The following is a 71034-nucleotide window of genomic DNA, read 5'->3' as shown; positions in this document are numbered from 1 at the left end:
ATGATTCTTGTACTTTTTGGGGTCTCTTGTTGTGAGTCGCTTTGGATAAAAAGCATCCTCTAAAATGTTTATGTAAAAACATACTCTCTCTCACAAACACACACTCGTGCGCACATTCACATACACGCACACACACACACACACACACACACACACACACACACACACACACACACACACACACACACACACACACACACACACACACACACACACACACACACACACACACACACACACACACACGTGACGCTTCCTGCATCTTTGCATCAAGTTGAGGAAACTGCGGTTTAGACAACAGGAGAACAGAAAGCACGTATCTGCATGTTCTGGTTCTCAACAGGAAACGTTGAGATCACTCGTCGCCACCTCCACGACCACAACTCATTCCACACAGAGATGTGTGGAATGAGTTGGCGCCTCGTGCAACTTCCCGGTTTGGCCGCGCCCAGAACCACCCCTATGTGTGTGTGTCTGTGTGTGTGTTAGATTAGAGACCAGTAAAGTGCAACTGTCACTGCATTTTAAACATTTGGGGCCTCTACGAATGGTCAAATCTCCTAACCTTAATGCCTTGTTTGTGGAAAACGTCCTCGGGTCAAGGAGATGAAAAGGTGCATCCTATTTGAACATAGGAAAAGACAGATCAGTGGATATCAGTGAACATGTGGATAGATCAGTCTACCAGCCTACCCACTCAGTGGACTGAAGTAAACGTTGCTCATCTATCCAGCACAGATCTAGGTGGACACGCCCACTAGTGATGTCATACAGGGGAGATTTTCGAAACGCCTTGTAAGGCTAATCACTCTCACACCTGGTTCTATAATATGTTCCCTTTAAATATTGCCGCCATAAAGGATTATGGGATACCACTATCTCCTTTCCTTTGGCAAAGGTTGCTCAGGAGTAACCTGTGCTAAAGGAGGGTTTATCGATGCTCCTTTCCTAAGCATTTTTAGAATTCAAACCACCTTTCCTCCAAGCACTTCCGGGTCATCCCCATAGGAAAGGAAATTTCCTATGCAAAAAAAAGAATTTGTAGAGGCCCTGGTCCCTGTGTTTAAAATTCCTTAATGACTGACCCTAGTGACGGTCACCCTTATCCGCTGAATATGGCACTGCAAAGCCAATTCGGTTCATTATTTTGTAGCTAGTGTTGCCAGATTGGGCCTGATTTCCCGCCAAATCTGGCAGCCCTTCCCCGTCAGCATTGCCTGATTAGGCGAGAAATCTGGCAACACTGTTTGCAGCAAAGCTTGCCTGAGCTGGCGCCAGCTGCGGGGTGGATGAACGCTTGTCTTTGTCCATAGTGAGTTCCGATGTATACGGTTTCAGTGTACATCAGTGTGCTTTACTTGACAGAAATTCCATTTTATACAAATAAATTTACATTTATTGATTGTAATTCTAAACGTTTTTCTATCAGGTTATATAGCAATGCACTTTGTTGATAAATATAATATAATAAAAAAATAAAACATAGCAAGTATATTGAATCTGTCTCTTTGAAGGTTCTTCCAAAAGATTCCAAATAGTGATATCTAACCTAATTCTACTCTCCTAACGCTGCTGATTCACTGTGCCTTATTGGCTATATCCTAAACCAATCAGAGTGACTTATGCAATTATGCTTCGAGGCTTACGATGTAAACATCATTATTTGTATTCCTTTGTGAGTTAGGAGGGCCGCAAATCCCCCCATAGTCCTGGCACGTTTAGTGCCTCCCCTGCAAATAACAGCAAAAAGTAACTGAAGTACCTAAAGTCAATAAATAATTAAAGTAACTGAAGTTATTACATAACTAGAATAAATAGAATAACTAAAGTGACTAAAGTAACTAAAGTAATTTAATAACTAAAGTAATTTCAGTAACTAAAGTAACTTCATTAACTTTTTATGCTGAATAAACGCATCATGTTTTCAAACTAAAAAAAGAATCGTTCGAATAATCGCGATTTATACATAGACCAAAATAATCGTGATTATTGTTTTTTCCATCATCGGGCAGCCCTACCAGGGGGGCCGCAAATCGCCCCCTAGCCCCGGCGCACTTAGTGCTGCCCTTGCAAGTTACAGCAAATGTAGCTGAAGTACCTGAAGTAATTTAAGTTACTTAAGTAACTAAAGTAACTCAATTAAAATTACTAAAGTTATTTCAGTTAGGGGGGCCGCATATCGCCCCTCGGCCCCGCCACTTCTAGCGCCGCCCCTGAAAGCACATGTCTCTGACTCTTGTGGGCCCAGTCAGCAGATGGAGGGTGGTCTTCCTCTTGAGCTTTGCGATCCCATCCTTGTTGTGAACCTCCACAGTGTAGACGTCCACCTGTCCCACCACCTGCAGTGCCGCTGCTGGCACTACCAGGGCCCAGCTCGGGCTCAGCACTGTGAACTCATTCTTCTTGGCCCCCCTTCTGTAAACCAAGTCCCCATTCCGCTTCCAGATCAAGTTGTCGCCCGGCAGCACAACAGTTTCTGAGGGCAGCGGCAGCGTGAAGCTCTCGGAGCCGGCCTCCACGTAGAGGTCGCCCATGGGAGGACCTGCCGAGAGAAGAGGGAGGAGCTTGACCTTTGACAAAAAAAACTGGAGGACAGGTAAGAGAGGAGAGGAGAGAGGAGGAGAGCCGATAAGTAGAGTAGAGTAGAGTAGAAAGGAGATGAGAAGAGATATGAGATGAGATGACGAGAAAGGTGTTTGGAGGAAATGATATGAGTAGAGGGATGTCAGGAGAGGGGAGGAGAGAAGATAAGGAGATGATAGATGTGATGAGATAAGGAAAGAAAGTAGAGGCTATAACTGAATGTAAATGTGAATATGTTATAACTAAATGTAAAGTTACATTTGTTAAACTAACTGTAAATATAAATATGTTGTCACTAAATGTAAACATAAATGTTCTAATAATGCAATTAAAAAATGGTAACACTAAATCTTAATGTTATTATAATTATATGTCGATGTCAATTATTAGTTTAGATGGCTTATTTCTATCATGCTGGTGAATATTAAGACATTTCATGCTAGACTTGTAAACATAACAATGTTCATGTAACAATGGACTATTGGTTTACTATTCTTTGAACAAGAGAGGCCTCATATCATAAAGGCTATGCCTGATGAGTATGAACCAGCTCATAGCACTTTTCATTCCCGAGTCAGACTCAAAGCGCTTCACATGAAAACATTGTCATGCAATAAAATAAAATAATAAAATATTACAGATAAGTAAAAGAAAGGAAGGCAAAGTAAAAAATGCAATGTACAGTAATCAAATAAAATAGATACATAACAGAAAATAAAGGCAAAATTAACACGCACGGACACACACATACACACACACTCATAAATGATAGATATGTAACAGAAAATAAAAGCAAAGATAACACACACATCCACACACATAGATACGGAACAGAAAATAAAGGCAAAGTTAACACACACACACACACACACACACACACACACACACACACACACACACACACACACACACACACACACACACACACACACACACACGTGCACGAACAAACAAATACACACAAACACACACACACAAACACACACAGACACAGACACAGACACACACACACACACACACACACACACACACACACACACACACACACACACACACACACACACACACACACACAAACGCAATTAAATACATACGTAACAGAAAATAAAGGCAAAGTTAAAAGGGTATAACTTCAGGCTTCAGTCTCGGGGTATAAGGGTACATGTACCTGCTGAGGAGGCCGCCGTGAAGGCAGCCAGCAGGAAGAGACACACAGGAAACACCTCCATCCTCACCGACCGCTGACTGCAACTGAAACCTCACACACACACACACACACACACACACACACACACACCAGCCTGCCTTTCTCTTCTAGAGAGCTTCCTGTGTTAGGTGGCGGGTTGACAGAAGGCCGAAGGAATAAAAATTGCAAACTTAAAAACACTTTTCATCCTAGGCTGTTGTGATGTGATTTGATTTGGCTATTTCTATGTTAGCCACTAGAGACCGCTACAGCCTCTTATATGCATAGTTCAAAAGTTATTGACCTATGTTTTATATAGAGTCACGTGTTATGTCGCGCAGTACGTTGAGATGCAATGTCCGTGTATGACTTCGAGCCGAATAAACAGTCAACTCTATAGCATGTCCGTGATTTAATGATGAACAACTATTAAGGATTCACGACAGCTGTTCGATGGTCCTTCCTACATTGGGGCCGTGCTACAAAATCCTACTTCTCCCCCAAAACAAGGCCCTGCGTGTAGTGTAACAATTAATCTTAACCTAGTACCAGTAGTGTAACAATAGACCCAACTCATCTTAGCGGTAGTGTAACAATAAATATATAGCGTTTTTCTAACCATTGGCCACCCAAAGCGCTTTACAATATTGCCTCACATTCACCATTCACGCACACATTCACACACCGACGGCCGACAGCCAGCTCGTCGGGAGCAGTCAGGGTGAGGTGCCTTGCTCAAGCACACCTCTACAGGAGGAGCCGGGGATTGAACCTTCAGTTTACCAGCCAACCCACCTGAGCTACTGCCGCCCCCTACTGCCGCAATAGACCCTCACTCATCTTAACCTATAGTGTAACAATGAACCTCAACTCATCTTAACCTAGTGCCAGTAGTGTAACAATAGACCCCAACTCATCTTAACCTAGTACCAGTGTAATAAAAGATCCCAACTCATCTTAACCTAGTGCCAGTAGTGTAACAATAGACCCCAACTCATCTTAAAGGGATACTTCACCGATACAGAACCAGCATTCTATCATTATAAAATCGCTATTATAATATTCAAAAAAAATATTTTCTTCCCTCAGTCTAACCCATTCTTCCCTTGGCCCAGCTGTCCTCCTAAAGGCCTCCACACACCGGCGCCGCAGCGTCGCGTCAAAAAGTCTGCCCCCATTATTCCGGGTGTACTAGCACACACCGGCGCCGACTAGCCGCGCGGCAGCGTTCCGCGCCGCGCCGCCCAACTACTCTTCGAGACAATGTTCTATTCCCGAGCGTCGACGCCCCTGAAAAAGCGCTTTGTAAAAGCTGGTTTGTACATCCCGGGTCCCGTAGGCACCTCCATATCTACCCTTCACCACTGGATGTCGCCCTCTTTCGTTTGTGATAAACAATTACGAGAATGGACGATGAGAGACTGGTCGTCGAGGTGGAAAAATATGTCGAATTGTATGACCAAAGTTCCCGTCATTACAAGGACAACTCCAAAAAGGTCATTGCCTGGCGAGCCATAGCTCTGGAGATTGGATCTTCAGGTGAGAAATCAACAATGGTGGACTAAGTACCCAAACCATTAACCATAATGGGAAATAGACGAAATCAAGTCACATATAATCACACCATGTGGGTAGAAACCAGATTACTTGTAATATATATTTTTTTATTTAAGGCAAGGCAACTTCATTCATATAGCACTTTTAATACATGAAGCAGACTCAAAGTGCTTCACATAGAAACATTCTCATACAATAAAATAGATAAGTAAAAGGAAACACAGGCAAAGCTCAAAAATGCATTGTCATGTATTAACTGTCTCTCTGGTATCAGATCATGTATTAACTGTCTCTCTGGATTTAGGGAAAAATAACATCAAGTGTCTCGAGCACTCAAATAAAATACACTGGCTACTGAATCCAGCACAGCAATAACATCACTGTATTTATCCCGAGGGATAAAAAAAAAGTATATATATGCAAAAGAGTATACCAGAGAGGGATAATAACTAGATTATAGGTCATCATATAGGCTGCACCATATGGTTCTGCCATTGCACACTTAGTGGCGAATTGAAATATTGGCGTGCCTCTCAGGATCTGCACAGAGCTCCTGGACCAGATTGTGGCATACCCCCTGTTCTTGTCTCTGTTCATTGATGGGGTGCACCCAAACCCTTCGTCTTCTCCTTGCTCCTTGCAGGAGAAGAAGGGCAGCCCCCCTCTGTCTGGCAACAGTTATTTGTTCTGTTGAAATAAAAAAAACTCAATAAAATGTAAAAGAGCTTGCTCAATTAAAATGGATAACTACTGGCTGCATACATGTAAATGTGTGGCTATGTTAAGGATAGATAGATGGATAGATAGATAGATACTGTATTGGTCCCAATGGGGATCAATAAAGCCATCCAGGAGCTCAATACAATAAATACACACAATAACAATTGGCCTTAAAAGGTGACTGCACTATATACTAAAAAGGCTTAATAGAAGGTCCTGCAGTTATTGAGATTGTTGATGCAGTAGATGAATAATTGCAAAATATAAAATAAATAAGAAATGACAGTAAATAAAACGATAAAGTGCCCTACAAACTAAATTGATCTGATGCTTGAAAACATACTTTCACTGCGCAGATTAGCCTACATTTTTCCAATTATTCAGCCAAAAAGATGGAAAATAAATAAACTAGGCTACAATAGGCTACTCACCCATTGCGTTTCGTGTCTTTGCTGCGGTTGATTGACAGGTGACTTCCTGATTTTATACTGCAGCGCGGCCGTCGCGCCGCCTCCTGTTGGTGCTAGGGGCGTGCTTTTGACGCGCGTAAAATACGCGACGCTGCGCTGCGGCGCCGGTGTGTGGAGGCCTTTACGCGAAGTACGCGAGATACGCGTCTGACGATTAGCCTTTGAGCTTGACCCGACGTCACTGGCAGAGAGTAGTGAGCTTGGACAGAAGCATACGGCCGACATCTTTCTTTATTCTGTGTGGAAATAGTAACATAGTTACGCCATTAAATGCTTTTATGGAAACATTTCTAGCGAGAAATGTGCATTTTACTTTCATAATGTTCGCTCGGTGAATGTGAAGGATGTTTGGTTTGATAGTTATGACGAAGAGGGAACGCTCCGTTCACTTGCATGGACAGAGTCTCTGGTTACTAAGCAACCTCAACGTCTTGGCGGACTATATATCTGCTGATCAACACTACGAATGCTGGAAACACACCAGACACACCATGTGAAGTTATTTAACCCGATTATTGTTATTTATATCCGAGATTATTTAATCTAACCCGATCTAAACTCTATCACCCAAACACGGCGGCGTTTGGGTTTCCTACCTCGGACTCCAGCGCAGCTTATCCTGGGGCAACACACACACACACACACACACACACACCCAAGTGTTGGAGCCTTTACCGTGAGGAGCCTCATCCTGGGGCAAGACACACACACACACACACACACACACACACACACACACACACACACACACACACACACACACACACACACACACACACACACACACACACACACACACACACACACACACACACACACACAGCCACGGCCGACAACTTTCTTTATTCTGGGTGGAAATAGTAACATAACATAACATTTGGTTTGATAGTTATGACGAAGAGGGAATGCTCCGTTCACTTGCATGGACATTGGACTCATCTAGGCGAGTGACGTATGCGCGTATGGCGCGTATTGCGCGTATGTGACCATTTTTGACACAAAATGGTCAAGCAACATTTTACGCGCGTATCTCGCGTAAAAATTACGCGAGATACGCGTCTGGTGTGGCCGCAAACCTGTCCTTTATGTTGCTGACCCATTGTGCAGGCAATAAAACCGCTGCATCCAATGCTGAGCGTCCGAGTCCAATGCTTGAAGGAAAACAAAACACAACGCAGGTTACACAAAGCACTAAGAGGCGAACTTAACACCCATTATAGCTTACAATTATAAACATCAACTGAAATTCTCCCTCATGTTCAACCACCGCAAAGAGTTCTAATAACTGTTTCATCTGAATCAGCAAAGAAGCGCAAACAGGTCCCTGCGAGCATCGATACTTGTAGTTGTTATGAAGTCTAGCCTCATGAACGATTAATTTAATTCACAATATCATCCGGAGGCTCACACAGCTTTTGGCCGTGATATTATGTGGGCCTATTGTATTATATTACATAGATACCTATGTATTATATAATATTATATTATTTAGATATGGCAATCACTTCTCCTCGATGCTTCTGTCACGCTGGACTGCAGGATGTGAAAACGTAATGGTTAACTTATGTTACGGATCAGGTCGTAAACGCGGATTGGCATTGTGGGAGTCGTCGTCTTCAATCCGCAAGCGCCAAACAGTCACTGTCTGCCTTTTCCTGGTCAAGGAGGCACAAAATTAGAAATGTATGTTACTATTCGACATAATATATGACCCACTTTCAATACAGATTCATGTCTCCACCGGTGAAGTATTCCTTTAACCTGGAACATAGTCGTTTATTCTACAATGTAGAACTGCACACTCTAGAATCAACCACTAGATGGAGATCTAGCGTTTTGTAGGCCCAAAATTGTACGCTGGTAAACACTGTACAATATACAGTGTGGGGTGACGCGTGCATTCAGCATCAGACGTCGTATAACGCGTAAGAGACAACAGATAGGACTACTCTGAAAGTCATAGATGCAGCAATTAATATTATTGAGCAAGCATCGGACATGATTATTTAAATGAAAGCCGTCCTTTCCAATCCGTTCTATCTACATAACCATTCATTATTAATATTATAAAGACAAACTTGAATGCTTGAATGGTCATGGTGAGTTAGGTTCCCCCCTTCACTGTAAGCGTCTTTGGTTAATTGAAAAGCGCTATATAAATATAATGAAATATTATTATTATTATTGAATGAATATTTGTTCATGGTTAATTTAATTATAACTTAAAGTCTTTGCCGGGCGATTTGAAATATGATCAACATTTCTTACGGATCAGATTCAGATTCACATTCCCCGCCCAATCATAATTTAGCCCCGCCCAACTCAATCAAATGCAAATCATTACCTTGCTAAAATCACACACATGAACACGCACACACGTGTACACACGCACGCACACACGCACGAACACGCACACACACAGCACGCTCGCAAGCACACACACACACACACACGCACGCACACACGCAACCACACACACACACACACACACACACACACACACACACACACACACACACACACACACACACGCACCAGCACACACTCGCACGCAAATCGAGTATCTATATTAATCAGACATTGGGAAATGTGACAATGAGTCAGTTGCAAATATGCAACAGACAACACGCCCCTTTACCTTTCCACTGAGTCACGTGAATGGGGATGACGTCAGGGTAGGCGGTTCCTCCCTCATGCCTGCCGACGTCAGCTCACGTCAATCACATGGGGCCAATTTCAATTTTAACTTTTACATCATAGGGCATTTAGCCGATTAATTGAGCATAATGCGAGACGATGAACACCATCTTAATTTATTTATGATTATTATTTAGGATTGTCATATGCTGCTACTTATTTTTACTTATTTCTTTAACATATTTTTATTTGCACTTATTTTTATTTACTTTATCTTATATTGTCGCTATGTTGAGGAACCAAACCTAATATTTGTATTATTGTGTACTTGTGTGTGTGTGTGTGTGTGTGTGTGTGTGTGTGTGTGTGTGTGTGTGTGTGTGTGTGTGTGTGTTTGCGTATTTGCGCGTTTGTGTGCGTGTTTGTGTGCGTGTGTGTGTGTGTGTGTTTGTCTGTATGTGTGTGTGGGTGGGGGGGGGGGGGGGGGGGGGGGGGGGCGCTTGGTTAGGGTTGAGGGAGGACTTACTTCGACGCAAACTTTGACCCCCCCTGCCTGCCCTGTCCCCTTGCATGCCTGGCGGGACTGCCTGCATATCTCGCGAGAGCAGGTGAACCCACTGAATACCCACTCCACACATGCGTGTGTGCGCTGTACATCGCCTATACCCACATGCGTGCAATGTGAAATTGTTCAAGGATAAAGTTTACACTACACTTCGAATGAGCTTTTAAAGCACGGAACGATATCTTTGCAACGATCATGTGCGGGTTCTTCATTCTACAGCAAGAGTCAATGTTAGAGTTTTAAATGGACCTCCATTAAGGCCCATAAAGTCAGCAGGTCTGCTTCAACAGTTAAATAAATAAATAAATGATTGAGAATCAGAATTACTTTTATTGCATCTTATGGTATAAATACACAATTCTTAGGCTTGGCTCCTCAACAGCCACATAGCAGCCTTAATGCCAGATAAAGTGTATAAAGATCACATGTAAATAAATAAATATATGAATATATATGCAGTATATACATAAATTCAAAAATATATATATAGATAAAAAAAATATGTATATATTTTATTATAGAAAAATAATAAATGTGTTTTTGTGTGTATATACATACACACACATCTATCATAGATTTGTGTATATATATATATATATATATAGATAAAACAATATTTAAATATTTGATTACAGAAAAATAATAGATGTGTTTGTGTATATATATATATATATATATATATATATATATATATATATATATATATATATATATATATATATACAAACACACAGCTCATTCGAATATTATATATATAAAAAAAATGTTTAAATGCGCGCGTCCGACTCCAAACCACGTGCACGCGTCTGGTCGTACCTGTCGGGAACCTCCTAGTTCGTCCCCCTCCTCCAACCACCAAGAACCTCCACTCACTTCCGGGCTGGCAGCGAGACAACCCCCAACAACCCCCCGCCTTCCCCGGTGTCTCTCACTCAGTCTCAGCCTTCTCCCTACCCCGGTTCTCGGTAACTATAGTCGGCTCTTACAAGACGACTCACCGGCCCATTTCAAGGACTACCCAAGGGGATATAGCGTGTCGGTGTCTGTGGTCGTTCGTTCCCCGCGGAACTCACCGGGTGGCCTGAGTTGCTTTTTTTTCGTGCCTTTTTTCCCCGTGAATGTCCGATCGGTGCGGGAGGAAAGTTGTCCCGCGGTCCCGTTTGAGTGCCGCCCCAGCGCGCGCCGTGAACGGAGGAAGAGCTCGCGATGGATGCGCTGATGCACGCGGTGCTGTTCGGATTTTTAACGTTCGGTAAGAATTCTCCCGTTTTATTGTTTTACATTTCTTGCATTTCGTGCCTTTTTAAATCCCTGGCCCATGTTGGACAAGAACATAAACCCGCACGGTTTAATACATGGTGGTTTACACCACACTGGTCCGCTTCATTATGGGTTGTGTTGTGTGACTTTTTATCGATATATCGATAGGTATTTGCACGTCTTGAAGATGTGTCCCGGTAGTCTACGTGATGTGTTCAAGACTAGCCGCTTCCACTGTCGCTCTACACTTTGACAAGTGGCTGATTTCTCTACAGACGAATCAGTCAGTTTGTGTGTTTGTGTGTCTCTCTCAATGTGTGTGTGTGTGTGTGTGTGTGTGTGTGTGGGGGGGGGGGGGGGTTGTCTCTCTCTCTATGTGTTTGTGTCTATGTGTGTGTATATCTGTGTGTGTGTCTCTATCTCTATGTGTGTGTCTCACTCTCTCTCTATGTGTGTGTCTCTCTCTCTCTCTGTGTGTGTGTCTCTCTCTCTCTCAATGTGTGTGTCTCTCTCTCGCTGTGTGTGTATCTATGTGTGTGTCTCTCTCTCTATGTGTATGTCTCTCTATGAGTGTCTCTCTCTATATATTTGTGCAGAGGTATGGCTGCATGAAATATCAGGGTGATATATCTAGTAGACCTGTCTCTCCCTGCACGAGAGACAGGTCTAGTACACCATCGTCTCAAGCAAGGACAAGTCCGGCCATAGCGAGACGTGATATAAGGCCTCTAGAATGACCGGGATTGGGGAGACTCATCCACTGGGAAGGGAGGGGTGTGGACTGGGAGGGGTATGATTCATTTAGTCCGGTGTGTGATTGTGAGGGCTGGCAGGTCTTCTTTTTATTCGAATTTTTGATGTCTACACCGTATGACGTCACTACTAAAACTGTGTGTGTGTGTGTGTGTGTGTGTGTGTGTGTGTGTGTGTGTGTGTGTGTGTGTGTGTGTGTGTGTGTGTGTGTGTGTGTGTGTGTGTGTGTGTGTGTGTGTGTGTGTGTGTGTGTGTGTGTGTGTGTGCGCCATGGTCTGGTGTGTTTGTGTGTGTAATTCAGGTCCACGACTTTCCTTCTTTATTTAGCTATTGAATTGTTAAAGAAAAATAAATACAAATCTTTACCGATCTCCAGTCAGTAACGGTAGCTAATCACAGCAATTGCAATTTGCAAATCGTATTTTGATGTCGGTTTGAGTTCGATTAATCGTTCAGCCTACTGGTCATCCTTTGAACCCTGTTAGCCACTTGGGATAAAAGTGTCTAGCCAACTTCATGGCCTCTCTACATGATCCCTTCTGGAAAATACATGCTACAGGCGGCCATCTTTTATTCTTTTAACCATCTTAACAATATCTCGGCTGAACATTTAACACGTTGGCACGCGCGTCGGTTTCCCCCAGCGTTCTGTAGGGGAATAATTAACTTTTCACACCATTTCTGCAATTTGCGTTGGTATCAGCTGCTGCGTTCATGTTTGACAGAAATTTAGTCTGTTATGGTAAATGGACTGCATTATATAGCAAACGTGAACCCAACCCTCCCACCCCTCTATCATCTAAGCAAAGCTGGATGTTAGCTTAGCTTGTAGCATTCAGGCATTATTTCAGTGTAGACTTGCATAGAGATGCACAACTGTAGTCACAGGGGGTGACAGCAGCTCAGGAGGTAGAGCGGGGTTGACTTGTAAGCTGAAGGTTGCTAATTCGATCCCCGGCTCCTCCTAGCAGTATCGAGGTGTCCCTGAGCAAGGCACCTCACTCTGACTGCTACCGACGAGCTGGCTGTCGCCCTGCTTGGCTGACACCACCGTCAGTGTGTGAATGAATGGCTGTAATGAATAAATGGAATTAAAAGCGTCAGCAAAATCCCTTAAATTTAAATGTAAAGTGAGAGGCCCTCATTATCAACTCTAGGGCTCACTTGATTATCATCTGAGCAAAGGTGGACCCTAAGCATAGCAATAGTTCAGGCATCATTTCAGTGTGTACTCGAATAGACTCACAACTGTAGTCATTGCTGTCCTACAATTTAGATAATCTGAGGAAAGACCACGAATGTTTCAAGGCACAATGTTTTGAGGCACATGATTGTTAATTTCTGAGCAATCAGGGCATCTCATCGCTGTGTTTTTCGAGGAGTTCCTTTCCTTTTCGATAAGGTGTAGCCAAGCTGCCACCACTGTGTGCGTTTGATGGCTGTTTTAACAACCAGTGTGGTGTGTATTTGAATACAGGCACACAATGATCTCACTAGGGAAATGAAGAAGGAGTCAGGGAGAAAATCATGCAGAGGAAAAAATGTTGTGCACTTGATCTGTGTACTGGATTCGTGTCACTATACCGTCAAAATAATTCCTCAAAGTGCACAACTGTCACGCTGCTGATGATTATGGCAGTGTGAATCTTTCATGAAAGGCAGTTTTTTAACACTTGTCAAAGCAACTTTATTTATAAAGCAGTTTTCATACATGAGGCAGACTAAAAGTGCTTAACATAGAAACATCGTCATACTGTTAAAGGAAATTATAAAACAAAATAGATTAAAAAAAAAAGAATTGTAGAGAGCTAAGCAAACATAAAAGCCTTCAGTCTTGTTTTTCAAGGGTGGTCAGAGTTGGGGGCAAGTCTTAAAATCCTCAATCCATCCTTAAAACGATTTATAAGCGATTGGATCAAGCCGCAGTTCTTTGACTCATTGTTTTGTGGATTTACACCCGTGTGTTACATTGGATACATTGCATGTAAATGGCTTTGGGTAGGTTAACAGAAAAGAGAGCACAAAATCTAAATGAGGACAAAGAGGCATGCTGCGCAGTCAACCATAACAGATATTTTCACAGAGCATTTCACTCGCTAATTACCGACGGATGGCTTTGGAAATTCTAACAAATTACCCTCAAAAGCCACTTTTTCATTTATGCTCTGTTTGCTGGATTTAAATGTGTGTTTTTTTAAAGACAGAACTAAACAGTGGCTATTGAGCGCTATTGTCACTAATCTAAGCTAACCTCTGAATCATTAATAATGACAACGCGGTCCGCTATTTCATTGTTTAACTTTACTAGCTATTTAAAGAAACAGATGCTACGAATTATGACCGCACCGCTATAGCTCCAATGCCATGCGTTTGGTCGCAATAGAGAATATGGCACCATTTCTTTTTTTGTGGTGCTGTTTAGCTAGGCAACCCCCCCTCCCCTTTCTGGAATCTGCCCCGCCTCTTAAAGGTGACATATTGCACCACCAGGTGTGAGTGTGACTAGCCGTTACAAGTCGTTTTGAAAATCTGCCTCTTCTGACATCAAAAGTGGGCGTGTCCACCTAGATGTATGATGGATAGATCAGCAACGTTTGCTACAGTCCACTGGATAGGCTGGTAGACTGATCTATCAGGACACATCTAGGTGGACACGCCCACTTGTGATTCGAGAAGAGGCTGATTTTCAAAGGGCTTGCAACGGCTAATATGGTGTATACTCCTTTAACCGCCATGTTTGAACCTATATGTACTGTAAGCGTGCTGTAGTTCTGCCAATCAACTGACGTACATTGAGTGCTAGCCAGGTGGCTAACGACAAGAACCACACCCAGAAAGCACAACTCATTGACCGAGGGTGTGCTGCTGTCTATATGGCTTCATGATAGCTGTTTTTTTTGCCACCTTGTGTGATGGACTGTTCTGAAGTGTATCACCGTGAAAATGGTCGCACACAAAACGCCAGTGGTGTTGTCGTTTCTTGTAGCGGTTATTCAGCCTTGTAGCTGAAGTACTAAATAGTTTTTAGGGTGATACTATTGTCACTGGGGGCAAGGGGTGTTCTGGTAGGAGTCGGACAGAGCTAAACTCTGGACTGTTGACCCATTGAGGTGTGTGTGTGTGTCATGATCGGATGTGTGTGTGAGTCATGATCGGATGTGTGTGTGAGTCATGATCGGATGTGTGTGTGTGTCATGATCGGGTGTGTGTGTCATGATCGGGTGTGTGTGTGTAACATGCTCTGGTGTGTGTGTGTTAGTCATTATTTGGTGTGTGTGTTTGTGTAACATGCTCTGGTGTGTGTGTTGTGTGTGTGTGTCATGATCTGGTGTGTTTGTGTCATGATCTGGCCTGGGTTCTGAGTGTGTGTCATGATCTAGTGTGTGCGTGTGTGTTTGTGTGTGTAACATGCTCTGGTGTGTGTGTGTGTGTGTGTAACATGCTCTGGGCCCCGTTTCCCGAAAGCGTCGTTAGCCTAAGTGGATCGTGAAGTGCGTCGAAAGGGCATCGTAGAGTTTCACCGCGTTTCCCGAAAGCATCGTGGGGAACGAACATCTTGGAAAAACGCTCGTAGCTAACGAGTACTCCAGGGGTGCTCGTAGGTACTCGTAGGACGCTAGAGCATCGTCAGCTATAGCCTCAGTGGCGACACCACGGACCTTCCGTCTATTGGTGCGTTTTATTAAACGCATTGCGCCTTTATGTCTTAGTTTGGTAATTAATAAAGATTATTAATTTATTATTAATAACGATGTTAAAATGGCCAAAATAAAACGGGACAGTCCAGAAAATGTTTGCGCAGGCAGGGCACTCAAAATCTGTGAGAGGAAAGTGGTGGGGGATTTGTGCAGACTGACATAGGCTACTCATAAAACGTAGCATAAAATAATGTAAAAAAATAAATAAATTAAAACAATTTAAAAAAATAAAGAATAAAAATAAATTATAAAAACAAGCAAAGGAGCAGGCAAAAGGCTGGGATATGGTGGGGACTGGTCACGTTGACGGGAATGTTTAGTGACATGTGGGAGGGTGGAGGGGGTTAAAAAAAGTCTCAATCACTCTTTCGACGCGCATGAAAACCAGCGTAGTTATGAGGAGGCCGTCCTCACACCGATCTTCCTCGTCGTCATCGTCCTCAGCGTCCTCCGGTTCAAGCAATGCCACCCCAGCCTTAGCTGCAATGTTGTGCAACATAGCCGTCACCATATCACGGCGCATGACTTGGCCGGCGAAACTGGAGCCCTCCGCCTGACCCTGTGAAGGCATCTAAAGCGAACTTCCACCTCCCGATCGTGCGCTCACCGATGCACCGGGCCAGACGGTGGGCTTCGTTGATTCCTCATCAATTACATACCTTACCCTATTTTCCGGAGGGGCTTTTATAGCCAATCAAATTATCCATCAAGGAAACCCTTATGCGGAATCAGATTAGTCGGCTCTTTTGCTGCGCAAAGCATTGTTTCAGAAATCAGCCAATTAAGATAAATGTAGTTGTCACACAAGCTATTTTTAATTTTTTGTCATATGGAATTATTTCAGGGGGGGGAAATGCCGTGAAACGCACAGTACATTCAGGATTAGGACTGATATATGTCGGTTTAAGCCTAATCAATTGTGTTTTAATGTCTTTAGCATTCATATTATTGCAGTCTATTTTTTTCGTAGGCTACTCTGCTGTTGTCCTTGATGGGGATATATTTTAACCCTTTTTAACACAATTTTTCCTGCGACATTCCTGCGTCTCCCCCTCCTACGGAGCCCATTTCAGCACCGTGTCAGTAGACAGTTACAATCCTACGACATCGTGAGTGCAGCGAATGCGCGTTCACGTTAAGAGGGAGTTTCGGGAAACGCTCCAAGAATTATCGATGGATTCGCAAGATCCATCGGGAGAATGATCGTACGAGCGAAGATCCATCGTTATCGGGAAACGGGGCCCTGGTGTCTGTGTGTGTGTGTAACATGCTCTGGTGTCGTGTGTTTGTCATTATTTGTGTGTGTGTTGGTGTGTGTGTGTGTGTGTGTGTGTGTGTGTGTGTGTGTGTGTGTGTGTGTGTGTGTGTGTGTGTGTGTGTGTGTGTGTGTGTGTGTGTGTGTGTGTGTGTGTGTGTGTGTGTGTCATGCTCTGGTGTTTGTGTGTAACATGCTCTGGTGTCTGTTTGTGTGTAACATGTTCTGGTGTATGTGTAACATGCTCTGGTGTATGTGTAACATGATCTGTTGTATGTGTAACATGATCTGTTGTGTGTGTGTGTGTCTGGCAGTAAGAGTCAAAGTGCAGAATTGTGTGAGACTACGAACGGCCTGCTCTGTGTGTTGTGTTGCCTAATCATAAATCATTATCGTTCTTATCATAACTCAAACTAAGGGGAAGGAATTTCTTCTACGACCATGCGTACATAGAAGTTCATGCGTATTTTGAAATGACAGTTTGTGTGTTTTACATGAACACAACTTGGAAAAACAGTGTTTTCCTATTATTTTAGAAAGCTGTTTTAAGAACTGAAGTTTTGTTTCAGCTGAAGCTGACCATAACACCTAGTCTGGTCCATCCAGATTCTTGTACTACTTAACTCACTTGAAGGCGGGTGTCTGTTGAAGTTTAAAACTATTGGATCTGCCCAGTGCCACTCTGGATCTGCCATAACCAATCGCTAACATTTGGTCGGGAATCACGTTGCGCGCAGGCTGTAAACAAACCAAACATCTTTCGTGAAGATGTCCCTCAACGAGAGCTGACATTGATCTCAGCCACTCCCTCCGTTCGCTGATTGTACACAGAAAATTTGGATGGAGAAAACCCACTAACTTACCACAGACCCAGACCTAGTACTGAAGGGAAATTCAAATTGAGCGGAAGTACTTAGGTGGGCGGAGCCAGGCTACTTAACACCTAATAGGGAAACAAAAATGCGAAAAAGAAAAACAAGTGTTTTCCAATTTCTTTAGAAAGCACTTCAATTTTGCAATAATGGCCAAAAAAGAGAATTCCGTACCCAACCTTTACGAGCTGGGGTTCAGTTTAACAAACGCTTTTTTTTTTAAATGTGAAAAAGGAAACCTTTTGAAATGTTTCTTCAAATATCGGAGTCTAAATTTTAATTTAAAAACTTTTAAATGAAGTGAAGTGGACCCCGCGACGTATGGAAGTAAATCTGTGCAATTGGATTTTGAAAATAATAGAACACATTGAATTCTAAGCATTGAATATTTATGCGTTGAAATAACGTATCTGGATTTTTTGCCTCTGAACATAACTCTTTAAATTTAATAACAAATCATTTTCACCTTTTATTTTTCCATGTTAAAAAATTCTAAATCAAATTTTCAGCGTCCCCAAATTCAACATGCCAAAGTCACCTGCAAAATTGAATGTATTAAATTCAGTGTGAACATCTGTGGACCAAAGGAAAAGCAATCCATTAATAACATTAATTCCAAACAGTATTTTACATAGTAGCCTATAATAGGAAATGCTCAAAGGTAAATCAACGTCATTGAACACTGACCGTAGCTTTTTATGGGGAGAGAACTAACGGTGGTGGACCTTAATAAACGCCCTATTCGTTGTATCGGACTGTAAAATGCTTATCAAATAACAGGTATTTATTAAGCACATTTTATATCAAGGTAGGGGGGGGGATCTTATCTTTAATTTATGTTTTTGTGATAATTTACAGTTTTTTTCTTATTACTGCAGTTTGAAATATACGATAAACACAGTTCCCGCTCGCCCTCCTTGCTTGACCACGATCTAGCATCTAGGATCGATTGATCTTCCTTGGGTCCCTCCGATGTTAATTCTGAATTTCATGCATTGCATTTTGCAGCTGACTTTGGCATATTGAATTTCGGGCCGTTGAAAATATATACGTTGAATTTTTAATGTTGAAACATAAATCTGATGATGATTTATTGAAAATTGAATTTCGAGTTTAATTCAGAGGCAAAACATCCAGGTACAAATTCACCTGGACAATTTCTCCCCCTCCTCCTCCCCTGTACCTGCTCCATTCCTCCTCCTCCTCCCCTGTAGCCCCTCCTCCTCCTCTCCCCCCCCTCCTCCGTCTCCTCCTCCTCCTCCTCTCCCCCCCCTCCTCCGTCTCCTCCTCCTCCCCCCCCTCCTCCTCCTCCCCCCCCTACTCCGTCTCCTCCACCTCCTCCTCCGTCTCCTCCACCTCCTCCCCCCCCCCTCCTCCGTCTCCTCCACCTCCCCCCCCCCTCCTCCTCTCCACCTCCTCCCCCCCCTCCTCCGTCTCCTCCACCTCCTCCCCCTCCTCCCCCTCCTCCACCTCCTCCCCCCCCCTCCTCCCCTCCTCCTCCTCCCCTGTAGTTGCTCCATTCCGTCTCCTCTTCCTTCTCCGTCTCCTCCTCCTCCTCCCCCTCCTCCTCCCCCCCTCCTCCGTCTCCTCCTCCTCCTCCTCTCTACCTGCTCCATGCCTCTACACGCCTCCTCCTTCCCTCCAGCCTCCCCAACCAGCGCCTGAAACTCTTTCAACTGGCTCATCTCCTGCGTCATACATCCCCATGTGTGTCAGTCATACGTCCTTAAAATCTGCTTAAAATGTTAATATTAAATTAAACATTTACAAAAAGTCGCCCCTAAGCCCTTGTGAGACAATGTTGTGATGTTCCTTTAAATGTCCCGGCAAAATCTTGGTAACTGTCAGACATTATTTTTTTCATTTTTTTTTATTTTTTAATGTGTGCTTGAACTCAACAACCTCCGACCTAGCGGCTTTAAGCTAAGCTATTTTAAGCTAAAATAACCTAAGCTAATGGTTTACGGGTCCTGGTGTTGACATCGGAGTGTGTTGGCTCTAGCCACGGCTCAGCCCACAACTTTGCTTTGATTTGATATTAAGCGTCTGCGTGGTGATTATCGGATTGAGGTGATGATGATGTTTATTGTACTGGTTCTACCGGTTCCAAAACTTTCCCATAGAAGCCGGGCTGAAGCAGCGAGACTAGGGTTCCCTTGTTGTGTTGATTCATGTGTGCCCAAAACAACCCCCCCATACTTTACATTCCAGGAGCCATTATCATGTCATCGCAATGTTGTGTTGTGTTTGTGTGCTGTGAGAAGATACAAGGTGAAGGTCTCGCTGATGCGGTGGGTCTCCTCATCTAATGTTATCGAATCTTTTGAAAGTGAAGGTTGCTAGTTCGATCCCCGTCTCCTCCTAGCTGAGTGTCGAGGTGTCTCTGAGTGAGACGCCTCTCACCCTGACTGCTCAATACCAGTTGGCTGTCGGCTTAAGTGGCTGACCCCGCTGTAGGCGTGTAAGTGGGTGAATATTGGGCATTAATTGTAAAGTGCTTCGAGTGGCCACTGGTTAGAAAAGCGCTGAATTAATGCAGTTAATTTCTCATTCAGCCGCCATGGTGCCTGCTGGAACCAGGTTTATAGTTACAGACTTGGCTACAGTTTCCTCTTGTAGTTCATGGGGTTCAGAGCAAAACAACTGCCTTTGACTTCACACATTTTTGAAGTCGGTCGATTGAATGGTTGTCAGGGAGAACTGAAGGGACATGCACAGACTCCTCTGGCTACACTATGTAATGGTAGATTATCCAGCACCTGAGTAGTGACTGAGTGGACCGCTGGCAATGAGCGGTGGCTTGAGTAGGCCCGGTGTCATGACATCCCCCAGAAGCCCCGCCCCCCTCTGCTGAACAGAGTGTAGCCTGTTACTTGTTAGTTCAGGTCCGGTTTATTGACGATGAACCAAATGTAAAATGGTCGACACTTCCTCTCCCGATAATAAACCAAATGACTCTAAGCCCGAGGGGGAAGTAGATCCGATGAACACTACTGATAAGCGAGCGAAATGCATTCATACACTCAGACATTCCTTACTGTTATCGGTCGATTTGCCTTGCATACGTTGCCTGTGTCAAGCAGTGAGAGAGAGGGGGCGGGACTTTCAGTTACCTGTGTTAAGCGGTGAGAGAGGGGGTGGGACTTTGAGTTACCTGTTTACAGCAGCTGAGAAAGAGGGGGGGGTCTTTGAGTTCCATGTTTTGGAACTGAAACAGCGAGAGAGAGTGGGGGGGGGGGGGGGGGGTGTTAGATAGAGGCCTATGTTAGAGAGATTTCAAGAGTTCAATCTTCCTCAAAGACAATGGTAGGGATTCCTTTCGTCGTGTTCTCCGCACATGTTTGTTTATTCCGTCCCTATCTGGAAGACGCCTCACAGAATTCAGCTGTATATGATACGTTAAAAACACATTACCTTCTTCTCAGGCCCGCCCTGCCATACCTTGGGGGGTGGAGGGGTCGAATGTTATTTACTACAATAAATAATATTTATTGTAGTTTATGTGTTTGACTTCCGACTACTTTCTTTGTTGTAAACGGGGAACGGGTTAACCAAGCGATTGTAAGTGCTTGGCACTTGGTTCTATGAACTGCCTTACTGCACCGACGACAGAGCAGAGATGTTGTAGTTACTTTCTTCTGACAAATATACTTATTGTAAGTCGCTTTGGGAAAAAGCGTCAGCTAAACGTCCTAAATTAAAAAACGTAAATGTCAACATTTGCTTTTAGCGCAGCAATATATTGAGATAATGATCAAGGCTCATAACACATAGCGCTAATTAGAGCGCAATGAATGTAGTATTCCACTCTGGATGAAGTTAGCAGACTGTGGGTTAGGAAATGTAAATAGTGACCATGATGACTGAAACAAACATACCTGGTTGTGATGGTTAAAAAAGTGATTTACTTGCATAGTGTTGCAAGTGCTGACAAAAATGTGTAAACTTTAGAATTGTGTGTTGGTGGGGAGTGTGGGTGCTTTTGTATGTGTGTGTTTGAGTGTTTACTATAGAGTTGTATCAAGTGTGTGTGTGTGTGTGTGTGTGTGTGTGTGTGTGTGTGTTGTATAACTGTGTGTGTGTGTACCGGATGTATAAACTGTGTTTTTGAGTGGGTTTACTCATTGGGTTGTATCAACTATGCGTCAGTGTGGACTATAGAGATGTGTGTTGGGAATACTTCGAGATATAAATAGTCTGTACTATTGACATGTATAAACTGTGTGTGGTGTGTGTAGGTGTGTGTTCGGCCCGGAAGGTGTCCGTCCCCAGCGGTCCTATGATTCGGGTGGAGGGCCAGCCCGTCGCCATCAGGTGCAACGTCAGCGAGTATGAGGGACCCAGAGAGCAGGTGGGGTCTCTCTCTCTCACAACACAACACACACAACACACACCACACCACACCACACACACACACACCACACACACACACACCACACAACACAACACACACACACACACACACACACACACAACACACACACACACACACACACACACACACACACACACACACACACACACACACACACACACACACACACACACACACACAGAGAGAGAGATGACATCTACGACCCTTCCTACCCTCCTCCCCCTCACTATGTCTTCCCTCCTCACCCCTCTCCCCCTACAGGACTTTGAGTGGAAGATGAAACGTGTCGCCGGCCGGGCGTCCATCAACGTGGTCTCCACCTTCGACCAACGGTACACCGACGCCGCCCTGAGCGCGCGCGTTGCCGCGGGCGACGTGGCCGTAGTGCGGCTGGGCGACAGCGAGGTGGAGCTCCGCATCGGGGAGGCCCGCCCCGCCGACGGCTGGGGGGTCTGGGGGTGGTCTACTCCTGCCACACCCCCAGCACGGACTCTGTGATCCGGGGCAGCTACCTGGCCGACGTCGAGCTCACCGGTGAGAAGCGACCGCAGGGCTAATGGGGGTTAATTGGGCGGGGGGGGGGGGGGGGGGGGGGGGGGGGGGGGGGGGGGACTAGACGGCGCTACGTCTCGGAACGCTACCCAGTTGGGTGTTAGCGATGTTTTAGCGAGTTGTGTCGCGTCGATGTACGATGTGTTAAGTCCCGCTGCTTTGGGGTTTAGTTTGTGGAGTACGATGTTTTTACCAAAAAAAACTTTTCACGAGTGAATGTCGTTTTAGTCGGACAGGTAGGATGCTATTCTACGACGTTGGCAGAGAAAAGAACTCTACCATTGAAAGGTGGACCTGTATGTTTTTGCCGCCATTCTGTGATGCACGGAGCACACTCTACGTTGTTAGCAGAATTATTGTACGGCAGAATACTACGTTGTTGGCAGAATTCTACGTTTTTTGCCGAGTTCTATGTGGTTAGCAGAATACTACGTTGTTAGCAGAATTCTATGATGCAAGAAGAACTCTACATTGTTCATCAGAATAGACGTTGTGAGGCCTCCATTCTGCTGACTCTAGCATTGTCCTTCATTCTTAATCTTCATAGTCATTCCCGGAGATGCCGGCTGCAACCGGCCAAAGACACATATGGACACTGACCGATGATAGGCGGGCCAACCCCATTCTCCAGCTATTGGCTCAGACTATTACCCTTTGCTGCTATTGGCTCAGACTCAAACCCTTTCCTGCTATTGGCTCAGACTCAAACCCTTCCCTGCTATTGGCTCAGACTAAGACCCTTTCATGCCATTGGCTAAGATTAGTACACTTTCCTGTTATTGGCTCAGACGATTAACCTTTCCTGCTATTGGCTTAGATTAGTTCACTTTCCTTCTATTGGCTAAGATGAATACCCTGTCCTGCTATTGGCTGTGATTAGTACACTTTCCTGCTATTGGCTTCGATTAGTACACTTTCCTTCTATTAGCTTAGATTATTACACATTCCTGCTATTGGCTCAGACTGATACCCTTTAGTGCTATTGGGTAAGATGTATACACTTTTCACGTTCCTTCATGAAAGTCAAATAAAGGTTCAACATGGAAACCATCCCAACCTTTCTCCATTGTTCCACATTCTGCTGTTCTGAACCAGCGTTGTTAAACACTCGCAAAGAGTCCTTTCACAAGTGTAAATCACCCCCATATCGTCAAATATACACAGGTCCCCTGGACACACACACACACACACACACACACAACCACAACACACAAACACAACACACACACACACACACACACACACACCACACACTCTAACCACCGGTTTTACCAGTCCCTAGTGTGGGGGAAAACGCAGCTGGGTCGAGAGAGAGGGAGAGACGTTTTTGCCTCAGGGTTAACCAGTCGGCTATACAGCCTCATTCCAGGGAGAGCACCATCAGTGTTTAGGCAGACGCTTTATATCCCAGAGCAACTTACCGTTTGTACAGTATTGTTGTTTAGACAGAAAAACAACCTATATCGCTGTCGTAACATTAGGATGTTCATAGAAACAAGTGCCAAGCACTAACCATCACTAGGTTAACCCATTCCCCATATACAACAAAGCTAACTAGGATAAGATGCTACACGATGCAAGGTACTATTTTTAATTGCTAAGGCGTACAAACATACAATAAATGCGTACATTAAGTGCCATGACTACACATGCAATCATTGTGTACATTAATTGCCAGACGTACAATAATTGTGTACATTAAGTGCCAGGACGTACAAACCTAGCATAGGTGCCTAAGGGGTTGGGGAGGGAGGCTAGACAGGTGAGTCTTTGAGACAGACACACACACACACACACACACACACACACACACACACGGGAGTACGTGAGGGAGGGCAATGCAAGGGGGTAGTATGATATGTGATACCCGGCCACCACTCAGGTCCTAACCCGGTGAAAACATTAGGGGGATCTTTTTACGCAAAGTAGAACCCCTCAGGAAACAGTAGAAGAAGGAATGACCGGCGTGCGAGCTTGCAACCACTAAAATAACTATCCCACCCTCTACTAGTCGTGGAGGGTTGAATTGTCTCAGCGCAATACGGATATAGCCAGGAAAGGGAAAGCAGGTCGTGCCTGGAGTAGGGGGGGGGTAGGCTATTTAAACATTTTACCTTCAATGAGGGCGAGCTTTTGTAAGGAACATCAACTCACCCAACGTTCATATAGACATTTGGCTGGGACTGATTATAGGCTATAAATTCAATGAGAGTGTAGCTAGGTTAGCCACCTCAGCTACCTAACAATGCTAATTTGAGGCTCTGGCTAATCTAACATTTGCTAAATTAGCTATATTAGCTACCCACTGGAAGGCTGTCTCTTAACTATGTTTATACTCTGTGTTTGACTACAATGAAATGGTAGCTAGGTAAGCTTAATCAGCTACCTAAAATGGCTAATTTGAAGCTGTGGCTAAATATATCTATGCATTTATATTTCAATAGAATTGGTTGCTAGGTTAGCTACATGATCTTACCAATGTTCCCTAATGGGAGGCTGTGGCTAAACAACATTAATACGTTTTTACATCAATATACCGGTAGCTAGGTTGGCTACATTCGCTACCCGACGTTTGCTAATGGTGTTTAATTTGGAAACAAGGCAATAATGTACGTCGTCTTGGACGGCGGGATCCGATTGGTTGATTGAAAGTTACTCCAATCCTAATTGCCGAGACAGGGGGGCCTCAACAAACCGACTCTCTCCAGACTTAATCACTGCAAGGCTGGTAGAGCTGTAGGAGTTAAAGGCTGTTTATGTAAGGCAAGGACCAGGCGGACGCTTCGACACAGTGTTGGACCTGTTTTGGTTCTGCGTCGGGATTCAACGAGCGGACCAATCACAGCCCTTGCTGCTGCGTCGCCTCGACGCAAGGTTACAATTTTTGGGAGGAGCACGTCAGGCCTTTGCATTGCGTCACCGTGGAACCATAATCAGCCCTTAAGGGTTGTGTCTGTTCAAGGCTAGTAGAGATATAGGAGTGAGGGTTGTTTGTCAATTGTCTGATCAGGACCAGCATAACATCGCACTATACCAGCATGTGCTTTGCCACTTATGTAATCAAGTGTCTGTGTGCGTGTCTGTGTGCCTGTGTGTGTGTGTGTGTGTGTGTGTGTGTGTGTGTGTGTGTGTGTGTGTGTGTGTTCATACGTGGGCCTGTTTGTGTTACTACAAACGGCTTTGTTCCACGTTCTCCTTTTTAAATAAAAAAATAAAACTTGAACAAAGCCTGCCTATTTTCCACCATCCTTGATAATTAGCGCGATAGCATCTCTCTCTCTCTCTCGCCCGTGTGTTACGTAGGCCTGTACCGAGGCCGGCCCCGACTGGCTGGTGGAATGTGTGTGTGTGTGTTTGTGTGTGTGTGCTGTTTGTGCGTCGAGTCGAGGTGTGTACATAAGACATCGCGGCAACGACAGGCCTCGGAGAGACGCGCATGTACACACACGCACCACAAATCCAGTTCTACGGCTCCTGTACTTTCTCTGACACCCACACAGGCACGCACACACACAACACGGCACACACGCACACACAGACTGCGCAACAGCCGCACACACACGCACACGCATACAGACGCACATAGACACACAGGCACATAGACACACTCATGTTGACAACAAAAATATAGATAGTTGAATGTAGTCAATGAGTAAGATAGTTATATAGTTAGATGTAATCCTTATGTATGTAATATATTTAGATATAGGCTCTATGTCTGTAAGATTTAAGTGATGCTGGAGATGCGTGTGTGTGAGGGTGGAGGTGTATGTCTATGTGTTGGGGTGGAGTGTGTTGTGTTTAGGGGTAGAAGGTGACGGGTGTGGATGTGTGTGTGTGTATCATTGTGTTAACAGTATCGTTACACAAGTCAACAGCGGCAGTACCTAGCTAGTACTTGTACTTGCTGTACACGCACCAACAGATTGTTGTTGCGTCTGGGTCTTCCGTCGAGCTAAACCCAGACTTTGAGAACTCCTTCCGCCCAAACACATGGTAATAAAAACCCACCAGGTATCCCCCGAGCAGAAAGGCTGTGTAGAAAGCCAGGAAGAGCTGGCAGGGCAGCTCTAACTCGCTCATAAGCTGCCCGTGGGCAGGCCTTCTAATGAGCCACGATAACAACTACAGGAAAAAACACACCGCTACCTTTTCCCGCAGAGGGAACAGGGGTTATTTTGTTATCTATACTAAAGCAGTACGCCTCCGCCCCGGGGGGTGGTCCCAACTGGTGACGAGAAACCAGCTAACAGGAGAACCCTTTAAAACGTGATGGCAGCAGAGTTTGAGATTGGTTACCTAGACTTACCCAGAGTTAACCTTAACTCTGCATAGCCTCCCCCCTTATCCCTCCACACCCCTCTTACGCACTTTTTGTATGTTTGTAGTACCGTCACGGCACTTAATTGTACACACTTATTGTGTGTCGTACTTAGCTATAGTATGTAGCAATGTGTAGCATCTTCTCCTAGCTATCTTTGTTGCGTACGGGGAATGGCTTACACCTAGCGATTGTTACTTATTTTCTCTGACAAATGTACTTATTGACGGTAGCTTTGGATAAAAGCGTCTACTACACACCCTGAATATAATGTAAAATGTAAATGTCTCTGTCTGTCTGAAGTGTGTCTGTCCATGTTTTGGTTCAATGACTTAGTGGGTCCTCTGATGGAATGCGACCTTGACTTGATAAACAGCGCTCGGCACCGGGGGTAACTACGTCGTAGCACAACGCCCAAAACAGCATGTTTGCCATTTTTTCTTTCTTCTTTCTGCTTGGCCGTCGGGCTGTGTCCATCGTTTAAGGGTCTTTGTTTTCTCCTTCCTGCTGTCTGACTGATGGAGTTGACTGACTCCCGGTCGTCTAATTGTTGTACTTCTGTCTTGTCGGAATACCTTTTGTCCGGGGTCTTCTCGTTCCTGTCGGTGTCTGATACCTGTCTGTTTCGATCCCTGTCCTTTCTGTTTTGTTTGTGCGTATGTCTGTCCTGTCGGTAGGTCTGTCTGACTAACCTGGCCGGACTACCTGTTGACTACCTGTCGACTACCTGTCGCCTGCTACCTGTCTGACTAGCTTCTGACTACTGTCCCACTACCTGTCTCACTACCGGTTTGACTTCTGACTAAATTTCTGGCCTACTTCCTACACTGGTCGGACTACCTGTCTGACTAAATGTCTGTCTGGACTATCCGGTCGGTCTGTCTACCTGTCGGACTTCTGTTGTCTGAACTACGTCTGTCTGACTACTTGTCTATATGTCTGTCTTGCTACCTGTCTGACTTCCCGTCTGTTTTTGTACATCTGTCTGACTGTCTGTTTATTTCTACCCAATCGGTTCTCCCTGTAGGGCTATTTCTGTAACTCTCTGACACCACACACACGCACAACGCACGCACCTCACGCTTTTCTTTTATTGTCTTCTTAAACAAGGCCCATTAACGTCATGCAAATAGCCACTCCAACCACTAACCCCCGACACACACACACCCACACACACTTAGATCCGTCATCACCTGCAGAACAGGTTAACCAACGCAGAACATGATCGGTGCATAGTCAGAGTATAGTGTGTCATTGGAGCGTGGAGGCTAATTGTTGACACAGCTTTTGTGATGCACTGGTGTTCTGCCAGCTGTTATATCTGACGAGCAGACAGCTGTTCCGGAAGCTGTTTCTGACTGTGTACTGTCGGTTGTTTTGTTTACAAGTAAAATAAATAAATTATGTTTAACATTTTTGGGAATTTTTAACTTTTGATTTACAAGTAGAACAGTACCTGCTTGTAGTATCACGTATAACCATTAGGTAATGGTGATATGTATTAGGTATTTGTTAGATGTAAAGGGTATTGGTAATATCTATTTGGTATATTTTAGACATTTTAGGTGATGGTGACATGTATTAAGTATTTGTTTTACCTATTACGTATTGGTTACATGTGTTAGGACGGTAATTCTTCTCGTATTAGGATTGGTATATTTATTTAGGTATTAGTATAAGTTTTAGGCTATTTGTTATACCGTATTAGTGACGGTATGGTTACTTTATTAGGTATGGTATTTGTTAACGTATACTGGTTATTGGTATGCATTTTAGGTATTTGTTGTTAGTTTAAAGTAATGGTAATATGTATTGGGTATTTGTTATACCAATTACGTAATGGTCACATGTGTTAGGTATTTGAGGTTCGTATTAAGTAATGATAATAAAGGTATTTGTTATACCTATTACGTAATGGTTACATGTGTTAGGTATTTGTTGTTCGTATTAGGTAATAGTTAGCCAGTCCAATAGCAGCTTCTGTTGCTTGGCTGTTTGTCTTTTGTTTCTCAGTGTTTACCTTCCGTCCTCAGACTTCTCCCTCCGTCATCCGTTCCCTGTCCCCCTATTTCTCCTCTTTCAATCCTCCTTCCTCCCCTGCTCTCTCTCCCTCCTCTTTCACCCGTTTCTCTCTGTTCCTCCTCTTTCAATCCACCTCCCTTACCCGCTTTTCTCTCTCTCGCTCTCGCTCTCGCTCTCTCTCTCGCTCTCTCCCCCCCCCATCTATTATTAGTGTCTCTAAAAGCATGGCAGCCATTCTTGCCAGAGAAACCTTCTCGATCCTCATCTCTCTGGCTCGAAAGAACTAGCAACCTTTCATTTTCTCGTGCTACTTCCTGTGAGGCTTATCAATTTCAGTTGATATAACTAATATTTAAGTCAAGGTTGCTGTTGCTAAGACTCGAGAGATGTGACTTAAGTGTAATCGTGTTAGAAATCCTATCGTCATCTGTTGGCAATTAGTGAGTGAAATGCTCGTGGTTGAATCTCTTCTTTTAATGGACTGCTCCTGTGAGAGAGGATTTAGATGTTTTGTCTCTCTTTCTCACAACCCGTCGGTCTGTGTGGGTCTCTTTCTCGGTCTGTCTCTGTCTGTATCTCTTGCTCTGTCTGTCTGTTTGTCTATCTCTGTCTCTCTTCCTCTCTGTCCCTCGTTATATCCCTGTCTGTCTGTCTCTGCGTGTGTGTGTGTCTCTCTCGTTCTCTCTTTCTCTTGTTCTCTGAATTCAATAAAGCTTTATTGACGTGCCATTTACTTGAAACACTGTGTGTTGCCAAAGCATGGAAATAATGCGTGCATAAACCGTTAGATAACGTAACAAATACGTATATAAACAGTGATAACATGCAATAAACACAATTATTGTATGATAAAATTAAACACAATCGATGACCTATGTCATCGATTGTGTTTTGTGTTTCCTTTTTTTCATAAGGGAACATTTATTTCTCTGTGACATGCTGATATAATAAGTATATATATTATGATGATATAAATAAAGTATTGATAAATTCCACTTCCAGCTTTGCTGTATTTATACTTTCAGGAAGCAGTGATTTCTATATCTGTTATTTCTCAAAGAATTTCTCTCCGATCATAAAAATCTCGGTATAGTTTATGAGGAAGTGGAAGTAAGACTAAGAATTCTTCCGTAAGTCCGATCTAATCATAGGTTTTACGACGACCAGTATTCTTTGACGGCAGTTTGTGGTCATCATGTGTTTTGCTGTTCCTTTTGTCAAGGTCTTGGTTAATTATTGTCAGGTATGGTTCCTCCTCTCTCTTCTTCCTACTCCTGTTTTAAAGTGTTTGAATAGTGACACTGGAGGCTTGTGATCACTATTGGATGGTTTGGAAAGTGTTTAATGGGTTATTTTCCAGTGGGCTTCTCCCACTAGAGTCATATCAACGTATGCACTGTGTGGGTACGAGTCTGTTGTGATGCAGAAAGATGATTCCAGAATATGATGTGTGGTCAAATTTTTTAAGTAACTAAATTGGATATTTACTGGCTTTTGATATCATTTTTTTGTTTTCTAATGCCCAGTTTTACAGTAATTATGGGGTATATTCAAACAGGCTTGTAGACCTTGTTCTAGATCTCTCTCTCTCACCCTCGCCTATTCAATTTAATACAACTTTATTGGCATGCCATTTAAAAGAGAAACATGTGTTGCCAAAGCATGGAAATAAATACTCCCATAAACTAGTAGATACCGTAACAAGTACATATATATACATAGAGTGATAACATTAAAGGCATTCGATTGTCGTAAAATAAAAATAAACTCAATCTGACACTTTAATTTCCTCTTTTTCACAAGGAATTATTTATTTCACGCAGGCATGCACGCACACACATGCACAACCTCGCACAACCTTGCACACAGGCACGCACAGACATGCATGCATGTATGCCTACATACATGCATGTCTGTGTACGCGTACACTGACATGCATGCACACGGTAGACACGCACACATGCTCACAGAGGTAGCGCACATGGACATGCACACACGGACGCACACACAATCTGTGTGACAGATATTTCCTTTTTCAAATGTGTATGTCTGTCTCCCCCCCCCCCCTCGCCATATATTAACCCATCCACTCTCTCCCCCCCAGTCATCCCGGACACCCTCACGGTCTCCCCCACGCCGGTCGCCGCGGTGACCCCCGAGGGCGGCGACATCACCCTCTCCTGCACCGTCACACGCCGGCTCCTGCACCCCACCTTCCTCTCCGTCACCTGGTCACTGAGGAAGGCCTCCGCCTCCTCCTCGGCCCCCCCCGAGCTGGTCCTCTCGCTGGGGCCCCTGGGCGCCGTGACGACGGGGCCCGGCTACGCCCAGCGGTACGCCACGGGGGGGCTGCGGCTGGCCCCGGGCCGCGACGGGCTGTTCAGCCTGGTGCTGAGCAGGGTGACGGCGGCGGGCGACCAGGGCGCGTACGTCTGCACGGGACGGCAGTGGACGTACGAGGAGGGCGTGGCCCGCAGCGTGGTGGAGCGGCACGGCGAGATGGGCCAGGTGACGGTCACGCCCACTGGTGAGTGTGCACGCACGCACGCATGCATTGGCGTTACACACACCCACGCAGGGGGGGCCCGTACACAGGCGTGCGCTCACACAGGTGGCACGGGCGACGCACACACGCAGGAAGCATGGGACGACACACACACACACACACACACAGAGGTAGCACGGGACACACACACAAACACACTGAAAGGTAGCACGGGACACACACACACACACACACACACACACAGAGGTAGCATGGGACACACACACACAGGCAGGCATAAACATATATTGGCACATTGACGTTAACACAGGGGTACGCACACACATACACGTAGGCACGTACACGGGCATGCGCTCACACAGACGCACACATATACACCCACGTGCACACAGGCATACATACGCACGGGACACACACACAAATAGGGGCACATGTATGCACGCACACACTCACAGGCTTGCATGCACATTCACGCACACACACAGAAGACCGTACACAGACACACGTAAGCGTACGGGCACACTCAAACAGGCAAGCATGCTGGAACGCACACACACACGTACGCACACTGGCACACACGCATACACATGTACGCACAAGTTGACAGATGCACTAACACATACACACGTATACACAAGCACGCAAACACACACACGCAAACACAAACATGCACACAGGAAACACTTGGTATTGCCAGTTACTTCAAAAAAGTAATTGTTCAGTTACTAGTTACTTCTTGGGAGAAGTAACTTGGAACTAACTAATTACTTTTTTAAAGTAACTGGCCGTCTCATCCCTGCTCCGGCCGGCCTCTGCCCTCCATTTTGTTTTTCCCTGTGTCTGGGAAAAGGTTGCGGTGGTCCCTGGGAGCTCTGTCTGTCGTTATTTAAAAGGGGGGTTCATCGTCCCCTCTGTGTTTACCGTCTCTACCCCCCTGCCCCCTCCCAGTAACCCCTGACCTCCCCGCCCATCCATCATTCTCTCTCTCTTAATGTTAGAGGGGCAACGGGGTCTCTCTCTCTCTCTCTCTCTCTCTCTCTGTCTCTGTCTCTGTCTCTGTCTCTCTTTCTCTCTCTCTCTCTCTCTCTTTTTTTCTCTCTCTCTCATCATACCTCTTCTCCCGCTGGGTTACCGGAGCCCGACCGCGCTGTCACTTAAACAATAAACAAGCGCTACTGTTTACAATGAAACCAGAGTAGCGGTATTTGCAGTCGCACACCAGCACACCGGTCGGTCGATTGTGTCCCAGGCACTCTCATATTGACACACAACACCCAAAGTCAGGAGGAAGAGAGAAGGCAAACAGCAGTCTTTTTGTCCCTTAAAGGCCACCGTAGTGGGAGAGCTCTTTATAAACGTCTGGGACGGAGGGGAGCCATGAGAATTTCTGTACTCTGTAAACAGTTTGAACCCCAACGGTATCTTCACCATATAAACAGTTTGAACCCCAACGATATTTTCAAGATATAAACAGTTTGAACCCCAACGATATCTTAAAGATATAAACAGTTTGAACCCTGCATGTTATCTTCAAGATGTAAACAGTTTGAACCCCAACGGTATCTTCACGATACAAACAGTTTGAACCCTGTATGGTATCTTCACGATATAAACAGTTTGAACCCTGCCGGTAGCTTCACGATATAAACAGTTCGAACCCATAATGGTATCTTCAAGATAGAAACAGTTTGAACCCCAACGGTATCTTCTAAGATGTATTTAATATTTTATACATTCAGTAACTGTCGTTAAAGCTAAATCAATTACACATAACTCTTTACTTTCTTTAAAATTCTCTCTTCATTATATATTATTGTCAACGGCCCCTGTGAAAAAAAAAAGAAGGAAGATTACATCTTCCCCTGTTTTCCTTTTTTTTGTCCTTGTATTTGAGACGTTTTCATCTAAAATGTATTTGTCTTTTTTAGGTGCTCTCCTACTTAATCTAAAAATCTTTTCTGAGAATGTCTCGTGCGAGCCCTTGCATGAATATTTAAAATATTGAACAGAGACCTCCCGCCCAAATAACAGCTCGTCGAGCTCACGTACGGTACCGATGCTAATATGTTTGAATAACATAACGAGATCACTCCTGCCCGTCTTGTGCGAGACCTCACATAAATATAAAAAGTATTAAACTGAGACCTGGCGCCAAAATAACTTCCAACTCTAGGTAGCTAGTTGGGCTAATGGACGGTACAAACGCTAATACGTTTGAATAACATAACAAGCATAACATAACAATATCATACCTTTCGCTACAACGATGGAGATGCAACTGTACTACACACATTAGCTTGCTGTGTTGTTGACACAACCATGCTACACACATTAGCTTGCGGTGCTGTTTTAGCGTTGATGCAACGCGGTTGCGGTTTTACCAAAATGGCCGTCGCGATTTTCCTTTAAAATACATAAACAGATAAAATTGATGTATTCTATGTTAAAGAAAAACAACTTTTTTTCCAGTGAGCCTCTTATAAATGGTTGTCTGTTCTGACGGCATGCAGAATGAAATTCAACCAACGAGATCTTTGAAAACCAGCCTCTCTCTCTCGCTCTCTCTCTCTCTCTCTGTGTCTGTCTCTAGATTGTGTCATATGATATATATATATATATATAAAAAAACATCAAAATAACGTAGACTTCAGGAAAACATCTTCAGAGGAGTTTAGTTTATTAGGGTTAGGAAGAGGAGGAGAATGCAGAGATTGATAAAGGCCACATAAACAACATCAATTGAGAATATGATTAAAAATGGCATCAAACGCTCTCTCTCGCCTTTACAGGACCCTGTTAATTTCTCTGTCTCTCGCCCGTAGTCTCTCGCTCATTGGCGCTGTCTCTCTCCCTCCCTCTCTATAAATCTCTCTTTCTTTCTTTCTTTCTTTCGGCCTCCACTAATCTGTCTCTCTCTCGGTCTCTCGGTCTCGGTCTTTGTCTCGGTCTCTGTCTCTCCACTAACCTCTCCCTCTCTCTCCCTCCTCCAGGCCAGTCCCTTAACGTCACTGCCTCCTCCTCCTCCGCCGGGGGGCCCGTCTCCTTGGGGGCCACCCTGGGTCTGCTCTGCACCGTCGCTGCAGACAACCTGGCCCTCCTGGCCCTGGGGGTCACCTGGCTCCGGGACGGACGCCACGTCATCGCCGGCATGGACCGCAACGGCGTCGTCCTGCCTGCCGCCGCCATCGCGGCCTCAAACGGGTCCTCAGGCGGCGGGGCGGAGGTGGGCCTGGAACGGACGGGGGAGGGGCAGTACCGGCTGTCACTGAGGGGCGCCGCCGCCCGGGACTCGGGGGCGTACACGTGCCGCGTGAGGGCGTCGGTGGGCGGGGACAGCGGGCGGTGGTACCAGGTGGCGGAGAGGACGTCGGCACCGGTGGTGGTGAAGGTGGCGCAGATCAGTGAGTACCTTTTAAAGAGTTGGCGCTAATGCTAAAATGTGAAGCTACCTGAGAAACGCTAGTGCTAATGCTAGTGCTGATGCTAAAATGTGAAGATACATGAGCGCTCTCAACTTGAGACACACTCAGCTAATGCCAAGATGCTAAGCTACCTAAACGTCCTTAGCACACACACTAAGATTATTATAATGCTAAGATGCTAAGCTACCTAAACGTCCTTAGCACACACACTAAGCTAATTATAATGCTGAAATGCTAAGCTACCTTAACGTCCTCATCGCACACCTAGCTAATGCTAAGCTACCTGAAAGTCCTTATCACACGCTAAGCTTATGCTAAGCTACCTGAAGGATCTTAACACGCACTGAGCTATTGCTAAAATGTGAAGCTACCTGAACTAAACTTTGAGGCTCTACTTCTTAGTTGTCCTCAAGAGTTGCTCAGAGTTCACCTGGACTTTGCATAGCCTTACCCCTCTACACCCCCTTTTACTCACTTATTGTATGTTTGTACGCCCTGGCACTTGAAGAGCACATATTATGCTTTTTCGACTTTTATGACCTATAAACGTTGTTATAATGATTTATAGTCATGTTTCACCATGGTAAAGTATCAAATAATGACGTACATGCATTTAGTCGTATTCCCTGCTGACTGTCTGGGGTGGCTGTGCAGAGCGCTAAACACTAGGGACGCCGGTCGCCATTCACTTGTTCAGATTTCAGGGATTTATCCACGTAGAACAATCCTGATCTTCTTCCATGTATGGTAATGCTGCAACATGCTCTTCCGGAAGGTAACCAATCACAACGGAGTGTCAGGTTCCTCTATAGGACTCATTAATAAGAAATGAAGACAAGAAAAGTAGTATAATAGGAGATCTTTAAAGAGTACTTAGTATTGTGTAGCGTCTTACCCTATCCATCTTTGTTGTATAAGGGGAATGGTTTAACCTAGTGATTGTGAGCGCTTGGCACTTGGTTATATGAATATCCTCACTGCCCTTACTGTTAGCAACTTTCCACGCACACTTCTAAACTAAACTTCTTCTCCCTTCGCCGTCCGGCCGCGTCTATCGCTGTCTGTGTGGCGACTTATCGCCGCTAATTGCCAACAGGTGTCGGGCTCGTTAGCGCCGGGTGACAGGTGCAACTAATCAAACCCAGATCCCTTTCCGAAGATAGATCTTTGGTTTTATGCGACGTCAATTGATGGTGTAAATGAGCCCGGGCAGGCTGTGGGCAGTTTGAACCGGTATTCTCCAGCTTGATTCAATGGTTCAACCCTAATACTGGATGTGCATTGAATTGTTTGTGTGACGTATTTTCTGTGCTTTTAAAAGTAATAATGTACAATAGGATAAAAATGTGATAAAATACAAGACAAGTTTTAAGTTGTAATATTATACATAGATATAAAATTTAAACTGAATAAACAGGGGGATGTACAAATTGTATTGTGCAATATGTCCAGGGTTGAAGTGTCAAATCACTGAGTGACGGAGTAAGTTTAGTTTGAGTTAAGGATGAGATTCGGCACTGAGACGGGGGAGTTGTCGCTCCGATCTTTTATTCAGTGTCTCTTCCGTTAACAATCTATTAGTCATGCCTCCCGAGCCTTGAGCCGACCTTGTGGGTCATGGTGATCCTCTCCTCTTAAAGAGCGACGGTGTCAAGTACACTTGAGCAGACAATCAATTACTGTCCCATTGGGGGGGGGGGGGGGGGGGGGGTCTTCCTGTCACTCTCGCTCGCTCTCTCTCTCTTGCTCACTCATTCTCGCTCTTCTTAAACTGAAAGCTACGGTTTTATTCACGCATTCATTCCCTCCTAAATAATCTCGGTCACTCCTTCACTCACTCATTCACTCACTCCTTCACTCCTTAATGAACCTCCTCACTCCTTCCTTCACTCCCTCACTCCTTTACTCACTCGTTGACTCATTGGAGTGACATCGCCCACCAATTTGGGATGTCACAACTCCCCAGTCCCCGACCCGCTGGACCGTACCAATTGACTGTGGACTCGGGGTCGCCCTCTGTCCGAGGTGGACCCTCCCGCCCGCGAGGGAATCCAACAAAAAGACTGTAAACCCCAAAGGCTTGGATATGGTTTGTTGTTGTCGCAACGACCACGCAGACGCTTCGACGCGGCCCTGAACCCTTTTTTTAATTCTGCGTCGGGTTTTAGCGAGCGAATCAATCACAGCCCTTTGCTGATGCCTCACCTCGACGTAAGGTTACCATTTCCTTTAGGCGCATGTCCGGCCCCGCGGCACACTGGGGTATGCTGAGGACGGAGGGAACAGTAAACACTAAATGTTTGGTGACCTGCAGGAGGCTGAGGGAGGGAGGGGTTTTGCTTGTGTTCTCAGTGCAGCTGCTTCGTGTCGAAATGTGACCACGGCGGGGAGGACACCAGGGGGGGAATCCAGTCACCCCCTGCCTCACCTCGCTCCCCCTTCCTCTCTCTCCGTCACCCCACCCTCTTACCCCAAACCTTACTCTCCCTACCTCCCTCCCAAACCTCTCCTCCCTCCCCTTAGCTCCCCCCCCCTAGCATCCCCCATATCTCTATCTCCCACAGCCCCTCCCCCCCCCCCCCCCTCCCCAATATCTCCCTCCCCCACATCTCCCCACCTCCCTCCACAACCTCTCCCCCCCACCCCCCATGAACACGGCTGTTAAGATCATTATAGCCGGTGGCTATAATGATTATAGTTGATAGTAGTTCAATAGTTGATAGTATAATCGATAAATCAATAAAGAGTTGATCAATAGGTTTCCAAAATGATAGTTTTCCGGTCTCCTGAACTGGAAGTGCAGAGTAATGATGAGCGGATTGTATGTTTAAACTCTGGGGAGGAAGGCTTTTTGGACTCTTTGATGTGAGGCAGTCTCCTTAACCGCGCAGTACTTTGAGGTTTTTGAATTCCTTTCTTCGCTCCCTCACTCCTTTCCTCACTCCTTCACTCTCTTCTTCACTCCTTTCCTCCTTACTAAATGTAAATATAAATCAGCGGCAGCCATCTTTATTGTTGTTGTTGAAAAGGCCTTTGAAAAGGCACTACTCTATACTGTCATCTTGTTTATCCCCACCCTCATAATAGATAAACGTTTGTGATTGGTCGCTCTATCTCATACCGGGGCAGCTAGTCCTTGAAGCGAATGAAACACAAGCACTTCCCCTGCTCGTTGGGCCTGCGTTCGTCCCGTGGGATAGGTTTTATATTCTACATTTACATTCTAGATTCAGGGCGTTTAGCAGTCGCTTTTATACATAGCGACTTACAACGGTTCACACACACATTCACACACCGACGGCAGAGTCAACCACACAGGGCGACAGCCAGCTCGTCAGGAGCAGTCAGGGTGAGGCGTCTCACTCAGGGACACCTTGACCCTCGGCTAAGAGGAGCCGGGGATCGAACTAGCAACCTTCCGGTTACAAGTCAACCCGCTCTACCTCCTGACCCGAGTCAGTTTCTGTCTCCCACTTGCTTACCAGTGTTATTTGTGCTTGTGAAAACTCTTATTTTCTGGAGCACTCTTATTTAGGCACATTTGATTACAAATTCCTACACCGTGTTTATTCATCCTGCACTTTAACTCTTGACACACACGCACGCACGCACGAGCGCGCACGCACGCACATAAACACACGTTGACCTCTAAGTAGCTCTCTCTCCCTCCCTCCCTCTGTCTCTCTCCCTGCCTGTCGGTCGGTCTCTCCCTGTCTCTCTGTCTCTCCCTCCCTCTCTTCCTGCCTGTCCATCTCTCTCTCTCTCTTCCTGTCCGTCTATCTATCTGGCTGTCTGTCTCGATTTCTTCCCTCCCTCCCTGTCTTTCTCCCTCCCTGCCTCTCTGTCGGTGTGTCAGTATGTCTCTCCCTCCCTCTCTATCTGTCTCTCTCTTTCTTCTTTCCTGTCTGTCCGTCCTTCTCTATCTGATTTCCTTTGGTGTGTGTGTGTGTGTGTGTGTGTGTGTGTGTGTGTGTGTGTGTGTGTGTGTGTGTGTGTGTGTGTGTGTGTGTGTGTGTGTGTGTGTGTGTGTGTGTGTGTGTGTGTGAAAAAGTAGGTCTGTCTGGGACGTATAAAAGCACACATTAACACTCAGACCCCCCCCCCCCCGATAACACAACCAGGAATGTCCCAAAAGGCCCCCTCTGACCCCCTGGCTGCGGACGCCTGGGTTCAACCAGACACACCCGGCACACACACACTTTTGAAACCGGAGCCTGTCAGATGCATATGGTCACACCTCTCTCTTTCTCTGTCTGTCTGTCTGCCTTTTCTCTCACTCACTCTCGCTTTCTCTCAAACCGCAACTCTATAAATCTACTGGTTGTCCTCTCTCTCTCTCTCTCTCTCTCTCTCTCGCTCTCGCTCTCGCTCTCGCTCTCTCTCTCTAGAGCACCTGTTTTCGCTGTTGAAATGATCTATGCTCCCCTTGGAGTTGGTGTCAGCAGTGCAGCACACACACAAGTGCATGCAGGTGCTGTGTGTGTGTTGTGCACTAGTCTCTATAGCAACATTGTGTGACCTCCAGTCGGCCAGGTTCGGCAGTTTGCCTTTGCGCTGTTTTATTTTTTATGTGTTTTTTCATCATCATAAATATACAAACCTAATAGATAGGCTACCTAATAACCATAGCAACGCCGGTAAACAAACCCCGTGTACCCCAATCCCTACGAGAGCTCCCCGCGCTACGGCCATCCTGAGGCGCACAGAGCTTTTGGCTGTGATGTTATATCTAAAATTATATTATACTATTACATATAGAACGTTATAAGACGCTGTCACCGAGAATAGGCGCGCTGCCAGACGCTGTCACCGAGTGTGACGCCTCTTTGTTTGCGTCATCACAAATTTCTTTCATTAAAATCTGAGTCTGCCTGTCAGGAAGCACAGATTCCAGTCAGAAATGGCGGTGTTGAGCCCGAGGTCCCTGAGCTTCACAGCGAGCTTTGAGGGCACAATGGTGTTGAATTGGGGTATATTCGCGGGTTTTCTCAGGCCAAATTTTGCAGATCAAATCCGCGAACATAGGGAGCGCCTGAGAATATTGACGTTGAGGTTGTGCGCTAGTTTGAGCTGTAGTCGATCGTTAGAGATTGGCCAGGCAGATCCAGAGTGGCACTGGGCAGATCCAATTGTTTTAAACGCCAACAGACACCCGCCTTCAAGTGAGTTAACGTTAGTCAATTGAGTGGGTCCAGACTCCCTGTGCAAATGAAATGAAGTACGAGAGTGGTAGGACCAGGCTATAGTTGTGTTGGGGTGAGGGTTAGTTCATCAATTCATTTAGGGTTAATTCAGTGGTTCATCTGTAGTTGTGTGAGGGTCAGGGTAAGTTCGGCAGTTCATCTAGGGTTAGTTCAGCAGTTCATCTCTAGGGTAAGTTCAGTGGTTCATCTCGGTTTATTAGAGTGGTTCATCTAGGGTTAGTTCAGCAGTTCATCTAGGGAAAGTTCAGCAGTTCATTTGGGGTTAGTTCAGCGGTTAATCTCGGGTTAGTTCAGCAGTTCATCTAGGGTTAGGTCAGCGGTTCCTCTAGGGTTAGTTCAGTGGTTAATTTAGGGTTAGTTCAGTGGTTCCTCTAGAGTTAGTTCAGCGGTTCATCTAGGGTTAGTTCAGCGGTTCATCTAGGGTTAGTTCAGCGGTTAATCTAGGGTTAGTTCAGTGGTTCATTTAGGGTTAGTTCAGTGGTTCCTCTAGAGTTAGTTCAGCGGTTCCTCTAGGGTTAGTTCAGCGGTTCATCTAGGGTTAGTTCAGCGGCTCATCTAGGGCTTCCGGTGATTGTGTTTGCGATGTGTATGCGTGTGTGTGTCTGACTGGTGTGAAGGTTTGGGGATTAATGTATTCATAAATAATGCAGACCCATATTTTCTCCTGGCAGACAGAAGCTTAAGAGGGATTGACTCAAAGGTTACGTTAGGAAGGGCACTTCAGTAGTAATAGTACTAAATAGTATAGTATTGATGGTAGTAGAAGTAGTACTATGTATTGTTGGTATTAGATGTAGTACTTAAGTATTGGTGGGAGTCCTATGTAGTGGTGGTGGTGGTAGTAGTACTATGTAGTATTGGTGGTAGTAGATGTAGTACTAAAGTATTGGTGGGAGTAGTATGTCGTGGTGGTGGTGGTGGTAGTAGTACTATGTAGTATTGGGGGTAGTGGTAGTTGTACTATAGTGTTGGTGGTAGTAGTGGTATAGTGTTGGTGGTAGTAGTACTATTATAGTATCGGTGGTAGTACTATGTATTATTGGCAGAAGAGAGTACTTTAGAGAGAGAGGGATAATAGGCTAACTGAAATAAAACCATGCCACTCTCTAGGTATGAAGGGTAGATGACGATGAGGGGCTATTTTAATTCCAAAGGCCTAGGTGACTTTATCAGGCGACATAGCATCCTGGAGCCATGCAATAAATGGCCTTTAAAAATAAATGTCTGCCTGCCTCTATGGGTATTTAACATGGGGCTTCCTATACTTATGCACCCTGTATTTTAATGAAGAATATTTATTTATTTACGTTACTTTATTCATTCAAGAAGAAAATTGGTTGCTTAAAAGGCTGGATGTTCCTCATTTGTTTAATTAAGGCATTCCGATCAATTTTGAGTGTTTTTTTCTTCCTCTGTTTAGTCAACTTTAACACGGGTGCATAAACGTATTCATACATACCACCGTACATTATTATTGGTCCTTAGTACTGAAGAGAGAGAGCTCCGTCATGGTAACCGCAGAAGCATGAGCAGCGCACAGCAGTAGAACAATAGAGAGACCGTGGAGGGGTGATGCAATAGTGATAGGGGATGGAGGGGGGTGGGGGGGGGGGGGGGGTCACCATGGCAACCACCGGCAGACCGACTAAGACAGGGGCATCTCTCGGACATGTTTTTATTTGTTAAAAAAAGGTGTTTGCGCTACAGAGCGTTGAATCATGTGTGGAAGAGCCGATCGAGACGTCTGTACGTCTGTCTGTAAGGGGGGCGTCGGTGTAATCGAGCTCACCGATTGGCCGTCATGCGTTAGGACTCACCTGGCGATTGGTCATTCTACTCCTGTTTCAAGCAGGGGGATTTCTATTTATAGCATGCATGCGTGTGTGAGAACGTGGGTGTGTGGGGATGTGCACGTGTGTGTGTGTGTGTGTGTGTGTTTTGATGTGCACGTGTGTGTGTGGACATGCACGTGTGTGTGTATGTGTGTGGACATGCACGTGTGTGTGTATGTGTGTGGACATGCACGTGTGTGTGTATGTGTGTGGACATGCGCCCGTGTGTGTCTGTGTGGACATACACGTGTGTGTGTGTGTGTGTGTGTGTGTGTGTGTGTGTGTGTGTGTGTGTGTGTGGACATGTGGACATGCATGTGTGTGTGTGTGTGGACATGCACGCGTGTGTTTGTGTGGACATGCGCATGTTTGTCTGTGTGGGGACATGCACGTGGGTGTGTAGGTGTGTTGACGTGCATGTGTGTGTGTGCACAGGGTGAGAACAACAGTAGTAGGTTGGAGGGAAGGTGCAATGATTGGTAAGGGACTGTGAGGGATTGTGTGTGTGTGTGTGTGTGTGTGTGTGTGTGTATGTGTGAACGTTTGCACATGGGGCGGGGTGTTATCAGGCAATACAACAGTGGGCAAATCACGACACGCCTGTGACAAGAGAGAGCCATAGAGGGAGAGAGTTGGAGAGAGACAGAGAGATAGAGAGATAGAGGGAGCTGGAGGGAGGAGGAGAGGGAGATTATAATGATGTTCAGACTGAACAGGAGGCAATGAAAACGATAGTGATGGGGATCATTCAGAAAACTAGGCAATGTTTTTGAGTCGTGACAATCGTAGTGATGGTAATGGTGACTAGACAGAACAACATAATGTTTGTGACAATCATAGTGATGGTGATCAGACAGAACAAAACGTAATTATGGTGAACATCATAGTGATGGTGACTAGACAGAACAACATAATGTTTGTGACAATCATAGTGATGGTGATCAGACAGAACAAAACGTAATTATGGTGAACATCATAGTGATGGTGATCAGACAGAACAGAACGTAATGATGGTGAACATCATAGTGATGGTGATCAGACAGAACAGAACGTGATGGTGAACATCATAGTGATGGTGATCAGACAGAACAGAACGTGATGGTGAACATCATAGTGATGGTGATCAGACAGAACAGAACGTGATGGTGAACATCATAGTGATGGTGATCAGACAGAACAGAACGTGATGGTGAACATCATAGTGATGGTGATCAGACAGAACAGAACGTGATGGTGAACATCATAGTGATGGTGATCAGACAGAACAGAACGTGATTGTGAACATCATAGTGATGGTGATCAGACAGAACAGAACGTGATGGTGAACATCATAGTGATGGTGATCAGACAGAACAGAACGTGATGGTGAACATCATAGTGATGGTGATCAGACAGAACAGAATGGCAATGATAGTCAGGGATGTTGATCCTAACATGACACATCACATCACATAACATTTATTTAGGCACTTTTGTCCATAGCAACTTAGTCGGTGCATTGAACAATGAAGATATAAAAGTGCAAGAAACGTGCAAGTGCATCAACATCCATCAAAAAGCTAAGCAAAAAATGTTAATTCACTATGATGCACCAACGCGGTTGGGTTAGAAGAGAATGAGAGTGGGAGGGAGATTACATCCCTTAATGAGGTGTGTGTGTGTGTGTGTGTGTGTGTGTGTGTGTGTGTGTGTGTGTGTGTGTGTGTGTGGTGTGTGTGTGTGTGTGTGTGTGTGTGTGTGTGTGTGTGTGTGTGTGTGTGTGTGTGTGTGTGTGAAATAGCTTGCTTGTCTGTTGTGCGTGTATGAGAGCGTGTATTTGTGACAGTGTGTGTGACAGAGGGTGTGTGTCATGACAGAAAACGGACTGGCAATGGAACATCTCTGTCTTGACGGATGTGAGGGGAGTCAGTGGTGTGTGTGCACGCCAAATGCATCTCGTGGCAGATGGAGAGAGAGGGGGAGAAGGGGGAGAGAGAGAGGGGAGAGAGGAGAGAGAGGGAGAGATGCACATTTTATACCCTTGTTTGTATTTTACGAATGTGCAGCCTTTCCAAATTGTGTTTCTCTGAATCTGCTTGAGAAAGATGGTGTGAGTGTACTGGACTGGTGCGTAAAAACAGGGAACGTGTGTTTGTGAGGGATATTGTGTGTGTTTGTGTTCAATCAGTGTTCACTGATACGTAAAGGTCCAATCTGGATCACATACCTGCACACACGCACACACACAAAGACCTACGCGCACACGCACCCCTACACAAATACTAACACACACAACCACACACACCCCTACACTCAAACACACACACCCCTACAAATATACGAACACACACACCCCTACACATGTACACACTCCTACACATATATACACATACCTACTCCTACACACTTTTACACTTATACCCACACACACACAGACACACACACCATTACACACAAACACCTTTACACACACAACTACACACACCTCCACACTCTGGGCGCGGTGATGCTGCCTCAGTGTATCTTTAGCTCGCTTCTCTGCGGGCCCCTGGAGCGTCGTGCAGGGCCCCGTGTCCTCCGTCTGGAGCCCTTTCGCCTGTCACAGACAGACGGACGGACGGATCTAGATTAACTATGGAAATAGATCTAGATCTGTGGATCTAGATCTCCATCTGTATCTATATCATCTGTGTATCTAGATATATGTATCATCTGTTTATCTATATTTCATCTGGGTTTCTAGATCTATATCTCCTCTGTGTCTCTGCAGTGGTAGGCATACGTTTAGGCAACCATGCTATAGTGGACTAAAAAGAGGAATAAAAAGTAATCTTTTGAAAATGTATCTTAATGAGGTAATTGAACAAATTAGGGAAAAATCCAATCTATTAGGACACCAATTTGCTTTGTGAAACAAAGGCAGGCGGATTGCAAGAAGCAAATTGGTGTCCTTAAAGGTTGGATTTTTCCTCATTTGTAATTAAGGCATTAAGATCAATTTTCAAAATATGTTCTTTCTTATTCCTCTTTTTAGTCAACTTTAGCATGGGTGCCTAAACTTATGCCTACCACCTATCTATTGCTCATCTGTATATATTTATATATAATTCATATTTATTAATATCACCTGTATCTATGTTAATCAAATCTCTATCTCTATATATGTATCTCTGTGTATACAGTATATACGTGTGAGTGTGTGTATATATGTGGATCTCTCATTTATACCTATATCTGTTTATATCAGTTATACCTATATGAAATGTATATCTTTGTATGTGTAAGTCATTTAGATATATATCTGTACCAAATGTATATCTATATGTTTTTCTCAATTATATCTATCTATCTATCTATCTATCCCAATGTATAGGTGTTAATGTAAGCTCTCTCTCTCCCCCCCCCCCCCCAGAGCCCACCCTCTCTCTGGCCCTCTCTGCGGTGCGGGACCCCCAGGCCACGTCCGACCCCCTGGAGCTGGTGTGTCACGTGACCAACATCGCCCACCTCCCCCCGGCGGGCCGGCTGGGGGTCACCTGGAAGCACACCCCGACCCCCGGTAACACCACCCTGTTCACACACGTCAACACCACCCTGTTTATACTGCGTCAACACCACCCTGTTCATACACCGTCAACGCCACCCTGTTCATACACCGTCAACGCCACCCTGTTTATACACCGTCAACGCCACCCTGTTCATACACCGTCAACGCCACCCTGTTCACACATGTCAACGCCACCCTGTTTAGACAAAGTCAACACCACCCTGTTCATACACCGTCAAAACCACCCTGTTCATACACCGTCAACACCACCCTGTTCATACACCATCAACACCACCCTGTTCATACACCATCAACACCACCCTGTTCATACACCGTCAACACCACCCTGTTCATACACCGTCAACACCACCCTGTTCATACACCGTCAACACCACCCTGTTCATACACCGTCAACATCACCCTGTTCATACACCGTCAACACCACCCTGTTCATACACCGTCAACATCACCCTGTTCATACACCGTCAACACCACCCTGTTCATACACCGTCAACATCACCCTGTTCATACACCGTCAACACCACCGTGTTCATACACGTCAACACCACCGTGTTCATAGACCGTCAACACCACCCTGTTTATACACCGTCAACACCACCCTGTGACCCTATTTATACAACGTCAACACCACCCTGCTTATACACCGTCACCACCACCCTGTGACCCTGTTTATACACCGTCAACACCACCCTGTTTATACACCGTCAACACCACCTTGTGACCCTGTTTATACACCGTCACCACCACCCTGTGACCCTGTTTATACACCGTCAACACCACCTTGTTTATACACCGTCAACACCACCCTGTGACCCTGTTTATACACCGTCAACACCACCCTGTTTATACACTGTCAACAACACCCTACGACCCTGTTTATACACCGTCAACACCACCCTACGACCCTGTTTATACACCTCTCAAAACGTGGCCGACTTCAAAACGTTTAAATTATCGAAACCCAAAATGTTCCATTTTAATTTCTCCTAAAACACGTAGCCAATTTATTTTTCAGATATTTCACGCAAATAATTTGATTTTATTGTAAGTTCATCAGTTTTCGCTAATGGAAAAAAGTTGTTCTTCCCGTTTATTGCCTTAAAACTTTAATGGCTCAATCATCTTTTATCTTTATTCCCTCTTAGCCGAATCCTTTTTCTTTTGTTCTAGTTCATTAAAACTATCGATAGCTTGTGTGTGTGTGTGTGTGTGTGTGTGTGTGTGGTGTGTGTGTGTGTGTGTGTGTGTGTGTGGTGTGTTGTGTGTTGTGGTGTGTGTGTGTGTGTGTGTGTGTGTGTGTGTGTGTGTGTGTATTTATATATATGTGTGTGTGTGTGTATACATATTAGTGCTGTCAAGCGATTCAAATATTTAATCGCATTAATGTTATAGTTAACTCATCACGTTAGTATCTGGGATGAGGGGGGTAAGCCACATCACTGTGAATATTGACGGGCTGCTCTTCCGGTAGATCCGCTGATTAGTTAAGGCCGTTAGCTCATATGTTCATGGTTGTCGACGTCGGAAAACGAGAAACAGCGATTTATTTAAAACGGTGACGCAGAAGATGGAGGTAGCTTTTGTCATGCCATTACCCCCTATAGGAAGTGTATCATCATCAACCTGCATTCAGTAAACACTACGCTTCGATTTCACCCAAGGCTGAATAAAAAGTACATGTTTTCCTAAACGTTGATCATCAACGAGGTTGTTAAGTAGTAACTTCGGGCACATCTGTCAAAATAAATGTTTTCCTCCGACGTGTTTACGATCTTTATTCATTCATTGCGCCGAAGCCAAACTGACGGGGTTATTCCCCGATATTCCTATAATAGGAACCGATGTACTACCCGCCCGCACCATTGGCTCCCTGGATCACCACGGCAACCTGATACCCGGGCCGGGCGACGCCGATAGGTTGGCCGCTGGCGTGATGTCACTGAGGAGGGTGGAGCCGGACACCTTCAAGCTGATCCTGCTGAGGGCTCAGGTAGGTCACCTGACCAATTAAATCATCAGTAAGACTCAAAGTAGGAGTCACATGACCAATGACATCATTAATGAGACTCACGGTAGGAGCCACATGACCAATGACATCATTAATGAGACTCAGGGTAGGAGTCACATGACCAATGACATCATTAATGAGACTCGGGGTAGGAGTCACATGACCAATGACATAATTAATGAGACTCGGGGTAGGAGTCACATGACCAATGACATAATTAATGAGACTCAGGGTAGGAGTCACATGACCAATGACATCATTAATGAGACTGGGTGATGTCCCATTTAGGGCTGATTATGGTTCCACGTTGAAGCAACGCGGACTGGTGTCCCCTTCTCATGACTGGTGTCCCCTTCTCATGACTGGTGTCCCCTTCTCATGACTGGTGTCCCTTTCTCTTGGGTGGTGTCCCCTTCTCGTGACTGGTGTCCCACTCGTGGGTGGTGTCTCCTTCTCAGGGGTGTGTCCCCTATCCGTGGGTGGGGTCCCTTTCTCTTGGGTGGGGTCTCCTTCTCTTGGGTGTGTCCCCTTACTCTCAGTGGTGTCGCACCCCTCAGTCTCCCCCTAACGCTGTGTGGTCCCCCCCTATCCTGAGTATCCCCTAAGCATGAGGTGTGTCCCCAGGAGGTGGACATGGGGCAGTACGTGTGCAACGTCTCTGCCTGGCTCCCGGACCGCCAGGGGGGCGTGGCCAAGCTGGCCGAGTACCTCAGCGCCCCACTCAGCGTGAGCTGGACCCCCAAACGTAAGGACCCTCCGGGGTGTACACACACACACAAAGAAGAGCACACACACACACGTCTACGGCACACCAAGAATAGTACACGCAGCCTTACACACACAGCTCCACATACACACAAATCTTTCACGCACGTGCATACGCACGGTAGCACACACACACACACACAGACACACAGACACTCACAGTAACACACACATACACACACAGTCTCACAGCAACACACACACACTCTCACAGCAACACACACACGCACACTATTGCTGTCAGAACGGTGTGATGCATGAATTGGGAGTCAGCTACACTTCACACTCTGGTTTGGCGAGACATTCCTAACTTATGGAGCGCCATGGAGTTCCTTTCAACGCATCCACACGCACACAGGCACGGCTCGAATTAATTATCCAAAGCGACTTACAATTAGTATTTGTCAAAAGAAAGGGAACCAACAATATATCTCTGTCAGTACACTAAGGATGTTCATAGAACCAAGTGCCAAGCACTAACCATCACTAGGTTAACCCATTCCCTGTATACAACAAGGATGGACTTTTATTTTAAGTACTAAGTACTCCGCGTCTGGAGCAAAGGGCGAAATCTCACTGCTGACCTTCAGATAGTAAAAAGATAGATGAATGAAAACAAATGTGTTTTTAGCCTCATTTTCTTATCGTTCTTCTTTCATTTCCCTAGTTTTTTTCTCTGTTTCAATTCTATAAAAAAAGCTGTCTTCAATCTGTGTGTCTCTCTCTGCCCTTCATCTCTCTCGCTCTCGCTCTCTCTCTCTCTCGCTCTCTGTCTGTCTGTCTCTGTCCCTATTTCTCTCTCCGTCTGTCTCTCTTTCTTGCTCTGCCTGTCTCTCTGTCTCTCCTGCTCTCTCTCTCTCTTTCTTTCTTTCTCTCTTTCCCTCTCTCTCTTGCTCTCTCTCTCTCGCTCTCTCTGCCTGTCTCTCTTGCTCTCTGTCTCTTGCTCTGTCTTTTTTTCTCTCTATTTCTCTGTCTCAATTGCCTTTTCAATTAATTTCAAGGGCCATTGACATTGAAAGAATACATTAACGTTGGCGAAGCAAGTGTAAAATAAACAAAAAAATGTGCGGGTGATTAAGGACACGCGGCAATGAAGACATTACCCAACAGAGCTAGGTAAAATCGCATCATGCAATCGAATTTACAGTGTGTAAAATACACTTACAAAAAAAAAAAAAAAAAGAGGCTCTTACTGTTAACAAAACAAATATATTTAGATATAGATAGTAAAGATAACTGAAAATAAAGCTCGAAAATATTGGAGGTTGCCGTTAAAGAATATGAATACAAATAAGTTTATGAACTGTTTAAGCACTGCTGCTCAGTGTTTAGACAGTGTCTGTCTCTCTCTCTCTTAGTCTGACTCAGTCTCTCTCTGTCTCTGTCTCTTTCTCTGTCTCTCTCTTGCTCTCCCTCGCTCCCCCCCCCCCCCCCCCCCCCCCCGCTGTAGTCTCAAATTAGCACATCAAATGGAAATGAACAGTTCCGCCACCTGAGATGTAAAAATAGAAAGTGGTGACAGAGAAAGAAAGAGTGAAACAAGAGCTGAGCCCCCCCCCCTAGTGCACCCTCACTCCCCCCCCCATAAAACCTCCCCCCCTCCCCTCGTTCTCTCTCGCACACATGTAAACTCAGCAACACATGCAGATGCATGCATGCACACATAAATGCACACATGTACACGCATGCACACGCACCTACATACATGCACACGCAGATACACGCGCACACATTAACTTTTCTTTCCATCGTCATCTTTCACTTACTCCCGCCCCCTCCCTGGGTTATTCTATCTCCCGTTCTCTAACTCTCTCTCTCGCCCTTTCGTTCTCTCTTTAACTCTTCACTCTCTCTCCCTCTTTTTTCCTTATCCCTAGCTTTCTCTCTCTCTCTCTCTCTCTTTCCCCCCCCCCTCCGGTCTGTGTCATCTGTCCGTCTGTGTGCATCTTATTGTACTGAAAAGTTGCCAGGACGCCTGATCGCACTTGCGGACAAATGTTGATGTTTTGTGCGCTCGCACACACAGGCACACACACACATACGTCATCGGAAGCACTATGCATGCTGACGGGCAGGAAAATCGTCCTCTTGAGCCATTTCCATGGAAACGGCGTGATTGACGGCAGTGTTGAGTCATCCATTCCTGTGGATAATAGTTTTACTGGCTTCACAGAGGTCCTCAGACCGCGGCGGCTATAGAATAGAATGTCTTGTTATCATCTTGTAGCGTCGCCCCTCCCCCCCTGCGTGTTTCACACAGTGTCCTTCACCAACGCACACGGACACGCACACACACACTTTATCTCTCTTCGTCTCTCTTGTGCAACTTGACCTCAGTTTTCTAAATTGAGGTGTGTGTGTGTGTGTATGCGCGTGCGTGCAGGAAGCAGGAACAGTAAAAAGTCTATTTCTTCATCGTGCCCATGGAAATCCCCCCCCCCCCCCCCATGGCAACACTCGCACACTCATACTCACTCACTCACTCTCATTCACACATACACAAAAGAAAATTCTTCACTCCCTCAATCAAACACTCACTCCCTCTTTCACTCACTCCTTGACACTCACACTATATTTCACTGCCCCCCCCTCCTCCCTGGGTCCTCAGGTCCCTCTATGGGCGTGGTCGCCGAGCGGCAGCGGGAGGCCTCGGGGGGCGGAGCCACCTTCGAGATGAGCTGCACCGTGGCCCCCAAGAACCTGCCGGGGGCGGGCTTCTCTGTGCTCGTCCAATCACAGGAGAGCATCGAGGGCGCGGTCAGGACCATCATGAACCTCAGCCCCGACAACGTGCTGCATTACGGGGGGGCCACGGACCCCCAGAGGAGGTGAGACGCACGCACACTTATACACTAACTCTCTCTTTCTCTTTCTCTCTCTCTCTCATCCACACACACACTTGTCCCTCCCTCACTTCTACACACAATCACACCACCCCCTCTCTACCCCGCCCCCCCAGGGACAGCCTGATGCTGACCAAGTCGGGCCCTCTGGAGTTCCGCTTCCGTCTGGCCGGGGTGCAGCTCGCCGACCGCGGCTTCTACTGGTGCGACGTCCACGCGTTGACCAAGCCGGCGGACGGTGGGGCGGGGGGGACGTGGACCGAGGCCGCCAGCGCAGAGTCCAACAAGGTCCGCATCGACTTCCAGGAGAACGGTACGGCCGGCTGGGGGTCTGTGTGGGTCTGTACTGTCTGTGTGTGTCTCTGTACTGTACGTGTGTGTGTGTCTGTCTGTCTTGTCTGTCTCTCTGTCCTGTCTGTCGTGTCTGTGTGATTCTGGCTGTCTGTCTCTCTCTCTGTACTGTCTGTCTGTCTCTCTGTACTGTCTGTCTGTCTCTCTGTACTGTCTGTCTGTCTCTCTGTGCTCTCTGTTCTGTCTCTGTCTCTGTCTGTATGTGTGTCTCTCCGTCCTGTCTGTGTGTTTCCGTCCGTCTGTACAGTACTGTGTGTGTGAGTCTGTGTACTGTACTACAGCAAACAAACACTCAACAGACACACAAACACTCAAACACACTCTCCCGACAACCGAAACACAAGTACACACACGCACTGTTTTCTCCAACAGACACATACACACACTCCCCATACACACACAGACACACAAACACACACACACCCACACGCCGTCCCCCCCAACACGCACACACCAGATGTTTGGACAGAAACACACAGCACTATCTTTCTGCATTCTGATACGTACGCACCAACACTTAAAACACACCAACACACACCAACACACCCCAACACACCCTAACGCACCCCAACACACACCAACACACCCCATGTGGATACAACACCGCCCGGGGGAGCCAGTAATGACAAAATCTAGAGATGATTGAATAAAGGAGGAGGCAGAGAGAACACACACACGCGCACATATGTGCACGCACACATGTAAACTCAGCAACACATGCACACGCAGATGCATGCATGCACACATAAATGCACACATGTACACGCCTGCACACGCACCTACATACATGCACACGCAGATACACGCGCACACATTAACTTTTCTTTCCATCGTCATCTTTCACTTACTCCCGCCCCCTCCCTGGGTTATTCTATCTCCCGTTCTCTAACTCTCTCTCTCGCCCTTTCGTTCTCTCTCTCTCTCTCTCTCTCTCTCTCCTCTCCCTGTCTCTCTCTCTCTCTCTCTCTCTCTTCTCTCTCTCTCCTCTCTCTCTCCTCTTCTCTCTCTCTCTCTCTTCTCTCTCCTCTCTCTCTCTCTCTCTCTCTCTCTCTCTCTCTCTCTCTCTCTCTCTCTCTCTCTCTCTCTCTCTCTGAGATAGCTTCAAAGTAAACCCCTTTGGCCAACCATTCGGATCCACTCTTGTGTGTGCGCTCATACATCCTCCGTTTTGGATCCAAGCGGAAGATTTAGCAGTTGACCCCGACTACACACACAAATGCACGCACAAACGCTAACGCACACGCACTCACACACTAAGCTGTCCCTGGGGCATTTTGAGGAGGGTGCTTATACTCCCAACTCTGCAGTCTGAGTCCCTGTCTTTGTGTGTCTGGGTTTGTCTGTGTACGTCCGTGTGTATACGTGTGTCTGCATGTGTGCATATATATATATATATGCGTGTATCTGTGTGTGTATATGTCTATGTGTGTATGTCTATGTATGTACACGTGTGTGTGTGTACATAGGTCTGTATGTGTGTGTTTCTTTCGCCGGATCCTTGGACAGTCACACACACACAGTCACAAACACACGCGCACACAAACACACACATAGTCTCACATACACAAACACACACACACACCTTGTTTATCCCAGTGATCCTACAACCCCACGATGACGTCGTTGGTAACTGTCTCTGTTCTCTCTGTCGCAGGGCCGTCATTCGCCGTGGCCATCCAATCAGACCGCAGCAGTGTGTTCCCCTGGGAGACGGCCAAGATGGAGTGTGCTCTCAGCGTCTCGGGGTCCGCCCCCAAGAGTGGTACGTTAACCCTACCTGTCTGTCTGTCTGTCTGTCTGTCTGTCTGTCTGTCTGTCTGGGTCCGTGCTAAGTGGATGTGTGTGTTAGCGCATACAAATTTTGACATGAGCATGCATGGGATGCATACTATTGTCTCCTCCTCCTTCTCCTCCCCTCCTCCTCCTCCTCTCGCCCATCTCTCGCTCTCATCCCAGAGGCTGACGAAGTGTGTGTGTGTGTGTGTGTGTGTGTGTGTGTGTGTGTGTGTGTGTGTGTGTGTGTGTGTGTGTGTGTGTGTGTGTGTGTGTGTGTGTGTGTGTGTGTGTTTGTCAGAAAGAGACTGTAATTGTGTATGTATGTGTGGGGAGGGGGGCATGACTCAGTGTTTCACTTCTGCTCACAAACACGGTACACACTACACAGTCACAGTGAGTGTACACACACTCATAAAGACTATGATCAAAACATTTCAAACACGTTGTTGCCTTTGAACTCTGTCGTTATGGTTACAACGCCGCGCAGATCAAAGTGTGCGCCTTTCCCCGACGGCGGGACTGTTAGCCGGCACAAGCTAAGCGATGCAAACACGAATAAACAGACACACACATACACACAAACAAACACACACATTAACACACACAAACATAAACACACGTAAACACGCATAAAGACACACACGCACACACACACATACACACACACACACACACAAGCACACGCACACACACACACCCCTCTTGCGCAGAGTCACTGACACTGATCTGAGTAGGGTGATGAGTCAGTCCGAGCAATGTGGACTAATGGCTGCCGCTGTAAACACTGGGGTCAGGGACGGGTGCACCCAAGGGTGTCGCAAGCAGAGGACGTCAGCCGGTATCTCAGTATCAGTATCTACGGCCATTCATTGGCATCAGCGGTACCATTGACCCAATTATCATTGTGTCAACGTGTGTGTGTGTGTGTGTGTGTGTTGTGTATATGAGAAAGTGTGTCATCAAAACAAGCCCCAACAGGAGATGGCGATACCACCCTCATGACTGACTTGACACACACGCACACTGTCTCACACAAACACACCTTTCATATTTTTTACGCTTTACGTAATAAGTCATTATGCCAGCCAGAGCTTGTAGGTCGTCTAATAACTAATTAACCCGGTGTAAAAACTGAACCCTGTTTACAAGACTGTGTGTGTGTGTGTGTGTGTGTGATGAAGCTACTTCAATCAAAAGGACTCTGAAGTGTGGTCCACTAGGGATGGGCAAAACGATTATTTTCAGGGAATCGGTTCTTTCAGTTCCGTTCACTATCACGATTCGTTCATTTGATTCGTTCGTTTGATTCGTTCGTTAAGTCAGATTATGTCATTTGACAGAGAATCTCCCAGTCGTCTGCTCCCCCCCCCCCCCCTCCATTTTTCACAATTAACCAGCTCTCGTTTTGAAGAATAGGGTTAGGGTTAATCTTTGAGAACGTTTTAGACTCAATCAATATAAGGTCGCGGGGAGACGGAGCTTTGTTCCTTTGTATATTCTATTTACGTGACCATATTTTTGTTTTATGTTTAAAAAAAGAATCAAAGAATCAGTTCTCTTGTTTTGGGAATCAGTTCTCGTCGTTCACCTTCGGGATTCGTTCGTTATGAAAGAATCGTTTGCGACGACCCATCCCTAGTGTCCACATAAACAGGTGTTTTATACCCTGTTTAGAACATATCTACATATCACAGCAACATATTATCTACATTGGCTACCTCCATAGGCTACTACATAGCACTCGATCAATTATTTAATGTATTTAGTATTATGGTACGTATATACATCCGAGCTATTTTTTACTTTTATTTCTGTAGAATGGCTGAGGACATCTCTAGCAACATGGCTAACCACATGGCTAGCAACCTTGTTAACAACATAGCTATCAACATGGCTAACAATATCACTTGCAACATAGCTAGCAAGATGGATGGATAACAACTTTATTAATCTCTGGAGGTAAAATTACTACAGCAAAATGTCTAACAAAATGGCTAATAACTTGGTTAAGAACATGACTGTTGTTCGGTTATTTTCTTTGCGACGGTACACACTGACACACAAACATTAAAGAGACAGGGAATGGAAAGATCTCCCACCACTCTCTCTGTCTGTCTCTCTCTCCCTCTCTCTGTCTCTCTCTCTCTCTCTGTCTCTGTCTGTCTCTCTCTCTCTCTCTCTCTCTCTCTCTCTCTGTATCTCCTCTGTTCTCTGTCTGTCTCTCTCCCTTGTCTGTCGCCTGTCTGACTCACTAACACCCTTGCTCTCCTCTCTCTCTCTCTCTCTCTCTCTCTCTCTCTCTCTCTCGTGTTCTTCCTCCTCACCAATGAGCCGCCTGCAGATCACCCAGCAGCCATTAATTAGTCCATCTCACGCTCCATTAGGCAGGAGGGGTGAGGGAGAGGGAGGTAGAGAGAGAGAAAGAGGGAGGGAAGGAGGAGGAGGGAGGGAGAAAGACTGGGAGGTGGGATGCAGAGGGTGGAAGACAGACAGACACAGAGGGAGAGGGGGATGGAGAGAGGGACAGATGGAGGGGACCGAGGGAAAGAGTTATTAAAGGGAGAGAGAAACAGAAAGGGAAGAGTCAGAGAGAGAGCGAGATGGGGTGAGGGAGGAGGAGAGAGAGCCATCGAAAAATCGAACGGCACAGAGAAGTGCATTGCAGCGCTGCCACAAACCCAACGCCAAAAGTATCTGAGAGAGAAAGGGGAGAGAGAGAGGGAGAGAGAGAGAGAGAGAGAGACCCCTCTAACATTAACGGAGGCGTGAGAAGGTTGACCGGCTGCTGTAGTAGGTGTAGAGCCGTTCTCAGAGCGCAAAAGGACACCTGCCTTGTGGTGGAGGACACAGCGGAAGACGGTCACAATGGAGGGACTCTTGAGTGATAAGTGGGGGGCCGGCCGCTTAGCTGCTAATGGGACGGGGGGTTGCTGGAGGGGAAATAGCTCCTCCTGTCCTGGAGCACGTAGCTCCATCGCTATGCGGGGGCTCAGTCAACTTAGCATCGCTATGTTAGTGGAGAGGGAGTGTTTAACTGTTTGACACTACGTTGGCGGTGGATATGTTGTTCGTTACGTTAGCAGAGGATACGTTTGTTAGCCGTTTGTCATCTACGTAAACGGCAGCTACATTTGTTAGCCATTTTTCCGCTACGTTAACGGCGGATATGTTTGTTAGCCGTTTGTAGCTATGTTAGCGGAGGCTACGTTTGTTAGCCGTTTGTCGCTACGTTAACTTTTTTCACCCTCTTTATCTCATTCTCTCACTCACTCTCTCACTCTTACACACTCACTCACTCACTCACTCACTCACTCACTCACTCACTCACTCACTCACTCACTCACTCACTCACTCACACACTAACTGCTTTTCATTTGCTCTTACACACTTGATTACATTGCTACTTTATGCCGGTCACCAATTTATAGAATTGCATGGTCTTACTGTGCTTGCAATGCAGTGTAAAGTTGGGTTTTGTTTTCGAGTTTGTTTTCGGTTTGCTAAAGAGGCTAATTTAGCTAACAATAACAAAGATTAGCCAATGAGAAACAGGAAATATACTACGACGAAAAGGGGACGTGCCTCCGCAAATGCCGCAAGAAGCTGGAAGATTTACAACTTATGACTTAAACCTAACGGGGTACCATACAAATGGATAAGACCGTTACTCTCTCACCAGCAGCAGCAGTCACATGTTGATGTCTGTCTGGTCTCAGGAGCCTCACCTGGTCTGAGTCTAGTTGGACTCTGGGGCTGGGGGAGGCTTCACACCTGTTGCCCGTTGACCAATCAGTGGTCAGCAGGTTGAACCACGCGCACTTTGAGAACTCAATCTCCCACTAACTCACTCACTCAGTGATGATGCGTTCGCCAGTCAACTTGCATACATATTGGAGAAAGAGATCTGGGTGGAAGCGAGTACGTGCACACACTCCCACGTACGTGCTCACATGCACACTCCAGGGGGGGTAATTGTAATGGCCCGGTTCTCCTCCAGTGATTAGGCTGGGAGAAATCCAATCAGACCTTCTTCATTTCCACAGGCAGCCATTTTGGTTGTTATTATCTCCTTCCTGGCGTGAGGAGAAGGCAGCTATTTCATTAGAGACACTGAACCCCCCCACCGCCCCCCCCCCAAGCTGGTATCTTTCCCTGGGGGGGGGCTTTCATGAACTGGGTTTAAAACGGCCCGTTAGAGAGTCTTCTAATCTCTTCCCAGTCCTCAAAGACTGGTTTTGCTTTAGTTTAATGGTTTTACTTTTCGTGGCTGAACGAGTGGTCCTTATGTTGTTCTCATCTACTGTTGTGTTTTTGTTGTTTCGGGGGCCAGTGTTGTGTCGTTCACGCCTAGTGATATTTTGTGGCGTAGCGTTTCTGTGGTGGTTCACGTCATGCTTGGTTTTTTCGTCTCTTGTGTTATTTTTGTCGTTCACTTCTAGTGTTACTTTGTTGTTTTGGGTCTAGTGTTGTTTTTGTCGTTCACGTCTAGCAATATTTAGTTGTTTTGGCTTGAGCGTCTTGTCGTTCAGCTCTAGTGTTACTTAATTGTTTCAGGTCTAGTGTTATTTTTTGTCGTTGACTTCTGGCGTTAAGGACACTTGTTGTCTGTGACCTTAGCGCTGTTAGCATCTAGCGTTTTTGTTGTTGGCGTCCACTTTGTTCACCATTCATCCTGCCAATTCCCACTTAGTATTTTGCCGTGTACCTTAGCTGATTGAGTTAAAGGTGATGTCAAAACACCCCTTTTTTCTACAAATGGCAAAGTCAACATTGCAGCAACAACACATCTTTTTAAAGAGCCCCTTCCTTTACAATCGGTGTGAAATTATGATCCCAGTCAGCCCGTTTCATTACCATGGCGACCTGCCCAGAGCTGCCGGTACCTCCTTGAAGCCAGACAGGGCTGGTACCCGTTCATCCTTGGATGGGAGACCAGATGGTGCCGGTGGGGGTGTTGTAGGGCCGTTGGAGATGGTACAGTCCACTAGGTAGACTGGTAGGCTGATCAGTCTATCCTACCAGTTGGTACAGTCCACTGAGTAGGCTGATCAGTCTATCCTACCAGTTGGTACAGTCCACTGGGTAGCCCCTTGCTAGCGTAGCATAATTTACAGCGTGTGTCACAAGCTAGCGTAGCATCATTTACAGCGTGTGTCACAAGCTAGCGTAGCATCATTTACAGCACGTGTCCCATGTTAGCATAGCATTAGTAACAGCATGTGTCACAAGCTAGCGTAGCATCATTCACAGCATATGTCCCATACTAGCATAGCATCATTAACCGCATGTGTCACAAGCTAGCGTAGCATTATTTAAGGCTAGGTCCCTTGCTAGTGTAGCATCATTTACAGAATGTGTCACAGGCTAGCGTAGCAACATTCACAGCTAGGTCCCAAGCGACCATAGCATCAGAAACTGCAAGACGAAGTAAAACGTTGAAGGGTTGTTGTGGCAGCTCCGGGGGCTATGCTAATTATTGAGGTGCAGTTCGGCCACTTGAGTGCTAAAATATGCATGATTGCGGTGTGTAGCGCTAGCGCCGAGCTAATGGCCCGCTCATTCTCTCCAGCGTAGCTTTAATATTCTCGAGCCTGGATCACATCTGAAAGGCCTCTCCTCCTAAATGTATTCCACTCTATCTCTCTCCTCTCATCTATCTCCTGCCCTTTCTCTCTCTCTCCCCCCTTTTCCTCTCTCTCGCTCTCTCTCTCTCTCGCTGGTGTTTTTGACATTGAAGGGGGAGAAAGAGAGGGGGAGGGAGAGATAGGGAGGGAAAGAGAGAGAATTCTCATGTTATTGGACGAGTGACACGTTGTCAACACGACTCCGGAGAGTTGTGTGACTTCAATGGGTGTTTGTGTGTCCACATTGTGTTACGGTTGATGTCAATGCTTCTATATGATGTAACATTTTTATGCATCTTCTTTTTTTTTATGAGCTAGTTATGTCAATCTGGTCCAGACCAATGTGCTGTACATTTTGTTCTGTCGTTTGTACACAAAAGCTGATCACTTCCTGCTCAGCGGTATGGAGACGCGGCACGATTTGATTGGCTGTCAAGTCTCCGATGTGTTGGGCTTTGTAAAATTGCAGCCAGTGCCTGTCCAATGACAATCACTGTCTCACACTGTGTGAGTGTGTCTGTTATAGAGTTGCATCAACTGTGTGTGTGTGTGTGTGTGTGTGTGTGTGTGTGTGTTTACTCAACTGTGCGTGTGTACTATAGAGATGTATCAACTGTGTGTGTGTGTGTGTGTGTGCGTGTGTACCATAGAGTTGTAATGCTGTTGGGGTTTGAACCCACAACCTTATTCGCAGGCATGCCAGAAACCTTTAAAGCGGTGATATGTGCACACATCTAGGTTGACACGCCCACTTGTGATGTCACTATAACACAGAAAAAAGGCTGATTTTCAAACGGCTTGTAACGGCTAATCACACTCTCACCTGGTGGTGTAATCTCACCCCTTAAAGAAACGTTTCCCTTCTCTTGTCTCACCCTCTAGCTCCCATTGCCTTAGCCTCCCTCCCCCATCCTCTCTTCTCCTCTTTCGTCTCCTTCTCTTGTTCCTCCTCCTCTTCCTCCAGCATCGTGCCATCTGTACCCCATACTGTCCTCTCCTCCTCCTCTTGCTCATCTCTCGCTCTCTCACCCCAGAGAATGACGAAGCACCATCGTGTGTGTGTGTGTCTTTTGTGTGTGTGTGCGGGGGAGGCACCATGCTAATAGTTGCTCGCTGCCTGACAATCTAATGAGTAGTTAGTCTCTCTTCCTGAGGGGGTTCTCTCTCTCTCTCTCTCTCTCTCTCTCTCTCTCTCTCTCTCTCTCTCCTCCTCTCTCTCTCTCTCTCTCTCTCTCTCTCTCTCTCTCTCTCTCTCTCTCTCCTCTCTCTCTCTCTCTCTCTCTCTCTCTCTCTCTCTCTCTCTCTCTCTCTCTCTCTCTCTCTCTCTCTCTCTCTCTCTCTCTCTCTCTCTCTCTCTCTCCGACCACTACAATATGACAGAAGTATCAGGACATTGTGTGAGGGTACCATTAACGTTCTTTTTCTTACATTACTCTCTTACTCTCTCTCTCTCTCTCTCTCTCTCTCTCTCTCTCTCTCTCTCTCTCCCCCCGACCACTACAATATGACAGAAGTATCAGGACATTGTGTGAGGGTACCATTAACGTTCTTTTTCTTACATTACTCTCTTACTCTCTCTCTTCTTGTGTCTTTATGCGTCTATTGACGTGGGTGTGACATGTTTCGTGTGATTGACAGTTGTTTTGATGAGGAGCAATTACTCTCCTGTTTATGACTCCATTCTGTCGACTCTTTCCACGCATCTCTCCGTCTCCCTATAGCTCTCTTCATGTCTCACTCCTTCTCTCTATGTCTCACTCTATCATGCATAGCTTAGGTCTTTATATTTTTTCTAGCTTCCCATATCTCTCTTTATCTAAATCCTATATCTTGCTATTTCTCTTTACTTATCCCTCTTCCTATAACTCTTCATATATCTCTATTTATGTCCATCGATACATCTTACTCTATCACTCAACTATACATCATTCTATCTAATATATATATCGCTCTTTCACTCTATATATCACTATATTGGCTATTTAACACTATTGACTATTTATCCCTCTATCACTTTTATATATCACTATATATACTATATCACTCTTATCAATCACTATATATACTTTATCATCCTACTATATCACCCTTATCCATCACCCTTACCATCACTAAATATACTTTATCACTCTACTATATCTATCTTTTATATCACCCTTACCATCACTATATATATTTTATCACTCTACTATATCAATCTTACCCTGCGTTCACACCAAAAGATGCATTTGCTGCCCGAACGCGTTGCTGCCGAAGTTTTGCGGCGCGGCAAGGTTTTGCGGCGCGGCAAAAGTTGAAATATTTCAACTCGAGCAGCATTTGACGCGCCGCAAAATACGTGAACGCGCCCTCCGCCCGTGCCCGGCAGCGGGCACGGGCATGCCGCGCCGCAAATCAGATTTTGACGCGCCGCAAATCAAGTTTTGCTGCCCGTTTTCTCGGCAGCAAATGCATCGGCAGCAAAGCAGCAACGCGTCTCTACATTCACTTTGAATGGGATCACGACGCGCGTCAACTTTTTGCATCTTTTGGTGTGAACGCAGGGTTATACAGCACCCTACTATATCACTCTACTATATCTATCTTATATATCACCCTACTATATCACTCTACTATATCTATCTTGTATATCACCCTACTATATCACTCTACTATATCTATCTATATATCACCCTACTATATCACTCTACTATATCTATCTTATATATCACCCTACTATATCACCCTTACCATCACTATATATACTTTATCACTACTATGTCTATCTTATATATCACCCTACTATATCACTCTGCTATATCACCCTACTATATCACTACTATATCACTCTACTATATCACCCTACTATATCACCCTACTATATCACTCTACTATATCACCCTACTATATCACTCTACTATATCACTCTACTATATCACCCTACTATATCACTCTACTATATCACCCTACTATATCACTCTACTATATCACTCTACTATATCACCCTACTATATCACCCTACTATATCACTCTACTATATCACCCTACTATATCACTCTACTATATCACTACTATATCACTCTACTATATCACTCTACTATATCACTACTATATCACTCTACTATATCACCCTACTATATCACCTACTATATCACTTACTATATCACCCTACTATATCACTCTACTATATCACCTACTATATCACTCTACTATATCTATCTTATATATCACCCTACTATATCACCCTTACCATCACTATATATACTTTATCACTCTACTATGTCTATCTTATATATCACCCTACTATATCACTCTGCTATATCACCTACTATATCACCCTACTATATCACTCTACTATATACCCTACTATATCACCTACTATATCACTCTACTATATCACCCTACTATATCACTCTACTATATCACCCTACTATATCACTCTACTATATCACTCTACTATATCACTCTACTATATCACCCTACTATATCACCTACTATATCACTCTACTATATCACTCTACTATATCACCTACTATATCACTCTACTATATCACTCTACTATATCACTCTACTATATCACCCTACTATATCACTCTACTATATCACTCTACTATATCACCCTACTATATCACCTACTATATCACTCTACTATATCACTCTACTATATCACTCTACTATATCACTCTACTATATCACCCTACTATATCACTCTACTATATCACTCTGCTATATCACTCTGCTATATCACCCTACTATATCACTCTACTATATCACCCTACTATATCACTCTACCATGTCATTCACTGTATCCACTCCTCGTCGTCCTAACTCTAACCTGCCGTCCCCCTGTAGACGACGTGGCCTACGAGGTGAGCTGGTTCTTCTCCCGTCTGCGTGGCGGCTCCGCCCCCGCCCTGCTGGCGGCGGTGGACCGCTACGGCGTGGTGCGGGGCGGGGCCGGCGGCCGCAACACCTCCAGCGACGTGTCGGTGGAGCGCCGTGACGCCAACACCTTCCTCCTCAGAGTGCACGGCACGCAGGACAGGTGAGGGGGGGTGTCTGGGGGGGTGTGGGTGTGCGTGTGTATGCGTGTGTGCATTGAAACCAGGAACGTTAAGTGTGTGTGTGTGTGTGTGTCTGTCTGTGTGTGTGAGTGCACTGAACCCAGGACAGGTGATCATCGTTCATAGATTTCTAATAATTTTAATTCATATTAATGGAAAGATATATAATTTATATTGCTGCTTTATTTGTACTTTTTCATGTGTGTTTTTTAGTTCTTTAGATCAGAGATCAAAGATTTATAGTATAAATAGCCAGTGAGCGGTCCTCAGCTTCTAATTGGCCAGTGAGCGGTCCCCAGCTTCTAATTGGCCAATGAGCGGTCCTCAGCTTCTAATTGGCCAGTGAGCGGTCCTCAGCTTCTAATTGGCTGGCACCGGCTCAAGAGGAAACATGAGTCCGGTCATCACCGGGAGAGTCAAAAGATACTCAGAAATCGCAATACGTACGAATTACACGACGTTCGAAGTTGCGACAGACCAAAGGAAACTCTCAAAACCTCACTTTTAAAAAGAAAACAAAGGCAAAGTAAAAAAAAATGCATGCAATAAACTGAAATAATAAAAGGAAATAGCAAAATTTATATAATGCATCGTAGAAAGTGCAATATTTCAGGCTAAAGCAAACAACATTGAACCCAGGCGTGTGTGTGTGTGTGTGTGTGTGTGTGTGTGTGTGTGTGTGTGTGTGTGTGTGTGTGTGTGTGTGTGTGTGTGTGTGTGTGTGTGTGTGTGTGTGTGTGTGTGTGTGTGTGTGTGTGTTACATCTCAACATGTAGTTTCAGTCTTGTGAAATGAAATAATCTGTCTTGGTGACTCACTAACCGCCTTCTGTCGCTGTTGTTGTTGCCGTCGTCATGGGAGCAGCGACAGCGGGGAGTACCACTGCAGTGCCACGCCCTGGTACCTGTCGGCCTCCACGGGCGCCTGGACCCAGGCCCAGGAGCTCACCTCGCCGGCAGTCTTCCTCACCGTGCGGTTCGCAGGTAGGGGGAGGGGCTGAGAGGGTGTGTGTGTGTGTGTGTTTGTAAGGTCTGTTTGTGTGTGTGTGTGTGTGTATGTGTGTAAGATTTGATTGTGTGTGTGTGTGTGGAGTGATGGGTGTATGCGTGTGTGTGTAAGGTCTGTTTGTGTGTGTGTGTGTGTGTGTTTGTGTGTGTGTGTGTGTGTGTGTGTGTGTGTGTGTGTAAGGTCTGTTTGTGTGTGTGTGTGTGTGTAAGGTCTGTTTGTGTGTGTGTGCGTGTGTAAGATCTGTTTGTGTGTGTGTGTGTGTGTGTGGGTGTAAGGTCTGATTGTGTGTGTGTGTATGGAGGGATGGGTGTGTGTGTGTGGGGGGGGTGGGGGCAAACGTGTGTTTGTGTATGTGTGTGCGTGCAAGGTATGTATGTGTGTCTTTGTCGGTGTGTGTGTGCATCTGTCGGTGTTTGGGTGTCTGTCTTTGTGTGTGTGTGTGTGTGTGTGTGTGTGTTCAGAACAGTGCATCACAAAGTTGAACGCAACCCATGAATCATGAAATACCGTCTTCACCACCGCACTGATTCTCAACCCGTTTAAACCATCAACGATCCAAAAACCTGTTTTTGCAGACATATTCTAACAACAACTTTTGCACTACAGTCTGGGAGTCGCTGAAACTGCCGCTGCTCTACGGATCCATGGCCTCACTAGGTAAACCACATGTGGCCTGCTCTTCTACCTCCTGTATATCTACACTACCGTTCAAAAGTTTGGTGTCACCGAGACAATTTCATGATTTCCATGAAAACCTGCACTTGTACATTGACCTAAATGTACATAAGTGCACTTTTACTAAATGTACTTAAGTATGTTTTTACTAAATGTACTGCAGTACACTTGTTCAAAATGTACATTTGTACTAAATGTCCTTAAGTACGTCAGGAGCAGAGAGTCACTTAAGTACATTTAAGTAACTCAGTGGTGAAATCTACTTAAGAACATACTGTATGTTGGTTGTTTCTCTCTCATCTGAAAATTGTACTTAAGTACATTTAGTACAAGTATACTTAAGTACATTTAGTCCAAGTATCCTGAAGTACATTTAGTCCAAGTGTACTTAAGTACATTCAGTGCAAGTGTAGTTAAGTAAGTCACTTTGGATAAAGCGCCTGCTAAACGCCTTGAATGTAAACGATGTATATCATGCTCCACTGCCTTCAGACCATACTGACAGGCTGACCTGTGTGTGTGGTCTGTTCTCCCGTCCAATCAGGCGTGGGTATCTTCTCCCTGGTCCTGGGCCTGCTGTGCGCCCACTGCTGCTGCAGGAACACCCTCCACACCCCCCGCTCCCGCAACAAGCTCATGGACCTGGAGATGGATTGACACACGCTCACCCCCCCCGCACTGCCCCCGTTAGCCCGCCACCACCACAACGCCGCCCAGCAGAACCACCAGCACCGTCCAGTGAGGGTCTACAGCACCCTGCCCAGGAACACGCTGCCCAAGAGCCGACCCCAGGCCAGGCAAGCACTGGCGGACGACTTCTGGGACAGCCACTCGTTCCCCCTGGACGGACGCTGGGAGTGACCGCCGCATTTCGGAGTTTGGAGGAGGATAGTTTTTTCCGAATGCTTTCTGTTTTATTTTTTCTACTTTCGGGGAAAACCGATTTGTTTTTTAAGGATTTTCACGGGAATATCACTCCCGTTCTCCGAAGTTTTCCTCTGAGGATTTTTTTTTGTATTATTATTTTTTTTTTGTATTTTTTTAAGGGAGAATCAGTCCCTATTCCGGTCGTCCCGGTCCTCCTCCAAATTGAAAAAACACGGTTCCAGTTGTGGCTATGGTGCTTTTTTTTAAAACCAGATGTGGTGGACATCTTTGCGCTGGGGGCAGCGTGCGGGGGGGGGGATGGGAGGGGTGCAATGGGAGGGGTCATCAATGGGGTCACCTGATGACGACTAACTAATTACCACGACACACGTTTTGACTGTGTTGAGACTTTTTCCGAGGGTCTACCCACGACCCGCTTCGTAAACCACTAGAACTCCACAGTGCCACGCCAAGACTAGGGACAGAAAGTACAACGTGAAGCACAGGAAATGCCTTGGGACTCCACGGCGGCCATTGTTCGCCGACGTCGTCAACTTGGGGATTTTCCGCCGCTTGAGAAGCTGGAGTGTTCTGTGTTCTCCGTTTGGTCCACGGTGGTTGTTTCTATGGAAACGACTCCACACGTTTCAGGGGTGGGGGTTTGGGGGGGTATTCCGGAATCCCGGTCATGAGACCGGGATTTTGGATCTTCCAGTGGACGGGTCAACCGAAAACGTGGCGGTTCTGTGCAATTCAGGGACAGACTTGACACCTTCAAAGTAATAATGACTCCGTGGTCCCCAAAAGATACTGCACCGATACTGGATTGTGTGAGGACCTTAATGGAAAAGGGGACACCAACCAGTATCCTATAATTCTCTGTCTCTGTCTCTGTCTCTGTCTCTCTCTCTCTCTCTCTCTCTCTCTCTTTTCCGCCCCCCCCCCCTCCTCTTTCCCCCTCCCTCCTCTTTCCCCCCCCCTCCCCCCAACATGATATGCAGTTTTGCCTGCGCTATGTGTGCGACCATGGTCAACCGACACAAACTCGATTCCACTCCATCCCCCACGTCATCCGAGCGGGCGATGACGTCATGATCACCCACCCCGACCCTAAGGTGTAACTTCTGGGTGAAGGCGGGACAACTCAATGGAAGTCCATCCCTAGTGTTCTTCGGCATCCCACCCCCGGCCTTGGTGGATGAGATAAAAGAGACTTGTATTGCCAACCCCCCCCCCCCCCCCCCCCCCCCCCCCCCCCCCCTACAAAATAGCCACATTGTTAGGGTCCGGACTTCGAGACCCTAACCCAACAACATGGCTTTTTGTGGTGTAGGATGGAGATCCACCATTTTGGGGGGAAGGGGGTCGAAGTGAGGTCAAAGGTCTTCGACCTTTGACCTCACATCAATTGTTTTTCTCATGACCCACTGTCCAAAATGGTTTCCAAGAGGTCCTCAGTTCTATATGCAATCGTTTTCCCGCTCGTTTTGTGATCCAGTGCAATGTGCCAACGATTTCGGAAGATCACATTTTATACAGAAAAGTTAGCACGTTTATTTATGCATAGAAGTTATATAATTCCACCCGGCTACGACCGATGTATCAGCCAATCCTGTATTTTTGGGGGCAAATAGGAGTATAGCCGTTGCTTGCTAGCTCACTCCCTTGCTAGCAAGCTAGTAAGCACTAGGAATGACTAACAACGGCGTGCTGCTAGCTACCAGTGCACCTTTGTGGTTACCGCTGTTGTTAACAAGCTAGCAGCAAACCGTTTGATAGCTAGCTACCAGTGCATTGTTAGCGCTAGCTAGCTACCTTTGTGGTTACCGCTGTTGTTAACAAGCTAGCAGCAAACCGTTTGATAGCTAGATACCAGTTCACCGTTGTTAGCTAGCTACCAGTGCGCTGTTGTTAGCTCTGTTGTTGGCTAGCTGCCATAACCCATGAATGGCAAACTCATCACACAGACCGCATCACGTCGTTGTCGTTTGTGATATCATCATTATTCGCGATGATGACGCAGTCCGACGGAACTGAATCTCGTGAGCGCATTGTGCTCCTCCGTGGACATGTGCGTCAGCGGTTTCGTGAGGTACTCCAGTAATAATCGGAGGGCCTTTAGAATGACAGACGACTTAAAATCCATGACCACACACAGACCACGCCATACCGAGATGATAGGGCTTTTAACGCGGAGTAAAAAGGCAATTTTTCTTCCTCTGTCGGTCCGAGTATCCCGATGAGTATATGTGAGTATATGAATTTTGATGATGTTTTTAAATAAATCGATTTTTCAGCCTGTGAGATGTTTCTATGAGTTTCCGACTTGACCACTAGGATTTTTTTAATGTTTTAACAATTCTAACGATAGTTACCGAAACCGACTTTTAAAGGTAAAGTTGTGCTGGTGCCAATGTGAACTATGTTGTGACGATAAGCACAAATCAAATGCTGGGATAAGTGCTACTTCCACGATTGACATCTGTCAGAGTTGGATCGCCTGTACAGAATTCCGTGATGATTGACGCATGAATTCCTCACACTGTCATCCCCTCCGACGTTTGGTTGGAATCGGTTATATTTATTTAGTCTAATTTATCCCTTTTTCAGACTACATTTCTTACTGTGTTACGTTATTTTTCTTCCCCTGCCAACGTCACTTGTTTGAAATGTTCAGAAAAGTGTTATGGATGATGAAGCACATCCGCTATTTTAAGCAATCCAGGGATTTGTATTTCCCGCCAAATTCAGTTTGGTCCTCAAAATGGATGACACACCTGAACAGCGCCTTGAGTATTCCCCCTCCCCTCTTATCTTTAAAATAAACCAAACTGGTTAAAAAAAAACATTTTAGCTGTGTTATTTCATGGAATATGCAATGTACATTCATTTTTTTTAGCACTTGTTTCTATGAACATCCTTATTGTACCGACAGCTATATATTGTTGATTCTCTTTCTTGTAACAAATGTACTTTAGTACTCTTGTACTAAATCTACCCAAGTAAAGTTGTACAAATGTACTGAAGTACAATGTACTAAAGTACATTTGTCAGAAGAAAGAAACAACATACAAATGTACCTGAGTACAAACAGGTGGTTGAAGTGAATCTGAGAATAAAACATACAAAATATGTTGTAGCACATAGGAGAATAAAGGCAGTGAGGTGCTTAAAGGCTTAGTTATGATCCACGTCGACACAGCGCATGTTGGTGTACGGATCCATTCTCCTTGCGTCCACCCCAAGGGCCTAATGAGCGCCTCCCAAAATTTGGGACCTTGCGTCGATGCAACGCAGCAGCGAGGGCTGTGATTGGTCCGCTCACTAAGACCCGCCTTGGAACCAACACAGGTTCACGACTGCGTCGAAGCGACTGCATGGTCCTTGCGTTGCGTCGACGTGGAACCATAACTGAGCCTTTACTGCCGTCCGTTTTTCGAAAATGTTGGTAAAACGATTGTCATGACTTGGTGAGTTTCAGCAGTAAAACAAACATTCTCAGTCCCCTGTGAGGGGAGTTATGAAAGTGTAAAGATATGAAAGGCTGACGAGGCTAAATATTCTTTTGGATTTGTCCCCATGACAGATTGGGTGCTCTTTAAAGTTTAATAAACTACTGACAAAAAAAGTAGTTGCCTCTTTTTCTGTTCCCTTTAATGGTTCAGAAAATGTGCTTTTGGTACGGTTTCTACAACAGGGCTTACAGCATCGATGGCAAGGTTTTTTGGTTAGCTTCAAGGCTAACCAAAAACCAGCAGCAATATTTATATAGATATACATATATGTGTGTATGTGTGTATCTATATGTATGTTTATAGATAGGTACGTGTACAGATATATGTATGTGTATAGATATGTATCTATATGTATAGATATGTATATGTGTCGGTAGATAGGTATGGATGTATGTCGATAGATATGTATGTATGTATGTCGATAGATATGTATGTATGCAAGTCTATAGATATGTATGCATGTCTATAGATATGTATGTATGCATGTCTACAGATATGTATGTGTGCATGTCTATAGATATGTATGTATGTCGATAGATATGTATGTATGTCGATAGATATGTATGTATGTATGTCGATAGATATGTATGTATGCATGTCGATAGATATGTATGTATGCATGTCTATAGATATGTATGTATGCATGTCTATAGATATGCATGTGTGCATGTCTACAGATATGTATGTGTGCATGTCTATAGATATGTATGTATGTCTATAGATATGTATGTATGTCTATAGATATGTATGTATGTCGATAGATATGTATGTATGTCGATAGATATGTATGTATGTATGTCGATAGATATGTATGTATGCAGTCGATAGATATGTATGTATGCATGTCGATAGATATGTATGTATGCATGTCGATAGATATGTATGTATGCATGTCGATAGATATGTATGTATGCATGTCGATAGATATGTATGTATGCATGTCTATAGATATGTATGTATGCATGCTATAGATATGCATGTATGCATGCTATAGATATGCATGTATGTCGATAGATATGTATTTATGTCGATAGATATGTATGTATGTATGTCGATAGATATGTATGTGTGCATGTCTATAGATATCTATGTGTGCATGTCTATAGATATGCATGTGTGCATGTCTATAGATATGTATGCGTGCGTGTCTATAGATATGTATGCGTGCGTGTCTATAGATATGTATGTGTGCGTGTCTATAGATATGTATGTGTGCGTGTCTATAGATATGTATGTGTGCGTGTCTATAGATATGTATGTGTGTGTCTATAGATATGTATGTGTGTGTCTATAGATATGTGTGTGTGTGTGTGTCTATAGATATGTGTGTGTGTGTGTGTCTATAGATATGTGTGTGTGTATGTCTATAGATATGTGTGTGTATGTCTGTATGTGTGTGTGTATGTCTATAGATATGTGTGTGTGTGTGTGTGTGTATGTCTAGATGTGTGTGTGTGTGTGTATGTCTATAGATATGTGTGTGTGTGTATGTCTATAGATATGTGTGTGTGTGTGTATGTCTATAGATATGTGTGTGTGTATGTCTATAGATATGTGTGTGTATGTCATGTATATATGTGTGTGTGTATGTCATGCATATAGAATATACTGTATATCATTAATGTTATGACTTTGCAAAAAATTCTCAGCATTCCACCAGAATGCATATTTTTTACATTATCTGTATGCACCCCAGTTAGCTATTGGAAAAAGCATTTTCTCCTCTCAATCTCATAATGTTTTTTGTGGGGTTTGAGTGTTAGCTAACTATTTTTAAGATGTTCTTTGTGATTTATGTATCTGTCTGTCCGTCATTTATTTTCTTTAAAATTCAAAGTATTTTTCACCCGCTCGCGCTTGCTCTCTTTCTGTCTAGCGGTAGTAATAGTATTAATCCTAGTAGCAGTACTGGTAATATATTTATATTTAGGGCATTTAGCTGATGCTTCAACTATAGTGGTATTGGTAGTAACTCTAATGGTAAAAGCAGCTATAGTAGTACTATAGTAGTATTGATAGTAGTCAAGTGAGAGTAGTCGTGGTAGTTGTAGCAGTAGTAGTAGTGTTGGTATTAGTAGTGGTTGTATTACTATAATATTAATATTGGTTACACAGTATTTGTAGCATTAGTATAGTAGAATAAGTCTTTATAGTAGCAGAAGTGATCGTAGTGATAATTGTATAAGTAGCAGATAGTAGTACGTAGTGGTGGTATAGTAGAA

The 71034-nt window shown here is 45.3% G+C and overlaps 1 protein-coding gene across 1 annotated transcript; it reads left to right on the top strand.

The window, feature by feature from the left end:
* Positions 1 to 10588: 10588 nt before the first annotated feature.
* On the top strand, positions 10589 to 65612 carry ptgfrnb (prostaglandin F2 receptor inhibitor b). The gene is given in 16 exon segments (XM_056594540.1): positions 10589 to 10970; positions 21795 to 21907; positions 22193 to 22384; positions 22387 to 22465; positions 30931 to 31353; positions 34323 to 34733; positions 45182 to 45328; positions 47173 to 47327; positions 47970 to 48090; positions 50719 to 50938; positions 51070 to 51266; positions 52959 to 53066; positions 62536 to 62728; positions 63612 to 63730; positions 64362 to 64412; positions 64975 to 65612. Coding segments are annotated over 16 exon segments (2688 nt in total). The 5' UTR covers positions 10589 to 10924; the 3' UTR covers positions 65088 to 65612.
* The last annotated feature ends 5422 nt before the right edge of the window (positions 65613 to 71034 follow it).

Source organism: Gadus chalcogrammus, chromosome 7, assembly GCF_026213295.1.
Source record: "Gadus chalcogrammus isolate NIFS_2021 chromosome 7, NIFS_Gcha_1.0, whole genome shotgun sequence".
NCBI classification, from domain to species: domain Eukaryota; kingdom Metazoa; phylum Chordata; class Actinopteri; order Gadiformes; family Gadidae; genus Gadus; species Gadus chalcogrammus.
The sequence above is the reverse complement of the archived record's forward strand: the minus strand, read 5'-3'. Positions and strand labels throughout refer to the sequence as shown.